At 41.3% G+C, this 60380-nt stretch overlaps 1 protein-coding gene across 3 annotated transcripts; it reads left to right on the top strand.

Annotated features, from left to right (window-relative positions):
- The first annotated feature begins 32827 nt into the window (after positions 1-32827).
- On the top strand, positions 32828-50085 carry LOC117400674 (protein LRATD2-like). Of its 3 annotated transcripts, XR_009328492.1 has the most exons (5): positions 32828-33003; positions 47983-48100; positions 48251-48461; positions 48687-48879; positions 49206-50085. XR_009328492.1 is itself a non-coding variant. In XM_034000942.3 (2 exons), the coding sequence occupies exon 2, from the start codon at positions 33389-33391 to the stop codon at positions 34199-34201; it is 813 nt and encodes a 270-aa protein (XP_033856833.1). In that variant the 5' UTR covers positions 32828-33003; positions 33163-33388; the 3' UTR covers positions 34202-35696. The 3 variants fall into 3 exon arrangements, 1 of the variants encoding a protein (XP_033856833.1); XR_009328493.1 differs by lacking the exon at positions 47983-48100; XM_034000942.3 differs by lacking the exons at positions 47983-48100; positions 48251-48461; positions 48687-48879; positions 49206-50085 and adding an exon at positions 33163-35696.
- Positions 50086-60380: the final 10295 nt, after the last annotated feature.

The following is a 60380-nucleotide window of genomic DNA, read 5'->3' as shown; positions in this document are numbered from 1 at the left end:
CCAAGTTCTGTTAGTTTCCAGAGGCTGTGTAAATAAACAGCATTAGCGGATTGATAGCCAGCAGTATTTTATGTTTGTTTAATTATAAGTATGGTTTAGTATTATACGATATACGAACTGGGATTGATGCGTGTATGCTGAGATTTATTTCTGTGTTATCACTATATCGTTACATGTTTAGTATATACTATACTTACAGACGTGCTCAAATTTGTTGGTACCCTTACAGCTTATTGAAATAATGCTTCATTCCTCCTGAAAAGTGATGAAATTAAAAGCTATTTTATCATGTATACTTGCATGCCTTTGGTATGTCATAGAATAAAGCAAAGAAGCTGTGAAAAGAGATGAATTATTGCTTATTCTACAAAGATATTCTAAAATGGCCGGGACACATTTGTTGGTACCCCTTAGAAAAGATAATAAATAATTGGATTATAGTGATATTTCAAACTAATTAGTTTCTTTAATTAGTATCACACATGTCTCCAATCTTGTAATCAGTCATTCAGCCTATTTAAATGGAGAAAAGTAGTCACTGTGCTGTTTGGTATCATTGTGTGCACCACATTGAACATGGACCAGAGAAAGCAAAGGAGAGAGTTGTCTGAGGAGATCAGAAAGAAAATAATAGACAAGCATGGTAAAGGTAAAGGCTACAAGACCATCTCCAAGCAGCTTGATGTTCCTGTGACAACAGTTGCAAATATTATTAAGAAGTTTAAGGTCCATGGAACTGTAGCCAACCTCCCTGGGCGCGACTGCAAGAGGAAAATCGACCCCAGATTGAACAGAAGGATAGTGCGAATGGTAGAAAAAGAACCAAGGATAACTGCCAAAGAGATACAAGCTGAACTCCAAGGTGAAGGTACGTCAGTTTCTGATCGCACCATCCGTCGCTTTTTGAGCGAAAGTGGGCTCCATGGAAGAAAAACATAAAAAAGCCAGACTGGAATTTGCTAAAATGCATATTGACAAGCCACAATCCTTCTGGGAGAATGTCCTTTGGACAGATGAGTCAAAACTGGAGCTTTTTGGCAAGTCACATCAGCTCTATGTTCACAGACAAAAAAAGGCAGCTTTCAAAGAAAAGAACACCATACCTACAGTGAAACATGGAGGAGGCTCGGTTATGTTTTGGGGCTGCTTTGCTGCGCCTGGCACAGGGTGCCTTGAATCTGTGCAGGGCATAATGAAATCTCAAGACTATCAAGGCATTCTGGAGCGAAACGTACTGCCCAGTGTCAGAAAGCTGTGTCTCAGTCGCAGGTCATGGGTCCTCAAACAGGATAATGACCCAAAACACACAGCTAAAAGCACCCAAGAATGGATAAGAACAAAACATTCGACTATTCTGAAGTGGCCTTCTATGAGTCCTGATCTGAATCCTATCGAAACATCTATGGAAAGAGCTGAAACTTGCAGTCTGGAGAAGGCACCCATCAAACCTGAAACAGCTGGAGCAGTTTGCTCAGTAAGAGTGGACCAAATTACCTTTAACAGGTGCAGAAGTCTCATTGAGAGCTACAGAAAACGTTTGATTGCAGTGATTGCCTCTAAAGGTTGTGCAACAGAATATTAGGTTAGGGGTCCCATCATTTTTGTCCATGCCATTTTCATTTGTTTTATTATTTACAATATTATGTTGAATAAAAAATCAAAAGCAAAGTCTGATTTCTATTAAATATGGAATAAACAATGGTGGATGCCAATTACTTTTGTCAGTTTCAAGTTATTTCAGAGAAAATTGTGCATTCTTCGTTTTTTGTGGAGGGGTACCAACAAATTTGAGCACGTCTGTATTTGTTATGCAAGTACTGTGTAGACTGTAGAATAGGTATATTTTGTATATTATAAAACTATGTCCAGTAAGGATGGTGTTATGTAGTTATATTGCACTGTATGTACACTTTGTAAGGAACTTCTGCAATTGTGATTAAGTACTGTACTTCTTTCTTTCTTAGTTTCACACCATTTTTTACTGCTGCATGAGTGTCTAAACAATAAACATTGGCATCCAAATGTTCTTCACGTCTCTTTGTGTAGTGGTGAAAGAAGGAGTTTAGCTGCCTTTTAAATTGTACAGTGCAAATTGTTACGTGCAAAGAGAACAGAACACATCAATTAAGAGAGGTAGTAAGAAAGTAGATCTCTGAAACATGAGGAGGGTAATCCCCACCACACCAGTCAACCAAAGCAGGAAAAAAAGAACAAAAGAAAAAAAACCACACACACACAAAATCAACTAAATCAGCAACTATGCGGTCCGTGATTCTCCGGGTGAGATCCACCACTCAGACCACGCTCCCACATCCCCAATGTAGACATATGCGTTCAAAGCAGCAGACGCAAAATAGTTTTCATAGTAATCTAACCCGATATTAACCCCCCCCCCCCCCACATTAGAATCTGCAAATCTCTCTTTTATTTATTTATTTATTTATTTATTTTTTATAACTGATTAGGATTTTTCAGTTGCTAAATCAGTGACTAATCATTGTGGATGTGGGTAACTGTAACCACTGAACATACTGTATTAGCACAACATAAAAACATATACCCTTAATTTGACATGACTGTTGATACAAAAACCCCACCTCCCCTTATCTCCAACTAAATACAACAACCCCTGAATAATGTTATTAGACCTGAGTCTATTTTAAACAGTTAGCGCATTTGCAACATTGCTGGTATCCAATACCGGCTCCTCTCCGTTCCCGACCACAATTTCTTATTGTATAGCATTTCTATTTCAAACTATTAATGGAAGAATGTTACACGAAGAATATATCAAGCAGATGACGGAGAACCCTGCTTACAATATACAGTGAGCGATATTATCTGATGCAATACAGGTATGAAACCACCCGAAATTGTAAATGACAAAAAAAGGGGGAACCCATCCCTATTTGTTACTATATAGTCATTTCGCAAATAAAGTGTCACTTATATGGTTGAAGCAACAGCAAACAAAGCAAAAAATGCAGGGTGCTTACCCAGTACATCCATTACTAGACTGCGAGGTCGGTGAGAGCGAACCAGAACACCAGACATAAAATTTTGACTCTATAAATTCAATTTATTTTAAGGAGCACACATACTGCATAGTTCTGACGGGTCTTCAAAGTGTTGGGAATCTATTTTTGTGTCAATCTTCAGTACAGCTGGATATAAAAGGGTGAATTTTATGTTGCGCTCATGTAGTAGTTTCTTGGTTGGAAGAAATTTTTGCCATTTTTCTTGCAAGACTTGACAAATTGGGAAAAACTAATATTCAATGCCCTCTCCAACGAATCTCTCCTTTCTTTCTGGCAGCCCTCAGGATTAATTCCCGGTCTTGGAAATGTAGAAATCTTGCAATAATAGGCCTCGGGTGCTGGTCTGGCGCAGGTCGGGGACCTAGGGAGCAACTGTGCTTGATCCATTTCCAGTTCACGGTAGTCTTCCCCAAGATCCAGAATGGTAGGAATATTTATCCTTAACAAATGAATCATATCTTCTGCCTCAACCCCCTCTGTGAATCCGACAAAGCGAATATTGTTATGTCTATTTCTATTCTCAATGTTGTCAATTTTTCAGCATTTCTATCCTGCTTTTGACCCCCTGCACTCGTGTCATTATATCAGTTTCCCCTCTACTGCCTCAACAGAGGCTTTAATAGCGTTTAAACTGCTTAGATCCTCCAAGATATTTTTCAGTAGTGTGTATATATATTCGCAATGTCTTTACCAACACTGTTGGGGTCAGACTGACCTGGTGAAGTGGAAGCCGCGTCGCCATCTTGTTCCAGTTCAGATTCAGGAGGTTGAACGGCACTTTTAGGTTTAGCAGTTTTTTTCCTTGTAGCCGCAATCTGGTTGTTTTGCTTACCAGTCATCATGTCGGAGGGGTTTTATATGTCTTCTAGAGCTGTTTTTTTATTTTATTTTAACGGTCGTCTTTATTAGGATGATGTAGGATTTTTGATATGGGAGCGCAGAGCTCGAGAGTTAGGCAGCCATTTTCTCAGCTACGTCACGTGACTCGTCACCGGTACGTTTTCTTAAAAGGAAAAAATAAACTTGATCAAATCACGTCAAAGTGTGCTCGCTCACCGGTGGTGCACAGTAGAGGTCACTAATTCCATGTACCTGGCACATCATAAATTATATTTCTAATTCCTGTGACGGAAGGTATAAGAAAAATACTCCAATTACAAATACCAACAGTGGGCGCGTTAAGTAACTGAGCGGCTCAGAAAAAAACACTGAGCGTAATTTGAATGATTTAACATTCCACTACATTAGAGTGGTTTGGAACTTTAAAAATGGCGTCAAAAAATTAATTGCTTTCAGGCATTTATGATGTTTTTGTCGATGAAATGACCCGAGACGAGGGGCTCATTGGCATGGAGTTGTTAAAAACAGCGCCTTTGTTTGTCTTTGACAATGAAGAAGACATTTTGCCAGTAGTCCTTACTGGGCGTTCTGGACCAGAAACAAGCAATGCAGCCGTCGAGAATTTTGTGGACCAGATTGTACTGGCTTACACAGAATCTGAATTTAAATCTCATTGCAGAGAAATACATTCGAGGTAAAGACAAATGCGACAGAATTTATGCACAATCTGTGGCGTTTACTGTAATTTGTTAGTGCATAATAAATAAATAATAATTAAACGGAGTGACTATATGCCTACCCTGTTAAGAGGTTTAAAATGATAAAATAATTACATATCCAACTATGTTTTTTATGTCAGAACATAAAACCATTTTGGCATTCATTTGCATATTCTGAGCCTATTCAAGTACTATGCCTGTGTTTTTTTTTTTTATTATTAGGCTATTATTTTCTAGTAAGCTACTGTTCTGATAAAAACTGTCCCCACAACTCCATAAAATCCCCACTTCACATGTTAAAATTCAACATAAGTTTTCAATATCAAAATAATGCATAAAAAGCACAAAAGCACTAAATAAACAAATATAAAACAACTATTTGAATTCTGTTTTTCTTAGTATGTTGTAGCATGTAATGTGGAGCACTCAGCTGTTCCTGTGGAATCCAAACTACTACTGACTTTATGGACACTAGGCAACCAAGAATCTTTCACAGGGATAGGAGACAGATTTGGCATTAACTGGGGGAGTGCTCATTATGCATTCTTTGATATGTGTAATGTTCTGTCCTCTATGACCTCAGATGTCATTAAGTGGCCAAGCATTGAGAATGCTGGGTTAAACATGTATGGGGATTTCCTGGAGTCATTGGTGCAATTGATGGTTGCCACAGAGCAATCAGTGCTCCAGAAATTGAAAAGGACAGTTATTTTAATAGAAAGGGGTTTCCTTCTATTTTACTGTAAGGAGTTTGTGATCATGAGATGAAATTAATTGATGCCAATGCAGGTTGGCCAGGGTCAGTGCACGATGCACGTGTCTTTAGAAACAGTTAGATTAGCACAGTCATGGAAAACCAGCAGATACTTCTTCCTGACGGACATGTTCTGGGTGACTCGGCTTATCCTTTGGAGTCCTACCTTCTGACTCCTTACAGGGACAATGGGCATCTAACAAGGAAGCAAAGCAGATATAACTACCTGCACAGGTGTGCTCACTCTGTTATTGAAAGCTGCTTTGCACAATTAAAGGGTCAATTTCATCGCCTTAAATATCTAGACATGTCCAGAACAGACATGATACCAAAAGTTATAATTTCTGCTGTGTCCTGCACAACATCATAATTGAAAGGGAAGGCAATAGTCATGTTGCCCAAGACAAAGTTGGTGATGAAGACAGTCTGAATCACACTACTGCTGCAGTTAAAAGGGACAATATTGCTGAACTTCTGTAGAGTAGTTTTGATAGTAGCTTGATTTTCATAAAATAATAAATAAAATAAAATCTGTATACCACTATCTTCAGATTTAATAATTATAATATATAATAATAAAAATAAGACTTAAATGTATGCGTTCCATTAGATTTATTTGTCAGTGCTGTTAATTGTACAATATACAGAATAAAAACAAATTGTCAGTGCTATTAATTGTACAGTACAGACTTAAATAAAATAAATGCAAAAAATACATCAAATAAATACACAAAACATAATTGTCAGCTGTTTTTTTCTTCTAATTCTTGATGTTCTATTTCAATATTTGGGTAAATTCCCTGAGCAAATTATTTCTTTCATTCAGCATTTCTAATTGTTTATCCCAATTTCTATTAGTGTGTTAAATTTTTAGTTACTGTCCTCTTTTTTTCATTTGCGGATATTTTAAACCATGATGGTGGGCTACTATGTATGCCCTTTATCTTTTTTGTTTGGAGGGAGTTTTGTGTAATGATGATGTAGATGGTGGAGACCCTGTCTGTGCCTCAGGAGATGCTGCTGCTGAAGGAGGTGTTTTTTGCTGCAGCAGCATCGTCTCAAAACACAGCAACTGGTGTGATCGCAGGATCCCCACCAAGTACATCCTTCATCACATCAAAATAAACCCTCTTCCAGTTTTATTATTGTTGTCCAGTACAGTTTTGTACTTTATTTTTAAATTCCTCCACTTTTTGTCACATACAGTGCCTTGCGAAAGTATTCGGCCCCCTTGAACTTTGCGACCTTTTGCCACATTTCAGGCTTCAAACATAAAGATATAAAACTGTAATTTTTTGTGAAGAATCAACAACAAGTGGGACACAATCATGAAGTGGAACGAAATTTATTGGATATTTCAAACTTTTTCAACAAATAAAAAACTGAAAAATTGGGCGTGCAAAATTATTCAGCCCCTTTACTTTCAGTGCAGCAAACTCTCTCCAGAAGTTCAGTGAGGATCTCTGAATGATCCAATGTTGACCTAAATGACTAATGATGATAAATAGAATCCACCTGTGTGTAATCAAGTCTCCGTATAAATGCACCTGCACTGTGATAGTCTCAGAGGTCCGTTTAAAGCGCAGAGAGCATCATGAAGAACAAGGAACACACCAGGCAGGTCCGAGATACTGTTGTGGAGAAGTTTAAAGCCGGATTTGGATACAAAAAGATTTCCCAAGCTTTAAACATCCCAAGGAGCACTGTGCAAGCGATAATATTGAAATGGAAGGAGTATCAGACCACTGCAAATCTACCAAGACCTGGCCGTCCCTCTAAACTTTCAGCTCATACAAGGAGAAGACTGATCAGAGATGCAGCCAAGAGGCCCATGATCACTCTGGATGAACTGCAGAGATCTACAGCTGAGGTGGGAGACTCTGTCCATAGGACAACAATCAGTCGTATACTGCACAAATCTGGCCTTTATGGAAGAGTGGCAAGAAGAAAGCCATTTCTTAAAGATATCCATAAAAAGTGTCGTTTACAGTTTGCCACAAGCCACCTGGGAGACACACCAAACATGTGGAAGAAGGTGCTCTGGTCAGATGAAACCAAAATCGAACTTTTTGGCAACAATGCAAAACGTTATGTTTGGCGTAAAAGCAACACAGCTCATCACCCTGAACACACCATCCCCACTGTCAAACATGGTGGTGGCAGCATCATGGTTTGGGCCTGCTTTTCTTCAGCAGGGACAGGGAAGATGGTTAAAATTGATGGGAAGATGGATGGAGCCAAATACAGGACCATTCTGGAAGAAAACCTGATGGAGTCTGCAAAAGACCTGAGACTGGGACGGAGATTTGTCTTCCAACAAGACAATGATCCAAAACATAAAGCAAAATCTACAATGGAATGGTTCACAAATAAACATATCCAGGTGTTAGAATGGCCAAGTCAAAGTCCAGACCTGAATCCAATCGAGAATCTGTGGAAAGAACTGAAAACTGCTGTTCACAAATGCTCTCCATCCAACCTCACTGAGCTCGAGCTGTTTTGCAAGGAGGAATGGGCAAAAATTTCAGTCTCTCGGTGTGCAAAACTGATAGAGACATACCCCAAGCGACTTACAGCTGTAATCGCAGCAAAAGGTGGCACTACAAAGTATTAACTTAAGGGGGCTGAATAATTTTGCACGCCCAATTTTTCAGTTTTTTATTTGTTGAAAAAGTTTGAAATATCCAATAAATTTCGTTCCACTTCATGATTGTGTCCCACTTGTTGTTGATTCTTCACAAAAAATTACAGTTTCATATCTTTATGTTTGAAGCCTGAAATGTGGCAAAAGGTCGCAAAGTTCAAGGGGGCCGAATACTTTCGCAAGGCACTGTATATCTGGAGTAATTTAAGTGTAGCTAACTGCCCGAATAATATAGGATATCCTGTCCCAGACACGTTTCCGCCTCTGGCCGGGTTTGTGGAACTGCTCCTTATTCAGGCGGACCTGTTCAATTAGTAGCAGTGTTGCAGCATGTGTCCAGCAGTGCTGTTCACTCCCTAAAAAATTATTACAACCAGAAAATAAATTTTTATAGTGATCTATACCAAATACACTGCATGCGCTCATTTGAGAGATTAAACAATTGCGTAGTCAAAATACAAAATGTATCATAAAATAAAAAGACAGCACACTTTTAAGTCCTTCTATTCGTTTATTTCTACATGTATAAATTAAAATACTTTAAAATGTATGGTCTACTTTTTTGTGATATAGGTTACTAATCTATAGCAAAAAAATCTACTCAATTGATCTTTAGTGTGACATATTTAAATATCTAACTAACATGACAATCCTTTTATTCAATTTGTTTATGTAAAGATACATAAGGGTAATTTCAGATATACCATCGTTTGTATCACTTGAAAATAGTTTACAGAAGCTACAAATAGCACAGTCCTGAAAATGACTATAAAGTAAGTGTCTAAGTGTTACGTTTTAAGAAAGTTTACAAACGAGAGGAGGCCATTCAGCCCATCTTGCTCGTTTGGTTGTTAGTAGCTTATTGATCCCAGAATCTCATCAAGCAGCTTCTTGAAGGATCCCAGGGTGTCAGCTTCAACAACATTACCGGGGAGTTGGTTCCAGACCCTCACAATTCTCTGTGTAAAAAAGTGCCTCCTATTTTCTGTTCTGAATGCCCCATTTGTGACCCCTGGTCCTTGTTTCTTTTTTCAGGTCAAAAAAGTCCCCTGGGTCTATACCTTTTAGGATTTTGAATGTTTGAATCAGATCGCCGCGTAGTCTTCTTTGCTCAAGACTGAATAGATTCAATTATTTTAGCCTGTCTGCATATGACATGCCTTTTAAACCCGGGATAATTCTGGTTGCTCTTCTTTGCACTCTTTCTAGAGCAGCAACATCCTTTTTTTAATGTGGTGACCAGAACTGAACACAATATTCTAGGTGAGGTCTTACTAATGCATTGTAAAGTTTTAACATTACTTCCCTTGATTTAAATTCAGCACTTCTCACAATATATCCGAGCATCTTGTTGGCCTTTTTTAAAGCTTCCCCACATTGTCTAGGGAAGACATTTCTGAGTCAACATAAACTCCTAGGTCTTTTTCATAGTTCCCTTCTTCAATTTCAGTATCTCCCATATGATATTTATAATGCACATTTTTATTGCCTGCATGCAATACTTTACACTTTTCTCTATTAAATGTCATTTGCCATGTGTCTGCCCAGTTCTGAATGCTGTCTAGATCATTTTGAATGACCTTTTCTGCTGCAACAGTGTTTGCCACTCCTCCTATTTTTGTGTCATCTGCAAATTTAACAAGTTTGCTACTATACCAGAATCTAAATCATGAATGTAGATTAGGAATAGCAGTGGACCTAATACTGATCCCTGTGGTACACCACTGGTTACCTCGCTCCATTTTGAGGTTTCTCCTCTAATCAGTACTTTCTGTTTTCTACATGTTAACCACTCCCTAATCCATGTGCATGCATTTCCTTGAATCCCTACTGCGTTCAGTTTGAGAATTAATCTTTTACGCGGGACTTTGTCAAACGCTTTCTGGAAATCTAAATAAACCATGTCGTATGCTTTGCAATTATCCATTGTCAATGTTGCATCCTCAAAAAAGTCAAGCAGGTTAGTTAGACATGATCTCCCTTTCCTAAAACCATGCTGACTGTCTCCCAGGATATTGTTACCATGTAGGTAATTTTCCAATTCATTGTAAAATGCATTAAAGTCTCGAATCGAAAATTGCCTACCGTCAAACAGGCAGATATATCAGACCGATATGACAGAAAGACTGATTGATCGCAAAAAAAGAACGACAGAATAACTTAATACCACTTAATTTACCAAAATGAAAATGATTTATTATGGATGCAGGAAAAACACATTAATACGCTGTGCAGCGTCAACCTAGAAACAGGGTTCATACACTTTTTCAACATCAAAATTCCATACTTTCCAGACTTCCATTTGTTTTTCCCAGACTTGTGTTTTAGTCAGTTTCTACTAGTTTTTCAATAGTTATCCCCATAGAAGGGCAGCCGCAGAGCATTATAGCTTTTTGATTCACAGCAGAAGTTGTTCCTGGTTTTCTAATAGTATTTGTCAGGTATTATTATTAGGCTTCCAAGCAGTAGGCTGGGGAAGCCTATTGTTTTTGTTAGGATTATTTATTTTATTTTTTTTCTGCCAAAACTTGCTCAAAAACTCACGAAATTAAGTACACTGGTAGATGCCTATCAGGGATAGTCGGTGATATTCAGCAAATTTGCGCAAGTCACATGGTTCGGCAGCCATATTGGATTTTGCGGAATTTGTTAAAACGCCTATGTATCGGAAACCACTTACTGCAGAGTTCTGAAAATTGCTATACATGTTGAGGGATAGTCCCTGATTAACTGTTGTTAATATGAAGCTGATTGGTTCTGCGGTTTGGCAACCACATTGATTAAGGACATAAAATTACCATAAAAATATAAAATCATCAAAATTCAAACATCTTCTTCTCTGAAACCGCTTATCCGATTGAAACAAATTGGAATAAAACATCTCAGTATGGTCATCTGTTACGCTTGTTCAAGGGAAGTTGCTATGAAAATCATGGCGTCCACGCTGCATGACATCAACATAGAAGCCGCCGGTAGTCCCGCGGGCTTTGCATCATTACAGTTCGGTAGTCCGGACCCAATTTTTGGTAGTCCAAATTTCAGGCACCGATTTGTCGGCCCCTGTAATTACATTTTATACTTCACATTTCTTTTGTCGTAAAATGTTCGACATCTTAGATCACTGTTTCTTGTTCTGCAAAACGTATTGCTGATGTTAGGGAACCATATCATGAGCAGTGGTGTAATCCTAAATGTGGAAGTACGGGAACGCTGGGGGGGCGGGGTGATCATGCCGGTGCGGTGTCGCGTGAAATCTGGTCTCCCCTGGGAACAGGCTTGTGGTTGTTATTATTTTATTATTATTATTTATTTCTTAGCAGACGCCCTTATCCAGGGCGACTTACAATTGTTACAAGATATCACATTATACATTATTTCACATTATTTTTACATACAATTACCCATTTATGCAGTTGGGTTTTTACTGGAGCAATCTAGGTAAAGTACCTTGCTCAAGGGTACAGCAGCAGTGTCCCCACCGGGGATTGAACCCACGACCCTCCGGTCAAGAGTCCAGAGCCCTAACCACTACTCCACACTGCTGATGTTGATCCATTGAAGTTCCTTGCATATTCAAATGGGGCGGGGCATTATTGGGTTTCATTTCATTACCCTGACAATGATTCTTATAAAAGGACGTTGCTAATACAGGATAATCAAAACGTTTTACCGATTTTATGTTTCTGAAATTCTCTGATGACTGTCCTGGAAAACGCTAGCTGCTTTTGACAACAAATCTCGCCAAGTAAGCTCTTAAAGGCACTAGATTTGCTGAGAAATTTTGCCAAATTGTTTACATATAATAGCCTGACTTCTATTATATGTAAACTTATGGAAACTATACTAAGATCCAAAATGGAAAATTACATATATGTTAACAGTATCCTGGGAGACAGTCAGCATGGTTTTAGAAAAGGGAGATCGTGTCTAATGAACCTGCTTGTGAATGTACTGATTAGAGGAGAAACCTCAAAATGGAGCGAGGTAACCAGTGGTGTACCACAGGGATCAGTATTAGGTCCTCTGCTTTTCATAATTTACAGTGCCTATAGAAAGTCTACACCCCCTTGAACTTTTTTTCACATTTTGTTGTGTCAGTGCCTCAGAGTTTCATGCATTTAAATGAGGATTTTTTTCCACTTATCTACACACCATACTCCGCACTGTTAAAGGGAAAAAAAAAATTCTCAATAAAAACTATATATTAAAAATACAAAACTGAAAGATCATAATTTGGTAAGTCTCCACCCCCGAGTTAATACTTGGTGGAAGCACCTTTGGCAGCAATTACAGCTGTGAGTCTGTTGGGATAGGTCTCTACCAACTTTGCACACCTAGATTTGGTAATATTTGACCATTCTTCTTTACAAAACTGTTCAAGCTCTGTCAATTTCCTTTGGGAGCGTTGACGGACAGCAAGCTTCAAGTCATGCCACAAATTTTCAATTGGATTTAAGTCGGGGCCCTGACTGGGCCACTCAAGGACATTTACCTTTTTGTTCCTTAGCCACTACAGTATAGCTTAGGCTGTGTGCTTTGGGTTGTTGTCATGCTGAAAGGTGAACTTCCGTCCCAGTTTCAGCTTTCTTGCAGAGGGCAGCAGGTTTTTCTCAAGGACTTCTCTGTACTTTGCTCCAATCATTTTCCCTTCTATCCTGACAAGTGCCCCAGTCCCTGCCGATGAGAAACATCCCCATAACATGATGCTGCTACCACCATGCTTCACAGTAGGGATGGTGTTCTTTGGGTGATGCGCTGTGTTGGGTTTGCGCCAAACATAACGCTTTGAATTTAGGCCAAAAAGTTCCATTTTAGTTTCATCAGACCACAAAACTTTTTGCCACATGGCTACAGAATCTCCTGAGTGTTTTTTTGCATACTTCAAACAGGATTCAAGGTGGGCTTTCTTGAGTAATGGCTTCCTTCTTGCCACCCTACCATACAGGCCAGATTTGTGGAGTGCTTGGGATATTGTTGTCACATGCACACTTTGACCAGTCTTGGCCATAAAAGCCTGTAGCCTGTATCTGTATCTGATCAGTCTCCTTCTTGCTCGGTCATACAGTTTGGAGGGACGGCCTGATCTAGGCAGGGTCTTGGTGGTGCCATACACCTTCCACTTCTTAATAATTGTCTTGACAGTGCTCCAAGGGATATTCAAGGCCTTTGATATTTGTTTATACCCATCCCCTGATCTGTGCCTTTCAACAACTTTGTCCCGGAGTTCTTATGAAAGCGCCTGGGTGCTCATGGTTGAGTCTTTGCTTTGAAATGTACCACACAGCAGAGGGAACCTACAAGAACTGCTGAATTTATCTTGAAATCATGTGAATCACTACAATTTAACCAGGTGGAGGCCACTTAACTTGGTGTGTAATTTTGAAGACAATTGGTTATACCTGAGCTAATTTAGGATTGCTATTACAAGGGGGGTGAACGCTTATCCAACCAAGCTATTTCAGTTTTTATTTTTAATTAATTTTCTACAAATTTACAATGCATTTTAATTCCAGGCTATAATGCAACAAAAGGTGAAAATTTTGAAAGGGGGTGTAGACTTTCTATAGGCACTGTACATTAATGATTTAGATAGTAAGCAAACTTGTTAAATTTGCAGACGACACAAAAGGAGGAGTGGCAAACACTGCTGCAGCAGCAAAGGTCATTCAAAATGATCTAGACAGCATTCAGAACTGGGCAGACACATGGCAAATGACATTTAATAGAGAAAAGTGTAAAGTACTGCACGCAGGTAATAAAAATGTGCATTATAAATATCATATGGGAGATACTGAAATTGAAGAAGGAATGTATGAAAAAGACCTATAAGTTTATGTTGACTCAGAAATGTCTTCATCTAGACAATGTGGGGAAGCTATAAAAAAGGCCAACAAGATGCTTGGATATATTGTGAGAAGTGTTGAATTTAAATCAAGGGAAGTAATGTTAAAACTTTACAATGCATTAGTAAGACCTCACCTAGAATACTGTGTTCAGTTCTGGTCACCTTGTTACAAAAAGGATATTGCTGCTCTAGAAAGAGTGCAAAGAAGAGCAACCAGAATTATCCTGGGTTTAAAAGGCATGTCGTATGCAGACAGGCTAAAAGAATTGAATCTATTCAGTCTTGAACAAAGAAGACTACGCGGCGATCTGATTCAAACATTCAAAATCCTAAACGGTATAGACAATGTCGACCCAGGGGACTTCTTTGACCTGAAAAAAGAAACAAGGACCAGGGGTCACAAATGGAGATTAGATAAAGGGGCATTCAGAACAGAAAATAGGAGCCACTTTTTTACACAGAGAATTGTGAGGGTCTGGAACCAACTCCCCAGTAATGTTGTTGAAGCTGACACCCTGGGATCCTTCAAGAAGCTGCTTGATGAGATTCTGGGATCAATAAGCTACTAACAACCAAACGAGCAAGATGGGCTGAATGGCCTCCTCTCGTTTGTAAACTTTTCTAATGTTCTTATGTATGTATGAAGTAACCTGTGTATCCTGTATCAATTGTTATTTATAACTCTAAGCTCATGTATGGTGGTAGAATCCAGTTATCATAAATATTGTCATTGTAGAGCTGACAGTAGATGTCACTACCGTTTGTAACCACAGTGATGATTGTATATAGCTGTATTTAGTTTGTGACGATGTATAAAAAAAAGAAAAAAAACAATATCTTATGTAGAATAATTTTTTATACGTTGAGATATATATAAAATTTGAAAAATGAGTGAAAAGTGAGGGCGGCAAAATTTCGTTTGCCTAGGGTGGCAAAAATCCTGCAAAACATACCACACTATGCCAAGCACAGGATTACTTCCCAGCCACTAAACACCAGTTTTTAGCTGTGTATGCTTTACTGTATTTATTGGTGTTCACTTTTAAAAACTAAACAATTTGTCTGTGAAATCTTGAAATACATCAAGCATGCACACCAAAAACAACAGAGGGTACTTCCCTTTTTTCTGGTTTCGCGTTCTATTCTCTTGTCCTTGTTGTGTAGCGTGTTGTGGGCTCACTGCAGCTGATTGTCTGCATCTCCCATCCTGCTGCTGCTGCTGGCGGCGGGCTGCCTGCATCCCCAGTCTCACTTCACTCTTCTCCCGTCTCGCTCCAGGCTTCTTGCTGCTTGTCTCCCTGGTCTCGCTCCAGTCTTCTCTCATCTCACTACAGCCTGCTTCCTGCTTCCAGGTTCCTCCTCCCTGGCTCCCTTGTCGTCTTCTTCTTTTTGGTTAATGGCCACCAAGCTTCCGCCGAAGCTTAATGTCGCCACCTACTGTTTGTTTTGATTATAATTATTGTGAGCCCAACACTTTGATTCCTGATTCCTGATTATTATTATTTTTTTTAAATCTCCCTGTTTTCCTAATGAATTTCCTTATATACCTGACCATACCCCTATCTGCAAATATTTATCATATGCAATACATTGGGTCTTGTAGATTTTTTGAGTTTTGAGTAACTTTGCTGTGGATTTTTTTTTTATTTTTAGAGAAAGTTTGCAAAAAAATATGTATAATTAATGGTAAATGTACCTTTTTTTGACAATAGGTAGTACCTCCAGGATTCCGCGGTGGCAAAGAAAATCACATAATGTTTTGAAAAAAAAAGAAAACTCAGACATTTGCTCCCTACTATCACTGTACATGTCACTGGAGCGCATACACGCTATTTGTATAGTGAGAAGTGTGGCGGGGTTTCAGTGCGAGCTTTAGTTCAGCCATGGAGAGATTCCTAAGACCCTCTGTGAGCTCCAGAAAGACGAATATAACGACAAAAGATACGGCACAAATGCAAAACGCAAGTCCAGTATTTCCAATAGCTCACCGTCATAGCTTCTGTTAATGGCAGAAGACTGTGTCAACGACCATGGATAGACAAACAGTGGCTACTCAAGAACGAAATAAGGTAAGATTATTATTATTATTATTATTATTATTATTATTATTATTATTATTATTATTATTATTATTATTAATAATTTGTTTCTTTATTTATTTTACAAAAGGCTTTCATAGTTTAGTCACAAGTTCAAAGGGAATAATTGTTCTGTTACTCCTATGTGAAAGGTCAGAGAAAAACAATTAGGACCTTGCTTGTACTCCCTATGTAACAGGTCCCAAAATTTTTTGTACATGGTGTAGTAGCATGAATGCTCAAAAAGGAAGGGGGCAGCAAACTATATCAGATATTATCCGATTACCTGGGATGACATTTTTGTGAAAATCCTCTTTTTCTTTTAAATTGTACTTATCCATTTGTTTTGTGGTATGTGATGGTAGCACTTTCACATTGTGGCTTTGGTCAAAGAAACAAAAAAGCTAGTTCCCTTTCAATTTGAAGACGACCACCAATGACATTATGTATGGGATATGCCTGCCCATTGGGTAGGTATCACTGAGCTCTCTATACCAGAGCTGCCGATAGGCCTTTTCCTGGGATGATGCACTCGGTCCCGCCCACCGAGGGAATAAAACTGTCATCCCAAGGAAGCCATTTCTCTTTTTCCTTCTCAAGACAGTACGGTAAGACCTCTCTGAGTTGAGCATATTGATAGAAAAGAGCTCCTCAAGTCGAATCAAGTCGATTGTATTTCCCTTGCATTCATGCTGAAAGCTGGCTCGCTGTTTTCCTGGACAACGACTTTGAAAAAACCTAGCCTTTTGCCTTTCTGTCTTTCAGCGGCCTCTTCGCTTGCATGGTAGCCCGCAGCACACACGGTGCACAGTGCTTGGCACCCACTGCTACAGAGCTAGTGCATGAACGCAAGGTGCTGCACGGTATGTGGTACACAGTGCATAGTACTTGGTGCGCACGCCACTTGGTAAGCACGGTGCACGCAGTGCACACAGTGCTTGGCCACTGCCACGGAAGTAGCGCAAGAGTGCACGGTGCTGCATGGTACTCGGTGCACGTTGTGCCACTGTACTAGGTGCACACGGAGCTCAGTACGCACGGTGCACATAGTTCATGGTGCCACTGCTACACTAGTGCACGGGCATACAGTGCTGCATGTTATGCGGTGCACGAGGTGCCCACGGTACTTGGTGTGCACTGTGATCTGTACGCACGGTGCACAAGGTGCAAGGTGCTCGGTACCCTCTTGTCACGAAATCCGCGTGGTCAGATTTCTTTACGTACTCTTTATTTGCTCAGCATACACTCTTATCTCAGGGGAGACGTTAGGAGGACAGAGATGCTATTACTCCTAGTGGGATATAGTTCGTGCTCTGGACCCGCAGTATACCCAGATGACTAATATAGAACTCAAGAAATTGACAGACTCATGTATTTAAAGTTTTTTACGAATCTGAGTATGATCAGTACTCGTTCGGTTTATTAACGGTTAAATATTGGATAGAGTAGCTACAGGCTACGTCGTATCCCCAGCTGAAAGACACACTGGGCAGTCCAGTGTCTTAACAGATATCAACGTTAACACTTTAATACATGTATATATGTGTTAATCAATATATATGTTTATTTCTAAAACATAGCGTGAGTCCCTTATGGCAATACATGCAATACATGTGAGATAAAATAATAATAATAATTGCTTAATGCTTACCCTTTAATATAAATCGTAAAAGGATATGGCTGTCTTCACCAGGCAAATGAAACTGAATTCAATCAGCTCAATTGTGTAGGTTTGCAAAAGATGGACCACCTTGCCCTGTCTGGGATGAGTGTGGTACTCCATTGAAATTACTCTGGAGTTTTATAGGTTTTTCGTCTCATTGGAATACATGGGACGCCTCAATTAAATCCAATCATTAATCAGGTGGGACAGTTCTTATCCATTTTACAAATAATAGTTTTCAAAAGATCCAGACTAACTTTTCAGAATTAATAGGTGTCATGTACTCAATAAATTCAATATCTAATTTCTAACTCCAAACATATGATCTCATTTCTTTGCTTTCTTCCGAGCCCCTCCTTTATCTGAAAAGTTAAGTGACCCAAGGTTCCCAGGATCTTGGTTTATAATATAATATAAAAACACTACTGCATGCAAAACACTAAGTTTATATGTGTTATATATGAGAGATGTTCTTAATATGTGACACCATCTTCTAAGTGATTATATTATGCTAAATTAAAGGTATGTGTTTCTTTTAACTTCATATTGTTTCATCATTTTGTTAATGAGTCAGTTTTGATTCCATATACCATTGTCTAACAGAGTATTTGACAAAAGTTTGTCTCATACAATATTCAAATCATTTAGTTTCACTAAGTTTAAGTGGTAATAGTTTTCATTACAATTATTTATCCCTTAAGAGATGCATTGACCAGGCTCTGACCTGTACCTCTCTGAGAATATGTTACTGCTAGCAGTTTCCACAGTCTCTTGTTTTTTTCCAAGGTCAGAGTCTGTGCAAACACTTTTTTAGATATATGACCTGTCCATTAAGCCATGAGTTGTGCATATTATTTCAAGACATTTACTTATCAGTACTAAACCACTAACTCCATAAACCCTAACACTCCATCTCTATGAGGCTTGCAGCTCTGCTGAAGTGGAACCCAAGGACATTCCCTCTTTCTAGATAAGAAGAGATGCCCTGGTTTCACTGTAGCAGTTTCAAATCACCACATTATAAGGAATCCATCTAACTTCATTAGACAATAGTATAGTGGATTAATAACAAGGTAAATTATAGTATATTATTACAAACTTAACACAAAAACATAACACAACACCTTTTTAACTTCTATACTTCAAGGGATATCATAATGTCTAGAAGTCTTATTGTTCAATAGAAAGAAGAATAAACTTGTACCATTTTCCCATTTAAGTAAATCGAATACTGCTCCAGGTTTTAATCTTCTTATCACTACAGCAAGGTCGTGATCAAGCAATAATACTTGTCAGTTTTAAATAATATGTTTTCTCATTATAGCAAATACTTAAAACATATTATTAATCTTATGAAATAACTGTTATGAACTATAAACAGTTTCAATTAGCACTGAACCTGTTTCATTATACGATAATCTTTCAATTAATTTACCTTTGTTTATCAATTGCTATAATATTATTTTGGTGAATCCCTTTTAGGCTTTAAATCCAAATATATGCTAGTATAACTGCATTCAACTAGGCGTGACCCTTTGTTCATACAAAATCCAGCCGAGACAGGATTTTTTCTCAAGACCTCTGGATTGTTAGTTAAACTTTTGGTCATAAAGAGTCTCTTCTTATCTTGTGTTTTTCTTGACATAAATTTGTAGATTAACGTTCACTTTTAGCCGGAATAGTGCTTTTTATCAAGCGTCATGCTTTCTGAAGATTAGATATGCTAGTGGTAAATCGTTCATTATATATATATATATATATATTTAAAAATTCTCAGATTTCTAAATGTTCAATTAGAACCATATGTAGACTGACCTATTTCATGTTTTTGCTTACGATTGTAAGTCGCCCTGGATAAGGGCGTCTGCTAAGAAATAAATAATAATAATAATAATGGAGCAAGAGAGCCATCTACTGGTGGTACAAGGATACTCTTTCTCTATCCTTCTTAATATCTTTGACACTTCATTTTATAATACATTCCATATTTGAAATTGCCTAGTCCATGTCCTGCGTATCCCAGCGTTCCCAGCAGGATTCAACTTCTGTGCCGGGTTCAGCTCTGGTTGGTTCCGCGAAAACGACAACAGGCCCCGGTATCCAAAGTTTAGCATCACAGGTGTGAGACGCCATCTTCCTCACTTCATACCTACAAGATACTTGGACACGTTTAGCTGGGACACCTTCTACACATTCCAATTTACCTAGATGAGCCCATTTCACTAAATGACCTCCTTCACAATTTATGCATTCAATCCTCTTAATATCCTTTGGATCTACATTTAGATGAGAGAAAGAAATTCCTTCAGAATCATTACATTCAAACAAGATTCTACAGTGTTTAGCTAAATGACTACAGGCTGGACAAAGTTTGGGCCCAGTCACTGATGTCTTGCTTTGGCACATATTACATGCACACATAACAAGAGGATTATGTTTCAATTTGTGTGTCAGGGTTAATTCTGCACCATGTACAATAGTTCTGTACACATTGTTACTATACATTCCTTTCTGTTTGCACAGAGTCACTTTGCGAGGTACGCCTTCCAACCAGAACACTGAAGGAGGCCAAAACTCACTGTTATTCATATTTTCTGGTATCCAATTACTGTTCTGCCTCACATCATCAGTTGGTAAACACAATACAACTGAATCTGATTCAATTGATGAACCAACAGCTGTAGCTTACTGAGATCCTCCATGCAATGGAGTCTAATGTTTTACTATATGGAATAACTAGTTCACCGTCACCTGCGACACTCTGCTACCGCGCTAGTGGTGAGCGCACAGCGTTCGCACTTTTAATCAGTGCTTGAGTGCAGTGCAAGCAGTGTTCAGTGCACAGTCCATGCACAACACCAGGCCCATGTCAGGCAAGTCAGGATTCCACCCCTGCATGGCCTGCAATGCGAATATCCCACAAGAGGATAAACATACCCTCTGTGCGCGGTGTTTGGGCATCCAAGATGCCACCTTGGCCCTCTAGAGGGACATGGCCTGCAGCATCTGTGAGGTTTTTCAGCCCTGGGTGAAGGAAGCTAGGTTGGAGAGGGCCACAAAGGCGAGCTCTGCATCCTCTATGGCCAGACTGTCGGCAGCTCTTGGCGCTCCAGAGCCCCTTTTCCATGACCTATCCCAGGAGCCCCCGCTGGACATCCCCGATGCGCAGACCTCCTGTAGTTGCTCCCCATCTTCACCCCAAGGGTGAAGCATTCCAGGCAGGCGAGGGACATTATGGACCTCAAAGCCCAGATGGCCTGGAGCTCTTGGCCAAACAGGCACCTGCGGCCCCGGCCACAGTACAGGCTCCGCTGCAGCCCCAATTGCCATAACCCCCCTCCCCAGGGGAGTTCAGGGTGGATGGGAAGAGGCGTCACAGCTGGCACAAGAGGACACGCTTTCTATAGCGGCCTCTGGGGAGGGGGCCTCCTTCTCCTCTGACATGCAGGTAGGCGAACCCCCTGATGAGGAAGAACCTGGCTTCAAGGTAGCCTCGGAAGCCAGTGCTCCCCCGTTGTCTAACATGGTTTCGGTACTTATGGGACGCGCTGCAGCCTTCCTGTAGGTCCCCCAGACACCAGCAGCAGAACCACGCCGGTCCGTTTTCAGGACGCAGGCGATGGCTCCTCACCGTCAAAAGTTCCCAGCCTTCCCAGATTTCATGGAGGAGGTACGCTCCTCCTGGGATCGCTGGCCTCAGGTCCTAATGTGCTAAAGCAGGCCACGCCGCTTGCCTCTCTAGAGGCGCGGAAAACCTTGGCCTAACGGGGTTCCCCCCAGTAGACTCCACCATCGCGGCCCTGGTTAAGGCCCCGTCGGTGGGTGGGTTGGCTAGAGACCCAGCGTGCCTGAACCCTCAATGCAGGGTGACGGAAACGCATCTTAAGCGGGCGTATGCAGCAGAGGCGCAGGCAACTCGCCTGTCAAACACGGCGAGGGTAGGTCGAACCGCTGACGAGCTCCTCAGACGTGGACTGTCAACAGAACATTTCCAGTCCCCACGGCTCCGCTGGGTGACCTAAGGCATTGCCTACAGGGCACACCAGCAGCAAACAACCGGGACCACCCGGCACGCAGAGGGAATGCAGGATGTGGCCAGCCCACACACCAGTGACCCAGGAGGCGTTTCCAGGGCCAGCACCCTAAACAGCCACCCCAAACTGCCCCGCCGCAGCCTCAGTAGCCCGAGCAGGGCCCCTGAAGGCTGGCGGCCTCAGACCCCCTTTTCGGCACAACAGCTGCAGTACTGGCACACTTGCACCTCAGACTCCTGGATGCTTGCCACTGTGCAAAACGGTTACGTGCTTCAGTTCCGCTTGGGACCGCCTCCCTTTCGAGGTATCACAAATACTTTTGTGACAGACCCTCTCCAGGCCCCAGTATTTCAGAAGGAAGTGGCCACTTTGCTGTGCAAGCGAGCCATTCGTCTCGTAGACCCCACCTCCCACGGAGAGGGGTACTACGAGGTATTTTCTGGTAGCCAAAAAAGATGGCTAGTTTCGCCTCATCCTAGACCTGAGGCTCCTCAACGGGTTCATAAAAGAAAGGAGGTTCCAGATGCTGACTCACCGTCACATTCTCCAGTCCGTCCGGCCGGGCGACTGGTTCACCACCATGGACTTACAGGACGCGTACTTTTAAAAATAATCCAATTTATTCATCAGAAAATATTGCTTACAAAACATTTAAAATATTTAAAATAACAGGTACTTAGCCACATACTATAAAACTGTTCACTTGTATTGCGCTTACACGTTACAGGATGGATCCACTGCTTTTTGTTATTTATATGCAACACAAACATAGTTTGGGGTGTGTGAGCACATATTTTATATTTTGTATGCTTACATTTTGTCTACAAACACTTATGTATCCAAATGTATATATATATATATATATATATATATATATATATATATATATATAGTGGCAATGCGCCACGCCCCTGTGTGTATTTTTGTGTTTTATGTTGTATGTTGCGTGTGTTAATGTTGGTGTACTGTAGTTGGTACACGGGATATAATGCAGGTAATGAGCACGAGTGTTTAAAATGTATAATTGTATTTAGGCAAGGGGTTGCACAGAATTAGTTCACGTGCTGGGATTCAAGTAAATAATTAATTAGTAATTGAATCCCGGCACAACAGTATATATAGATGCACGTTTCACTCACTCGGGGTTATGTGTTCGGTGAGTGGAGAACGGGAGTGAGGAAGGAGAAAAAGTAAAGATAAGAAAAGTTTCTTTGACTCACCGTGTTTGGTTGTCTGTTTGTGTCTGTTTACTGTTTTATCGTTTTGTTTGTCTATTTATTTTGGCCCAAAGTGCTGTGTGCTGTTTTGTTTAAAACCTTTTATTTTGGTCATTATTAAACGCGCAACAGCACAATTCACATTTCACTTCGCGGTACTGTGTTTCTTCCGGGTCTGATGTCAAACTACAGCCTGTTTGTCACTATATATATATATTAGGTGTTCCTAAAACATTAGGAACACCTGCTCTTGCCATGAAATAGACTGACAAGGTGAATCCAGGTGAAAGCTATGATCCCCTATTGATGTAACCTGTTAAATCCACTTCAATCAGTGTAGATGAAGGGGAGACAGGTTAAAGAAGGATTTTTAAGCCTTGACACAATTGAGACATGGATTGTGTATGTGTGCCATTCAGAGGGTAAATGGGCAAGACAAAAGATTTACTGTACAGTAAGTGCCTTTGAACGGGGTATGGTAGTAGGTGCCAGGCGCGCCGGTTTGAGTGTGTCAACTGCAATGCTGCTGGGTTTTTCACGCTCAACAGTTTCCCATGTGTATCAAGGATGGTCCACCACCCAAAGGACATCCAGCCAACGGCAGGCCAGTGGTCGAAAATGGCTCATTGATGAAAGAGGCCAAAGGAGGCTGACACGAATTGTGCAGAGCAACAGACGGGCTACAGTTAGTCAACTGACAGTCCAGTACAACATTGGTGCCGACAGACATATAAAAGAATGCACAACTTGTCGTACCTTGATGTGAATGGGGTATGGCAGCCGAGGACCTAACAGAGTTCCACTTCTTTCAGCAAAACACAAGAAACTGTGGTTGCATTGGGCTAAGGAACGAAAACACTGGACACTAGAGGATTGGAAAAACATTGCCTGGTCTGATGAATCCCGGTTCCTGCTGTTTCACGCTGATGGGAGGACTAGGGTATGGAGAAAACCACATGAGTACATGCATCCATCATGCCGTGTGTCAACATTGCAGGCTGGTGGTGGTGGTGTGATGGTGTAGGGTGTGTTTTCATGGCACACATTGGGCCCCTTGATAAAAGTGGAGCAACGTTTGAATGTCACAGGATATCTGAACATCATTGCCAATCAGGTGCATCCCCTTCATGGCAGCAGTGTATCCATCTGCTAATCAATTTTTTCAGCAGGATAATGCCCCATGCCACAAGGCTAGGATTGTCCAGGAATGGTTCCACGAACATGACAGTGAATTAAGCTTACTGCAGTGGCCTGCCCAGTCACCAGATCTCAATCCAATTGAGCATCTGTGGGATGAGATGGAACGAGCTATTCAGAGTAGAGATCCACTACCAGCCAACTTGACACAACTGTGGGAAGCATTGGCGTCAACATGGGCCAGCATCCCTATGGAACGCTTTCGACACCTTGTAGAGTCCATGCCCCGACGAACTGAGGCTGTTCTGAGGGCATAAGGGGGTGCAACTCAATATTAGGAAGGTGTTCCTAATGTTTTGTACACTCAGTGTATATATATATATATATATATATATATATATATATATATATATATATAACAAAACACAACCAAATACTTTATGCAGATGTTAAGCATTTTCTTTGCAAAGAATAATTTGTGAAGGTATCCTAAATTCACTTTGTGAAGGTATCCTAAATTCACCCTCCCTATCTGGGGCGTAATGCAGTCACTTGTTAACCACATTCTTCAAAATACAGTATGTAGCCTCTTTAACAGAGGGGCTGCTCCTCAAAGTTCCTGAAAAAAAGCCAAAGTTTGAAGGCACTGAAATGAAGGAAAAAAAATATCTCCCTCAGCTGAGAGGTAGTACCACCATTTCATTTTTTACCAGGGGAATTATAACATGACTGAAGTAAAATAGAAAAACTAGGTACCATAGTATAATGTGCTTAATTTACATTATCAAATTGTAGCTAATGCTCATTATATTTAAGTAGGAAACGCAGGCAGTAGACAGAACACAAATATTCACTGGCAAATTGAAACCTTTTATTTCTTGTTGGCTCTAACAATGATAGGAGAAGCACTTTTAGCTACCGGGGGCATTGGATGTATGGTACAGTTTACAGTTTATAGACTAAGTCATCTAATGTATTACGATCCTTTTTAGGCTGTTTTTTTAGAGATGTGATTTCATCTAAAAATAAGTTACAAGCATTCTTCTTCGTGACTCATGACCAAATCCCAATATATCAACTAAAAATAATAATTAACATTTAGCACTTTTTCACATTTGTTTGTCTTCTACCATAATCATTTCAATGTCAGCTAGAAACAAAGTCACTACACACACAGTACAAGAGTAAATGTCCGTGACATCCATAAAAGCTTGGGGTAGTTCTAGAGCCTAAAGGCTTAAGTTTTGAATAAAGAAGATCCCTAGTTCAAATGTCACTGGAGAAGTTTGTGTGTGAAAGTATAATATAAGTGAATATTGTCAGTAACGGGTAAGAAGGAAAATTCATGAATAGATTAGAAAGTTAGAAAGGCCAAGAGAGAGATAGAAAGGGGGCTAAAACCAATTCCAAAATGTTTTTCCAATATTATAACAGCAAGAGAACTTTCAAAGAGGAGGTTAAATGTTTAAGAGACACAAATGGCAAAATCATAGACAAAGAAAAAAAAATAGCAAATATATTAAATGATTACTTTTCACAGGTTTTTACGAATGAGGATATGGACAATATGCCCCACATGTTGACCTGTTCCTATCCAGTTTTAAATAACTTTAGCATAACAGAGGCAGAAGTGTTAAAGGGACTAGGAGCTCTTAAAATAAACAAATCCCTGGGCCGGATGAGATCCTCCCAATAATATTCAAAAAAATGAAAGAAGTTATTTACAAACCGCTAACCAAGATCATGCAACAGTCTATTGACACAGGGGTTGTACCTACAGACTGGAAAATTGCAAACGTAATACCGATCCACAAAAAGGAAGACAAAACCGAACCAGGTAACTACAGACCAATAAGCCTGACTTCTATTATATGTAAACTTATGGAAACTATAATAATATCCAAAATGGAAAATTACCTATATGGTAACAATATCCTGGGAGACAGTCAGCATGGTTTTAGGAAAGGGAGAGTGTGTCTAACTAACCTGATTGATTTTTTTGAGGATGCAACATTGACAATGGATAATTGCAAAGCATACGACATGGTTTATTTAGATTTCCAGAAAGCTTTTGACAAAGTCCTGCATAAAAGATTAATTCTCAAACTGAACGCAGTAGGGATTCAAGGAAATGCATGCACATGGATTAGGGAGTGGTTAACATGTAGAAAACAGAAAGTACTGATTAGAGGAGAAACCTCAAAATGGAGCGAGGTAACCAGTGGTGTACCACAGGGATCAGTATTAGGTCCTCTGCTGTTCCTAATCTACATCAATGATTTTAATTCTGGTATAGTAAGCAAACTCGTTAAATTTGCAGACGACAGAAAAATAGGAGGAGTGGCAAACACTGCTGCAGCAGCAAAGGTCATTCAAAATGATCTAGACAGCATTCAGAACTGGGCAGACACATGGCAAATTACATTTAATAGAGAAAAGTGTAAAGTACTGCACGCAGGCAATAAAAATGTGCATTATAAATATCATATGGGAGATACTGAAATTGAAGAAGGAATCTATGAAAAAGACCTAGGAGTTTATGTTGACTTGAAATGTCTTCATCTATACAATCGAGAGAGGAGCTCTCGTTGTTACAAAGTTAATAAGAGAAATAATTACGTGTTGTGTTTTGTTGTGTTTGTCTGTGTAATTGTCTGTGTTTTTCACCACCAGACAGTTAAAGCACTATTCCGGAGCTGTCGCCAAGGGTTAGCACTATTACGTTTGCAATTTTCCAGTCTGTAGGTACAACCCCTGTGTCAATAGACTGTTGCATGATCTTGGTTAGCGGTTTGTAAATAACTTCTTTCATTTTTTTGAATATTATTGGGAGGATCTCATCCGCAGAATTAAAAACACAATGATAACAATAAACAGGGCACAGTCCCGAACAAAACAAACAGACGGTCACCAGTCCTGGGTGAGTGCAGTCGTGATGGTGCTTTTGTTTAAACACAGATAGTGCGGTGTGCAGTGGTGCTCCGGACAGTGCTGACCCTTGGCGACAGCTCCGGAGTAGTGCTTTAACTGTCTGGTGGTGAAAAACACGGGTTAACCACTGTGGCGTACTCGGGGATGAAGCGGCGGTAATAACCGGCTAATCCCAGCAGTGACCTCACCTGAGTCTTGGTTTTGGGGATCGCTGCATCAACCAAAGCCTGGATTTTGGTGACCACAGGTCTCACCCTTCCATTTCCCATTAAAAATCCCAAATATTGAGTCTCTGTTTTGGCAAACGCACATTTCCTCAAGTTAGCTGTCAGCCGGGCTGCCCTTAGAGACTGAAGAACGGCTGCAACCCTAGCCAAATGCTCTCGCCAGGTGGAGCTGTAAATCACCACATCATCAATATACGCTGCTGCATATTCATGATGTGGGCGTAAAACCTGGTCCATCAGTCTCTGAAAGGCAGCGGGCGCACCATGTAGCCCAAATGGCATGGTTTTAAAGTGGACCAGCCCTTCTGGTGTTGAAAATGCGGTTTTCTCTCTGGAGCTGCAGGTTAAAGGGATTTGCCAGCATCCTTTCGTCAGGTCCAGAGTGGAAATAAACCTCGCTTTTCCCAGTCTGTCTAAAAGTTCGTCGACCCGAGGCATGGGATACGCATCGAACTTAGCAATAGCGTTTACCTTTCTGAAATCCACGCAGAAGCGGTTGGTGCCGTCCTTCTTAGCCACTATGACAATGGGGCTGCACCACTTGCTCCTGGAAGGTTCAATCACCCCAAGCTCGAGCATATCCCATACCTCTTTGCGCATGCCACTTCGTCGACTTTCCAGGATCTGATACGGTCTCTCTCGCACTGTGACACCTGGTGGAGAGATAATGTCTGCCGGGCACGTCAGAAAAAACATCACTGAACTCCTCAATAAGCTTACGCAGCTCTCTTTGCTGATCCAGAACCAATTGTTCCCCCATTGAAATCGCTCTTGTGCTCGGGGTCTCTGGACAGGGGCCTAAATCATCCTCCATATTGCCTGGGGCTATAAATAAGACCTCCCTTGCCTGCCAGGGCTTTAACAAATTAACATGGTAAATTTCACGTTCATTTCGACGATCGGGCTGTCTAATTTCATAATTTACTTTCCCTATAGCCCGAATCACCTCATACGGCCCCTACCATTTAGCACACAGTTTTGATTCTGATGAGGGAAGTAGCAGCATTACCTTGTCTCCTGGTCGAAAGGTTCGAATCCATGCATTTTTGTTGTAATGCTGCTGCTGTCGGTGCTGAGCCGATCTGAGGTTGTCTTGGGCCAAACGACCGACCAAATCCAGGCGATCTCTTAGTAGGAGCACATACTTCACTACATTTTTAGACAAGCCTTTGCGCTCCTCCCACCCCTCTCTCAGCAGGTCGAGAATGCCGCTAGGCTGCCGGCCGTACAGGAGCTCAAAGGGAGAGAACCCCGTTGAACTCTGCGGCACTTCTCTCACCGCAAAAAGGAGGTAGGGAAGAAGTGATGCCCAATGTTTCTGCTCTTGTGTTACGAATCGCCTCAGCATCGACTTTAAGGTCTGATTAAAACGTTCAACCAGACCGTCCGATTGTGGATGATAAACGGACGTCCTGATGGGACGTATTTTCAATATTTTGTACACCTGCTGTAACGTATTGGACAAAAAATTGGTCCCGTGATCGGTCAAAATCTCCTTGGGGATCCCTACTCTAGCCATAATCTGCGCTAACTCGGTGGCTATTGCAGCGGCACTAGTGGACCTCAATGGAGCTGCCTCCGGGTATCGCGTTGCATAATCCACCACCACTAATATATGCGTATACCCGGAGTCAGAAGGTAGCAAAGGGCCCACTATGTCCATTGCAATGCGCTCGAAAGGGGTGGAAATAATCGGCAGTGGGACCAAAGGGGCGGGGCGCACTCGACCCGGCGCTACTCGCTGGCAGTCTGGGCATGTGGCTACATATCTCGACACATCAGTATGAAGACTGAGCCAATAGAATCGAGCCAATATCCGTTCCCTCGTCTTCTCGGCTCCATGGTGCCCCGCAAAAGGGATATCATGCGCCAGCCTCATGACCTCGGTCCGACAAGATGGGGGAACCAACAATTGTGTTACAGGCTGTCCTGTGCCCGCGGCTAGGTTTACCCTATACAGTAATTGCCCCTTGATACTGAAATGTGGATATACTAGCGCCCCAGCGGCGTCAACATCCTTACCTTCAATGTACCGGACCTGCCCCCAAGCGTGCACCAGTGACGGGTCGTTATGTTGGCCCCACACTAGGTCCGCGCTTGAGCACCACGGGTCCGGTACATTGAGAGGGGCTGGAATAACCTCTGCCCTAGTCGGCCCAGTAACCTCGCTCTCTCGGTCACACTGCGTTCCCACTCCCTTCGACTGGCGTTTGTTACCATTGCAGCACTCTCCCACCAGACCCCAGCCTTGTCTCAAAAACGCTCCCTCCCATTTCGCGGTCCGTCTCTCCTTATTTGTTTTTCTAGGACGGAAAAGAGGGGAAAACATTTCAGTGTGAAAAGGAAACACATCACCAATCCGTTCCTTTTTTTTTCTTTCTCTGCCACGTTTACGTGTGTGGCTGAGACTGCCATTATTTGCATCAATTCTTTGAATTTTGGCCAGTCTCGGCCCAGAATAACTGGGTGTGGCAACCTTTCCGCCACCCCGACTACAAGGTGACGTTTTATCGGTCCTACCGATAAATATACTTTTAATGTGGGGTATGCCGCCGTGTCTCCATGGATACAGGAGATGGCCACCTGACCTCGTGGCCGCCACAACATACCGCCCAGGAGAGCTGTCCTAATCAAGGTCTGCTCACACCCTGTGTCCACTAATGCGTGGGTTTTCACATTCCCTAACACAACATTAATCAAACAAGGCACCTCCCGACCATTTTCCCCACGCTTACCAGTTTCAGGTGCCCAATTGCACGTGGCCACGTCACACTCCATGGCAGCGGGGCATGACCTGGCCAGATGTCCCGGCTGGTGGCACCTAAAACAGATAGGAGGGACAGAGGGGGCATAGGTTAGAAATCTGTCCCGCTGCTGGTATGGCAACAGGGCAGGGGCAGCACCTCTACCCCAGCTGGGGGCCAACCTTGGTCTCCATGGGGGGGAGGCAAGGGGGCCCAATGGGGTCGGTGCTCTAGGAGGTCTGGGTCAAGGGAACGACGGGGGTGGTGGTGGTGGTAGTGTTGGAGGAGAGGGAGGGAGAGGTCGGCTGCTCCGAAGGGCAGGGGCTGACAGGATCCCGACCCGGGCAGAAGTCAGGGAGTCTTCAAAATCTTCCGCCAATTTGACCGCCTCCTCCAGGGTGTCGGGGTTGTGGCGCCGTATCCACGCCTGGGTCTCGGCGCCGACCACATGGCAGAACTGCTCTACCACAATGACTTCCCCCATCTGCTGGGCGGTCTTCTTCCCGGGGGTCAGCCAATGTACCATCTGGTCGCACAACCGCTCTGCAACCACCCTGGGGCGTGTCTCCGGGGCTCTCCGGTACTCCCTAAACCGCGCCTGGTGGGTCTCTGTAGTGATGTTCAGGCGACTGAGGATAGCCTGCTTGACCAGGTCGTACTCGGTGGCGTGATGGTCACTCATCGCTTGGCAGGCTGCCTGAGCCTCCCCAATCAGGCAGGGTCCCAACTGGCTGGCCCAGAACTCCCGCGGCCAAGCCGCCGTGGTAGCCAGCCGTCCTCCGCCGACATCTTCATTGCCTGTGCCTTCGGGGGCGACATCAGCGGTGTTGTGGTAGGGGTCTTCGCTGCGGCAATGGCCAGCCCTACCCGTTCAATAAGCACCGTGTAGCGCTCCTCCCTCCTTCTCTCCTCTGCGTCGCGTCTGCTCTCCAGCGCCTGCAGCAGCTCCGCCAGCGCGTTGCGGTCCATAGTCCCGTGCTCTGACACCACGTGTGGCAAAGTGGCTGGTAAGGGGAACAGGTGTAGCGGTGATGCGGTGCAGGAGTGACAGGCAGACAACAGTATTCCAGTGAAAAAGGTGCTTTATTTCTTTTCCAGGTCTGGTGACCGAAAAATAAACAGATCCCCGGCGATACACAACAATATGTAACGCACGGGGATAACAATAAACAGGGTACAGTCCCAAACAAAACAAACAGACGGTCACCAGTCCTGGGTGAGTGCAGTCGTGATGGTGCTTTTGTTTAAACACAGATAGTGCGGTGTGCAGTGGTGCTCCGGACAGTGCTGACCCTTGGCGACAGCTCCGGAGTAGTGTTTTAACTGTCTGGTGGTGAAAAACACAGACAATTACACAGACAAACACAACAAAACACAACACATAATTATTTCTCTTATTAACTTTTTAACAACGAGAGCTCCTCTCTCGATCTTTCTCTCTCCCCTAACGCTTAACCCAAACGAAGGAAAAGAACAGCGTTACCCTGGCCCCTATATGTAATCCTGCATGATATCTAGGTAAACAGTTGCAGCTGCCTTATTACTTGCAGCTGCCCCTCGTTTACCTGTCAAATCAATACGCTCTTACAACAGAGTCTCGCTTCCTTCCAGGCTGACCCACTTCCCGGTCCCAGAAACGAACTGTCAGGCCAGCCCTTCTAGATACTTCTCCTCCCGTTCTTTAGCGCCCTCACAGGTCGGGAGGAAGATTTATCACCAGAACTCATTGTATTTCTGTCACAGGGGTAAATTCTTTTGAGAGCCACTGTAGATAAATAAACAAATAAATAACTGTCAGGCCAGACCAAAGAACTCTACTTTCGCTGCTTAGCGCCCTCACAGTTTTGATTTACAACCAAAACTCATTGTATTTCTGTCACAGCAACACACGGTGCTCTGAAATGTCCCGACAAAGTGTCTTGAGTTTAAAACATTAGAAAGCCCAATAAAAAACAGAATTTAAAACCTTGACTATCGGCTGCCATTATACTAGACGTGTTACAACGTATTTGCTTAAAGAAAAAACATTTTAAAAATAAAATGCTACAAACCTTAAATGTGTCTGTGCTTGTCTGAGTCCGAGGCAAAGAGAACACTGTTGTACACTAAACTGTGCCCCGCATGGAGCTAAGGGGCGTCGCTCGAAGATAAGAAATTAGGTGCCCCCAGCACTGGCTAACAGCGTCACTGGTCATGTGCTAAAGGTGTTGCTGGTCATGTGCTAAGGGTGTTGCTGGTCGCTCAGTTTAGAAGATAAGAAACGATCCAGAACCAATGGCGAATCGTTGCAGTAAATGGTAAAAACAAGGTTGCAATGCAGTTACTTAAAAATGAAAAACAATTTAAAAGGGGAGAAATGTGAATTGTTAACATGTGTAGAGGCTGCATGTCCAGAGGTATACTGCCCCGACACAGAAGGAAGAGACACAGGATGGCTTTAAATAGAGAAGTGTGTATATTTAAAAAAGACAAAGTGTTTTAAAATTAACAAGGAACAGAAACTGTACAGATCTAAATAGACCTATACAGAAGTAATGTGACACAGGCTGGTCTTAAATAGAGAAGTGTGTCTGTTGAAAAAAGACAAAATGATTAAAATAAGGAACAAACTGTTTAAGAAATGTACATACTTAACCCAACACATAAATAAATAAATAAATAAATAAATAAATAAATAAATAAATAAACAAAATAAAATAATAATAATATGAGACCCTGTATACATTGTTAAGTTAACATTTTAAAAACCTTATTGCATTATTTATTTTACACAGCTGGATGTACAAGCACGTGTAAAACAGCACGGTCGGCTTCTGAAATGTCTGTACCAAGTGTCTTGAGTTTAAACGAAATCGGCAATCGGCAATCGGCAATTAACTTTAGGTCCCTAAACCCACTGTCTCTTTAAATCACAAGGCCGTGTAATTACTGCACCAGTCAGTTCAGATATGTAATGGGAGCTGAAGACTTCAAGTTGGAGTTACACAACCGGAGATCAGTGTACCTGCCTGTTCGACTGTACAGATTTATGTGGGAGGATAAAATTACTGGAATACAGATTACCTCATAATACCAGTACCACAGCTGTTCTTTATTTATTGATTTTTTTAAAACTTGTCTAAAAAACTAAAGGTAAGTTTTGAAATCCAAAGTTTATTTCTTTGTGTTGTTTGTTTTTGTGGTGAACTTTGCCGTGTTAGGTGGGGCACACCTGGATGGAACATACTACATCAGTGCTTATGTCTGTTACCGGCAACTATTTAACCATAACTCTAATCTGTTTTTTAATAGGTTGACACACTTTGGTTAGAAAGGAACAATACTTTTGGATGTTTACAAAAGCTGCATTCATCTCTTAATTATAACTCATGATGGATTGAAACCCCGTTGCTACGTGAAATTAGTTTTGTCCAGGTCACATTGCGAGCTGGTCCGTCTGTTTGCTGTTCGTTTCCCCCTGTCTTAACAGGTGGAATTGCATCTCCTTGTTTACTTTTGTTTCGTGGCTGGAAGTGGAATGGGGAATCAGGTTGAGAAACTGACTCATTTAACTTACGCAGAGGTTCCGACATCAGACCCGACTGGGGTGGATCAAGAAGACTGTCCTCGGATAGGGGTGTCGTATATATTTTCTAACGATGACGGTGATTTGGAGGATAATGTTGGGGGATCAGAGAAGGACCCGAAACAGGAAGAGAATTATGACACATGCAACGAGGTGGAGTGTTCTGTTTTCTACAGAGATGAGTGCGTATACGAGAAGAGTCTGAGAGCTGGAGACCTGAGTACCTGTTCTCCAGAACATTTATTAAACACGTGCAAACCGGGAGATTTGGTGGAGTTTGTGGCTAAAAATCAATACCCCCATTGGACTGTGTACGTTGGAGATTTCCACGTCGTACACTTGCACAGAGCTGAGGTCAAGAATGATTTTATGACAGACGCTAGTCAAGGGAGGAGAGGTAGAATTGTTAACAATGTTTACAAATTCAAACCTCAAAACTCTGAAATTGTGGTGCGGAATGCCATGGAACAGGTCGGGGTAAGAGACAGGGAGCTAAATTGGAGAAACTCTGAGTGTTTTGCTGCTTGGTGCAAATTTGGCAAACGGGAGTTCAAAATTGGAGGGGAGATCCGGATAGGCAAACAACCTTACAGCTTAAAAATACAACTTTCCGAGAAAAAGAGTCACATTTTGGAGTTTCAGAGTATGGAAGATTTGATAATGGAAAGGAGGAGAAACGATCAGATTGGTAAAAACGCTGTGATCCAGGAGCTAGTCAGCCATCTGCATTCGGAGGAAGTCGGGACTGATCACAATGCTCACTGATGGATTAAAAAAGGGGTTAGGAAACGGAGCTGTTAGTCCTTGGGCCACTCACTGTTCCGTTTTTATTCAAATCACAAGTGGAAAGAAAGGAAGATTAGTTTTGCTTCAGACTTAACTAACTGTAGTTGATTTTATCAAACCAAATGTACTGTTGTGGTACTCAGGCCTTGAAATGTAAAGGTCACATGTATTTTTGTTACTAGTTTGCACAGTTAAGTTGTGTTTGCATTGGCTGGTCTGTAATATATTACTGTATTTATACACAAATCTACTTTATAAACAACGTTAGCAATATGGCGCAACCAGGATTTTCCGGAGGGGAGGGGCTCGGGTTAGCTGCCAAGTTGTAGAGGTCCAGAAAATACATCACACACTCGCATATATGGCGGGCGGGTGGGTCCTATAAAACCGCAATATAGCGAGACCCACACAAGAAAAGAAAAAGACAAATACCATACAGTCAAACTCGTTTTATCGTCGGCCTTAGATATTATAAACTGGGCAGCATAATCCAGAAACACATAGAAATAGGAGGCTAATAATGCTGTTCATTATTATGTAAACTTAATATAATATTTTCAATTACACACTCTTGCTAGATGAGAACGGGCAATCACTGTTTACGCAGGGTAAAAGTAACAGATTGAATAAACTACAAGTAACAGTATCGTTACCTATTATTAGTGCTTAATTTGTGCCGGGGTTTGCCGGTGTTGTAACCAATTCAGTACCCCCTCAAGGGGCGTTCACCGGACGCGGCACCCATGCCACCTGCTTGCGCGCCGCGCTGCAGTACACACCAAACACTGCAGGGTAAAATCAGTGGGCGGTCCGTTGTTACGTCACGGCTGCAGGTACAGTGGTTTTAGTTGCCGAGCAACAAACAGTAAATGCCAGCGGGAAAATAAAACTCTTGACAGAACTGGGAAGCGAAACATTATAAATATATATTTTATAAAACCTAATTGTAACCACCACAATCACCCCCCCCCTCCTTTTTTATTAATTTTGTTAAAAACTATTCAAACATATGTACACCAAATAAAACGTTTTGCTTTATCTTTTAAAAGTCTGCAGTTAATTTATCCAAAAAAAAAAATGCGTACGTTATATATAACCACAATCACCCCGATCCCCACCCCAACCCCCCAACCCCCCAACCCCCCCCAACAAACTGAGGGACAGAGAGAACATAAGAAAGTTTACAAACGAACGAGAGGAGGCCATTCAGCTCATCTTGCTCCTTTGTTAGTATCTTATTGATCTCAAAATCTCATCAAGTAGCTTTTTGAATGATCCCAGGGTGTCGGCTTCAACAACATTACTGGGGAGTTGGTTCCAGACCCTCACAATTCTCTGTGTAAAAAAGTGCCTCCTTCCACACAGAAGAAGTGAAGTGGCATGAGTCAACAGCCAGACACCATTTATAGAGCACCCAAAACATCAGGCAATTGTAAAAAATAAAAGTATAAAATAAAAACAAGTTGCTTTTAAAGTGTGTGTGTGTGTGTGTGTGTGTGTGTGTGTGTATATATATATATATATATATATATATATATATATAATATTAATTACATCCCATATGAAAAAAATCTATAGAAAGTACGATAGTATTTTCTGTAGTAAATATTATAGTATGTACCTATGGTATTTTTGCGGAATCTATAGAATTCTATAGAAAAAAATAGTACCTTAAAACTATAGTACGTACTATAGTATTATTCTTTCAAAATCTATAGAGTTCTATAGTTTTTTTTATACTGTGGTACCTTTTTTAAATACTTAAAAATGTGTGTGTGTATATACAGTATATATATATAGTATATGCTATAGAAAAAAAAACTACACTGTTATTTTTTTGGAATCTAGACTGTAGAATTTTGTCGTACCTTGCAGCACCAGGAATTACTTAACTTGCCCATATGAAAATAATCTACAGAATACTATAAAAAACTATAGTACCTACTACAGTATTCTGTAGAATTCTATAAAATAGTATAGTATCTACTATAGTACCTTGTGATGTACTATAGTATGTACTCAAATATTCAATAGAATACTACTATACTATAGTATACTGTTGTATACTATAGTACCTTGTGATGTACTATAGTACGTCCTACAGTACTACAACAAATACTATAGTACACTAGTATTATATATTTTACTATCTCTAAGTGGTTTCACTATGTATGATAGCCTTTATTCTTTGGTCCTCTAGTAGTGTATGGCACTTGTCATAGAAAAATTACTGACACCAGCCAGATTGATTTAACATACATGCATTTATACATGCCATACAACTAGTTACACATAAATATACATACATTATTATTATTATTATTAAAAAAAAAACAAAAAAACATTGTCCCTATTCAATATAACCAGCATAAAGTTTTTATCAGTTAGTACACATTTATTAATTGCAGAAGTATTCCTACTGTACAATAAACTATTAAAGGTACATAAATAAAAACACAAACACATATATACTATATATATATATATATATATATATATATATACAGTTTATGCACAAAAGTCGCCCACCGTAGGGGAAGATAATTAAGTGTTTATAATTGTCATTTTTCCTTGTTGCAGGGTTAATTTCAACAGGATGGCAGGAAAACTAACAGTGGAGCAAAGAGTTGCAATAATATGTGCAAAGATGAGTGAAGAGTTGTTATTGAGGGTTCAAACGTCATGTGTCCTTAGAATCAGGAAGTGTTTAGAAGTAAATGATGGAATATTTGAAAAACAGCTGTAATTTAGTAACAATAAACATTTGTCAAGTTATTTCATAATATACATTCTTATTTGAATCTAATAATAAACATTATTTGTCAAGTTATTACATATGGTGCATGACTTTTGGGACACCCTGTATATGCATAACAACAAATAACATGTTTCTTACCATACTTTTTGGTTGCTGTAATGGCAATTTGTACTGCCTTCTAGACTATGTGATTACTGTCAAATTTTAGGCCTTGCACACCATCCGTCTGGGGCAAGGTGGTGAAAATCATTAGGATCCGGACTGTAGGGGGGGATGTGGTAGAGCAGGACCCCTGTGTGTGCTGGACCAGGATCAGGGTTGACACCACTGTAGTAGAGGTTCAAAATGCAGGCCATTCAAAGCGTAGATTGTCATCCAAGCATTGTGTGATCTCGCTAATGCAAGACCACAGAGGGCATGCACTTTTAACCTCTACCACATAGCTCCCTACAGTCTCAATCTTGCCCGATCTGATTTTCACCACCTTGAACCCCTGAAAGATGGTGTCCAAGGCCTAAAATTACACAACATCCAAAACGTTTTTACAAGTATGGCATCAAGAAACTTGTTAGTTGTCATGCATGTGATGCAAAACAGGGGAACTAAGTCGAGAAGTGATACAGTCAGTCCAATAAATGATTCACAGTCAGTCTTTAGTCTAATTCAAATTTTGGAACTTTTATCGCGTACTCCGTGTTTGTGTGGTACAAGGATACATTTTGCTTTGATATCTTCTGGTCTACAAACTGCAAGTTCAACACAGTCAACAACATTTGTCATGAAACTGGCAAGATTAAATTCTGCATAATTGTCATAAATTGTCCCGTGGTATATCAATCTTTTAAGCTTTTTGTAAAAAACAAGCATCTCTAAAAAGCAAGAAGCTTCTTCACTTGGGACAACGATAACGGAGGCGATGTACCCAAAAAACCGATCAGTGAAAATGACAGAGTTGTCTCTGTTAAATCCTGTGGCATAAGTAGATGTAGTATACAGTTTGTTTGCGATTATACATCGCTTGTACACACTTACACTTGATCTGTCTGTTCTTAATGTGTTTATATGACCACACTTTTCTAATGCTACTCTTTCTTCATTCAGTAAAGGTCTTTTGTCGCATTTGCAGAGGTAACAACATCTCTCTTCACGTGCATGGATTTTCTATATGTGGCTGATTACTTGTCATTCTGCAGAACAGGTCTCGAACTACATTAGGAGCATTGTCAAATGTTTGTCCGCTATATCGCATTATTTTTTGAGCAGCATAAAATTTCTTGAAAATTTGAAAAGGAACAGATTGTGTGCCTGAGAAAAGGTTTAGCAATTTGCCATTGGTGTCCTCGTAAACAAAAGCTGAATTAGCCCACAATAGTCCCCACTGTCTCACACTATCTGTCAAATAGTAAGCAGATGAGCATTGTTGGAGCAGTGTTATTTGCCATAATTTCAGAAATTTGTACAACAAATTTTACCAAACATTTCTCAGCACAGTTAATTTGTTCCTCAGTAACAGATGGTGACAGTAGGCTGTATATCGCATTTACTAATAGCATCCAATGCCTGTAAAAAGTGCTATTTAGTAAACCCCTAAGGACCACAGGAGAATACAGCAAGAGAAAAACCCTCCATTCTGATGCCTTCCAGTAAGCTTTGTCAGACAATGGTCTTGGGTTACGACAAACTTCATTGGGAGGTCTGAGTTTCAGTAGTTGCGCATCAATGAGTTGCATGTCTCTAGATGTTAAATGGAAATCTTGATTTGCATTCTTGGTATCAAACCACAGATTAGTGAATTGCCTAACTACACCTAAGCATACAGAGTGCATGTAATCAGGAACAAAACCCTTAATCATGTCAAATTCAGGGAGCAACGGACTGGCACCTTTAACTCCCATTTCAGATTGCCCATTACCTTGAACACAGACTTTCTCTGCATAATGTATTGTTTGCTCTTTTGTTCTGAGAGGTGCCATATCATTTTCAAGAGAATAGACTTGTGCATAACCATTTCTTCGAGGTACAACCTCTCCCCTTTGCAAACAAAAGCCACAACCATAAGCACCATTATATTGTTTAAAATTTTGCACCATAGCACGCGCCACTGCATCACATACACAGATCAGGGGACACACTTTAGTTGTGTGCTGCGTGCCATACTGGTCCCGCCATTCTATACCAGCTATATAATACTGCCTAATGTCTTCTATAAAAGGAGCAAAATAGGTGTCAATGTGAGGTTTTTTAGAACCAAACCACAATGTATGTAGAATAACATTCTCGCACCTTTCTTTCAATGGGAGCTCATTGATAGTACAAAGAATGGGCCATATGGAATAACGTGAGGATTTGAAAACAGGACTACCATCACAATTAAAAGAAAGTGTAACATTGTCAGGGTTTTCAGTAAATGCAGATAGGTTGGGGTTTCTATACTCTTTTCCTGTGTCAATGTCATTTGTCAGACCATCAGAACTAAAATGTGACCTTAGTGCATTCTGAATGTCAGGCTGCTGAAGAAGATTTTTAATTTGCACAGTTAAAGGCATTACCAAAAAAGAAGTTACTATCTTTTAGACACTGCTTCTGACTTACTACACTATTGCACTCACTACACTTATCTAGTGGATTCTGGCCTAGGTAGAAAAGACGTTCTGGGCAATAGTAATGTATTTTGGCTTTTTCCGCTAAGTTAAAGAAGGTTTTGTTAAGAAACCACACAGATTTGGGCACACAACCTGGTGCGATTACATTCAACAACTCCAACATGTCTTTTAATGCTACGCCACACACGTAATGTTTCAGTGTATGGGCTATCAACATTGCAAGCAACTGTCCTTTTGTGATTTTTGATCCTTCATGAATTGGGTTGTCTTCATCAAAAGATGTTGAATCAAAAAGGCATTCCTGGATAAATCAAGCATAAATTAGCATTAATTAGTAAATATAGCAAATTCTGAGAATCGCTCAAACTAATATGATTATTATAACTAGTTAAACTTAACTCTTAAAATTGCTCTAATCAAAAGATATTTTTATTATTATGTTTTTCCTTTTAAAATATCCCAAACACCTCATTTTCAAAAAGGATTAACCTCGTCGAGGCAACACAAATATTTCTTTAAAGTAAAAAAATCTTGCATGTATTATGTCTTATGAAACTTGAATATCTAGGAAGAAAAATAAAATTAAAAAACTAGAAATATTGCTACATTTTGTAGGTTGTTTTGTTGGTTGTCACCAAAATCTCCATCATGTGCATCTATAAACACATTCTGTCCTTCCTAAAAAATAAAAATACTAATAATAATAAAGGCATTTATACAAAAAGATGCAGTAATTTAAAAAAAAAAACTCAGTCATTTTTATTATTATGTATATCTTACCTCCAAAGTAGGTTGCTCAATGTCACTCTCTTCAAATTCTCCATAAAAGAGATGTTCATCATCTTCGTTATACACAAGCAAGCCTGTTTCTTCTGAATATTCATTACATGGAGCTCCAGGTTGGTTGTCGAAGGTAGTGTTGGTTGACTGTAGGTAACACTGTGAGCAGTTTCTTTGTAATAAATTACATGGATGGTTTTCCCTATACCTTTTTGTGGATTCTGGCACTTCCTCTTCAAAGTTAGAAAGGTAACGTTTGTATTTTTTCCTAGTTGTAGACATTTTGTTTGATACTACACTTACATTATTTAACGGTCTCCCTCTCCCTCTATAAGCAGCTCGTGCTAAGGGGCACGGGCTAAGGCTCCACACGTATCGTCTGATCTCGAGCGTCCTACTCAAACGTTTTGTCTGTTGGGCTGAGGTAAACAGTTGGTAAGATATTTTATTTTCCTTATTCTCGACTTTAATATATATATATATATATATATATATATATATATATATATATATATATATATATATTAGTTTAAGCCCTCACTCAAAAAACAAAAGACAATATAAACATCACAAACATTTGAATAGCTTTCCAGCGAACCATTTCTTTGAGGCTTACAAACTGCTACTGTGTATAATATACCTGCAATACAATTTACAGGTAGGCTACTCTTGTGAAAAAGTAGCATACTAATAGCATACTACTTGTACTTTTTTTTTTTTTGACCCATTATACTTTTAGTATAACTTTACTACTTACTACTTTTTCACAAGGGAATGCCTACACAATATAACACGTAACAATGTAATCTGGGGCAATATTATGGGGACAGTCGGATACTTACTCAAGCTGAAAAAGTAAACTATTAAGCGGCTGGAAAACGAAAAATATTCAAGTTCAACTTATTAAAGAATATCGTGTGGGAAAGTTTTACATTATGTAGGCTACATAGCAAATAGGGCTGCAGAAGCCTATGTCTTATTTTTATTCCATTAAAAAAAAAAAAAAAAAAAAAAAAAAAAAACGAATAACGAAGTGACTAGGCAGTTACATGCATGTATTGATAATAAATAAACCGGGTAAGGACACAGCATGTATGTATTGATAAGAAACATATATAAACTTAGTTTATTTTTTATTTTTTTATTATCATTTCAACTTGTGCAAGCTTAAGAAAGACGTGATACTGATTAGTACATTAATCTCAACAGTCCTTAACTTAACATTTTGTAAAAGTACCTGGGTTACTGAGCATGTAAAAGGAAAATATACAATATGTAAAAAATAAATACAGTCTATAGTTTAACCTATCAATATAAAAACAAAATACTAAAAAGTATTAAGCACAGTTGCAATGTCATTATTTTATGTTTATTAGGACTAGGACCTGGACCAAATCAAAACTTTGACCCACTAGCTAAAAGCAAATTACAAATCTGGCTCTGACTATTGTTTCTACAACAGATGCAACCTACTGGGTGTATAATTGTGATTAGTGGGTGGGTCAAAGTTTTAATTTGGTCCAAGCCTAATCTGTTTACTTAATACATTAAATTAATCTTGTGTAAAATTCCACTTTGAAAAAAAAAAAATACTAATTAAGTTTATTCAGTGTCATTTAGGTGGAGGTTTTTAACATGTTTGCGCTGTTTGATTTTTTCAACGAAAATGCAACTGACATTGGGGAGGTTGCATGGATTGAGGATGCACAAGGCTTTGTCACGATTTAGGTTTTCACATACTCTTTTTATTTTATTCTGCACACACTCTTAACTCAGGGGAGACGTTAGGAGGACAGAGATAGCATAAACTCCTAGTGGTTTATGTTCGAGCCCTGGACGAGCTGTGTGTCCATAAAACCTTTGTTTAACCAAGAAAATCACTCAGACTCATTTATTTGAAGTTTTATGAATCAGAGCAACATCAGCACTCCTTCGGTTTATTAAAATGCTTTTAATATTGGATTAGTAGTTTGCGCATACCACCAAAACCCAGAAATATGTAATAACAATTAGCAGTCCCAAGTTTATTACAAGCTCAGCATTAATACTTCAATAACATAATACAATTATATGTATTTTGTGCAGCCCTCGGGCCAGCTAAGCACAAAGCCTACAAGCACCCACGTCTATATTTTAGTTCATTCAATATAACATTCTCTTAATACTAAAACATAGTTTCAACACCTTATTGCAATAGCAATACAACCAATACATGTAAGATACATTGATTTAATAATTTTTCTTACCTCCTATTACAAGGAAGAGTAGCGTAAATGAAAGAATATAACTGTCTTCAAAGAGCAGATCAAACTGAGTTCAATCAGTTTAATTGAGGAAGTCTGCAGAAGTTGGACCACTTCACCCTGCTACTATGAGAAGGTATGAATTGTGGTACCTCATTGTGAGAGATCTAGGCTTTTATAAGATTCTCTCTCCATTGGAATACATGGGAAGACTTAATCCAATCATTAATTAGCTTTAGACAGTTCTTATCTATTTTGGCAAATAACTAACTTTTCACAATTAATTGGAGTCATATGCCAATAACACGTGTCTAAAACACTTGACCATGATCTCATCCACTCATCTCTAGACCCCCTCCTTTATCTGAAAAGTTAGGTGAAGCAGAGTTAACAGGGTCCTTGCTACCTTACTACTTTTTATATGTGTATTACAAATAAAATAATTTTGTTTGAATATATGAGTGTTGTTTGAACACCAAGAGTTCTGATTATACTGATCATATGTACCTGGCTTCTAAAAATATATTCCCTCATATCATCTCATCTTTTCAAATTAGTTTCCTTCTCTCCTTACAGGTGTGTGTTTAGCAGGTATTATAGGGAACTTCCATCCTATGTCTGTTTAATATAGAGTTTCTCCCTGTGGAAAATCTAATTGTTTCTATTTAAGTTGTAAGGCTGTAACATTTCTTTCCTATAAGCTCTTGACCGCCTGAACTTAGCTGAACTTCAGATGACTTCTTATTTTTTAGCTGTTCACAAAATGGCTAAAACCAGTTTGCTTGAGACACCTCTCTCTTTGCCAATTTCAGTAGTGATTCCTACCTCTACACCTTTTGCTCCACATGCTTTTTCTCTGCCTGGCAACTAAGTATTTTAATATATATTGGAATTAGTCCATTTCTATTCTAACCCCCCTTCTTCTAAAACGAGAAATAATTCTGGCCTTGATGCCGTATGTTTATTGATAAGAGGATCCCTGCATTTCATGCCTAGTATACCTCCTTGTATCAAGCAATGATCTTTCCAAAGGTAGGCTTGTAGAAAGTTCGAGAAGACAGGTCACCTAGAGTTTACCTTTCTTAAAAACCTATCTTAAGACTAAATTACAAGCTTTTATTTTCTAACCAGTCAAATAATGTACTGGTCCTTTGTAAATCTTTTAGTCCTTTTTACCACAACAGTTTGTATTACTTAAAACAAACAAACTTAACACACACTTATTTAGTACAGCAACTTTCTATATTCAAGCTGAAATGTGTTAACAGAGATTTGGCACTCAATTCTGGGAGCCGTGCCTATCTTGATAAGAGACTGCTTGAGGTCTGCACTCGTTTGGTAAGGATGCGTGACTGTCAGCTAGTTAAATAATCAGTAGCTGGTCAGCCACGCATCCTCACGAGGTTTTAAATTATAAAAACAATAACAAATACGCGGCGCTTTGAACTGTGCCGCAAACAAAAATACAAATAATAATAAATAAATATATAGGGACGGGACACTCTGCCACACATGCCCCCCCTTGTGCGCAGCACACATGGCCTTTTCGGCCACCTCCCCCCTTAGTCCCCGAAGTCCTGGCTAGCAGTCCCGGCCCAGGAACAGGGGCAGCAACGGGCCAAAGGTGGCGGCCACGGTGGGATGTCCTCCTCCCACCCAAACAGCCGTAGCGTTCCGATGGACCGCACACAGGCCGGCTCCTTTGGCCAAGAAAATTTGGGGGGTGGTCTCCAGACCTGCCCCCCCTTCTTCATGGCCGACAGCTCTCCTCCGTGGGGCTCCGGCCACCCTTTCTCCTGCAGCGAAATTGCTGCGGGGGGAGCTGGCCTCCTGACCTCCCCCCCCTGACCTCCTGCTGCCATCGCCTCGGCAGGCGATGGCAGCAGCAGCGGACCCTTGGCAGGCGACGGCAGCAGCAGTGGACACTAGGGAGGCGACGGCAGCAGCAGCAGCAGCGGACCCTAGGGAGGCGACGGCAGCAGCAGCGGACCCTCGGGAGGAGACGGCAGCGGACCCTTGGGAGGCGAACTCGGGAGGGGAGCCCCTGGCCATGGAGGCGGCAGTGGGAGTTCCACTTCTCCCTCGTACCCTGTAACTGGTGGCTCTCCAGGCGATGCGGAGCAACAGGCAGCCCCAGGCGATGCGGAGCAACAGGCAGCCCCAGGCAATGCGGAGCAACAGGCAGCCCCAGGCGATGCAGAGCAGGCATCCTTGGGCGGTGCAAAGCAGGCATCCTTGGGCGGTGCGAGGCAGGGAAGGAGCAGTCCTTCCCATGACGGTGGAGGTGGAACCAGCAGGTATTCACCCTCTGCCGGTGGAGGTGGAGATGGAACCAGCAGGTATTCACCCTCTGCTGGTGGAGGTGGGAGGGGCAAGCAGTCCTCCCACGGCGGCTGAGGCGGAACCAGCAGGTATTCACCCTTTGCTGGTGGAGCTGGGAGCGGCAAGCAGTCCTCCCGTGGTGGTTGAGGCGGAACCAGCAGGCATTCACCCTCTGTTGGTGGAGGTGGGAGGGGCAAGTCCTCCCACGGCAGCTGAGGCAGAACCAGCAGGCATTCACCCTCTGCTGGTGGAGCTGGGAGCGGTAAGCAGTCCTCCCACGGCGGTTGAGGCGGAACCAGCAGGTATTCACCCTCTGCTGGTGGAGGTGGGAGGGGCAAGCAGTCCTCCCACGGCGGTTGAGGCGGAACCAGCAGGTATTCACCCTCTGCTGGTGGAGGTGGGAGGGGCAAGCAGTCCTCCCACGGCGGTTGAGGCGGAACCAGCAGGTATTCACCCTCTGCTGGTGGAGGTGGCGGAGGCACAGGCAGCTCCTGCTGCTCTGCCCCTAGTGGTGGTGGAGACAGAGGCAGCTCCTGCTGCTCTGCTCCTGGTGGTGGTGGAGACAGAGGCAGCTCCTGCTGCTCTGCTCCTGGTGGAGACAGAGGCAGCTCCTGCTGCTCTGCTCCTGGTGGTGGTGAAGACAGAGGCAGCTCCTGTTGCTCTGCTCCTGGTGGTGGTGGAGACAGAGGCAGCTCCTGCTGCTCTGCTCCTGGCGGTGGTGGAGACAGAGGGAGCTCCTGTTGCTCTGCTCCTGGTGGTGGTGGAGACAGAGGCAGCTCCTGCTGCTCTGCTGCTAGTGCTGGAGACAGTGGTGAGGGATCCTCACCTTCTGGCGTTGGAGATGTCAGCGATGGGACCTCTCCCTCTAACGCTGGAGATGGCAGCAATGGCTCCTCTCCCTCTGGCGCTGGAAAAGGCAGCGATGGCTCCTCTCCCTCTGGCGCTGGAGACGGCAGCGATGGCTCCTCTCCCTCTGGTGTTGGAGATGGCAGCGATGGCTCCTCTCCCTCTGGTGCTGGAGATGGCAGCGATGGCTCCTCTCCCTCTGGCACTGGAGATGGCAGCGGCAGGGCTTTTCCCAATGGAGCTGGAGATAGCGGTAGCCCTGCCATATCTGCAGCCAGGTAGCGGATTACCATATCCGCAACCTCCGGGAGGGACACTGGGCAGTGTTGCTTTTCCCAGGCTTCCCATCGCTCTCCATCTCTGGCCCACAGGAGGTTGATCACATCGGGAAGGGCCTCTTCAGCATTCCTCCCAGGCTCCACCAGCCAGCCCCAAATTCCCTCAGAGGAGAGTGAACTCGTCGACCTCAGCCAGCGGGATCTCTACCCCTGATGCCGGACGCTCAGGCTCCTCCATCTCCTGCCATGCGTGGCTCTGGCTGAGTGGAAGATACCTGACCTCGCCACACAGGAAGCACCACCTTTCCTCATCCAGACAGGCAAGGCAAACATCCGGCGTAGCAGAGACGCGACGGGACCTGTGACCGGGCCCGCGCTACTCTTGATGCGCCTCCTGCTGCTGTTGCTGCTTTCTTCTTCCCATTATTTTTTTTTTTTTTTAAAAACCACAAAACCCACTATTCGAAAAAAACAAAAAAAAACGTTCTTTCCTTTCCTGGTCCGGCTGTTGGAGGCGTTGTTTTGTCCCACGCAGGACACCATATGTGGCAGGATGGCTTGTAGTGGTGAGGTGTGGTGACGTCACGGACCAGGAAGTAACTGAACCAAAACAGTGGATGGGCGGGTGAAACTGAACGCAACAGCGTTCAGCTGATTTTATTAAATCAATAAACCAAAATATTTAAACAAACAAAACACAACAAAACAAAAGGGCACATTGGCCAAACAAATAGAAATAAACAAATAAGCAGATACTTAGCAATTTTTCCTCTTATTCGCCTCGCTCTCTCCACTCCCCGTACTCTCCTCTGTACACTCAACCCCGCAGCACGGACAGCTGCAGGTTCTTATACTCTGGCCGAGGGGTTAACTAGCTAATTATCTTATTAACAGTCTGCACGTGTTTGGTAAGGATGCGTGACTGTCAGCTAGTTAAATAATCAGTAGCTGGTCAGCCACGCATCCTCACGAGGTTTTAAATTATAAAAACAATAACAAATACACGGCGCTTTGAACTGCACCGCAAACAAAAATACAAATAATAAGAAATAAATATATAGGGGTGGGACACTCTGCCACAGTATGTAAATACATTAAAACAAAAATAAAGAAAACTGGCTAAGAATGCAAATGAAACAGTAAGCCAATGTAAACCAATGTACATGTACTTATTGTTAATTACTTTTGGATACTTGCAATTGTATATTTCTAATATATACACTGGGGGTCAAAATGAAATATTCTAGTGTTTTCAATGTATAATGAATGTACGTAATCTGTAATAATGCTTGCAACTAGATAAAACATGTTAAAAGACAGGGAAGGCCAATATTAATCTTACACTATTATTTTCAGCATAGAGTATTACCATAAATCACATTAAGTCAATTAATATATCTATTATTCAAACTTATTTATAACAGTTACTAAAATATATTATTAAGTTTGGCCTAGGAACCACAAGCATTTAAAAGAAAACCAAAACAGCAAAAACAGATCAAACAGAAGAACTCAGTAGTAATTCTAAAAAAACTGAAGTTGCAAAAGATTTGTAATATATTTGTTACTATAATATATGAAAGGTATAAATCATGACAAGTTGTGGGGTGCAGGCATATATACCATGCCTAGGGTGGTGATTAGGCCTGAGTTGAAGCCAAGGGCATTTATTCATTCCAGAATTTGCAGTCATTATTGTAAAGTGTGACCTATAGTTTCTATTGAACTTTTATATAAAAAAAATTGCAGTTGGTTATGGAAATTAGAACTGTGTATTTAGTGATTAATAAGTGTGATTAGGCTCACTAGCCATGGAGGTATATACAGTATATGCCCGGGATGTTGTTATTTTTCTAAGCTGTGTTATAAATGCAAAATAAGTGTTTTATATAAAGTTAGAATTTCTAACCTTTTATTATAATGTTTGTAGGAACATATGAAAGAGCCCCCATCAAGGGAGAATGAAGAAATTAAACAATTAAAAGCTGAAAATACAAAGTTACTGGAGGAAAACAAGCATTTGCAGGAAGCTTTGAGAGTTTTAGAAGGTGTGTCATGGTTTATATCAAGCCTTTTTCCAATTTTGTGTAAGCCAAGTTTATGGATGGTATTTCATTTTAAGAATAAAGCAAAAAAGGCAACAGAAGCTTTGTAATTCTATAATAGTTACCTTAATTTCACTATTGTAATCTTCTTAGTGCTTCCTCATGCTGTCGACACATTGGAAAGGCTCCTCTGCCGTTCAATCAGCTGGGACATGAGACGCAGGCTATGACAAAAGACAGGCTGCCACAAGACGTTATGATGACAACATCGTCTGAGAATCAGCAAGAAATGTTTTGGACTGGGAAGAAAGGTGTGCCAGCTCCTGCACCTGTTTTCTTGCATAATACAGAAGACTGCAAAACAGTAAGTACTGTACTACAACAGCACTGTCCAGAATTGTTGATATTGCTGTAAGTACTTTTTAACCAGCTACTTAACATCTCTGTAAGCTTTTCAGCATTTAGGGAGCTCTGGATAACTACAGGTCTATACACACTTACAGTATTTGTCCATTTATTTTGTATTTTTCATGTTTTATTTTGCATGCCAAAACATGTGAAGTAAAAGGGATATTTTTCTTCTCTACAGTTTATACAGCAAGAACTTTTAGCCCGGTGTGCCAAACATAATGCTCAAAAGTTCACAAATGATCTTTTGCATGACCTTTACACCACTGATTACATGGCAGGGCACAGTGTGACAGGGTCTAAGTCTTCGAGTCAGTCTGGTAATAATAATTGCAAACCATCTCTACCAAAACTTGAACTCCAAGAGATCATGAGTAAGTTTCTTTTTAAATGCAGATACATAGCATTGCATTATTTTACTATAAAATAATGTAAATGGTTATTTAAAAGAAATGTATATTTCTGTAAATACATATGATATATATATATATATATATATATATATATATATATATATATATATATATATATATATATATATATAGTTACATATGGAATTTTACATTATTTTATTTATAGTTTATTACAGAGTCTAATTTGTTAATGAAAATGTGATTTAATACTTATAAAATGTTGTTAGTTTTAAAATAAATTGTGTTTGATTTAAAACTGTATTCATATCACTTTTTTGACATTGCAGGGGCTTGGCACAACTGATTTAGTCACTAGATTTGGTCTTATTTTTAACAGACATCTTTGCATGTTTATAGAATGCATATATAGAATATACTACAGTATTCAACAGAGATTATATACATGCATACACATCCTGAAGAAAAGAAGTATGGCGAATACCCTCGGCTGCTCCAGGTGAAGTGGCATGGCAGCACAGCATTGTTTAAATAAATAAATACAGCGGGTCTTTTTAAGTTTACTATCCTATTTTTTACATTTTTAATTATGGGTCATTCAATACATCATTGTCACCCATACGTCACAGATTTGGACAAAGTTAGTAAAAACGTTTTTACAAAATCTGAAATCTGAACACTCAACTAATAGTTTCTTTGATATGACTGTTTACGACTGGTTGAATTGACACGGAATGACAAATAAGTAAAGAAAAACTGGAAAGTAAACTTAAAACGCCCTGCTGTATATTACTGTACTGTACTGTCTGTTTTGTTTGCCTGCTGTATTTGCATTTGTTTGGTATGTTTGAAAATGTAAATCATTGGGTAGGTTTCATTAGATTTTTCCAGAGATGTTTAGCTTCCTGTTCTGAAGTGAGTTTGCCAGCAATGTACTCCATATTCCCTTGCAATTGCTTCCCAATTCCCCAATATGGCCTTGCACACTGTACTTGATCAAAACTGTACCTGCTACTGTCGAAATCTCTTGTCGCCAAAAACTTTATATGAGGTACAATAAAATGAATTTCTTCCAAATTAATGAATTTAGAATTATAATAATCCCATGGTTTCCCCAAGTTAAAAATACAATGTACATTTTTATTAATTTTGTTAAAAACTGTTAAAATATAACACATGTACACCAAATAAAACGTTTTGCTTTATCTTTTAAAAGTTTGTCTGCAGTTAATTTATCAAAAAAATTGCTTACGTTATAGTAGCAGGTGCATAATTATTTTCAATGTGGAGTTTAGCACAAAAAATATATATTATCTCATTTACGTAATTATGTATATTTAATATTCACTCGGTAATCCCATTTGTACACCCACAGACCTCCATGCTGCAGCTTTTTTATTAATATCTTGGTAACTATTAATTGTTGTATTATACAACGCCGGGAAATCTGAAATTAAAGCTAACAGCTTTTCCTCCATTTTATTTTTTTATTTCTTCTTCGCAAAGGAACCTCCTACTTTTCCATGATTGGCTGTTGGTAGGTTACGTCAACACGCGGCGTGGCAAAAGTTGAAAATATTTTATCTCTTGCGCGCCTCTCTGCCGCTGCGCGTAACCGTCTTCATTGAAAACCATTGCTTTTGCCACGCGGCAGTGCCGCGACGCGTCCGGTGTGAACGCCCCTTCAGAAATCTGTGGACCCCAGTGCATTGCGCATGCATAAAATGAGATTGTCCCACAGGCACGTCCATTTTTTCTTTTGCTCGTGTCTGAGGTAAAATACGAGTGATGTGCACGCGCAGCAGTTGTCTGCTGCATTTTACAATCATTTACTAACTTTTTCGACAGGACGGCATGATTTCTTTGTGATGTGTATAATCACTTATAGTTGTCACTTATCTTTGACATGCGCAGCGAAAACAATCTTTAAATAATTAATGCTTAATGTCTTAACTATGCGACCTATCTGTTCTTTGAGCAGCATTTGATTTTTTCAGTGTACCGATGACAATAACAAATTTAGTGAAAGCCTACTTTGGAGATTTGCAATTTAGTTTTTCAACTTCAGAATTCAGCACTACATGGCAATGCCTAGAGGTTCTTTTACCATGGCAATGGAAGTAATTATTAGGGCATCAAAATGGATAGTGGGAGGAGAGCGCTTGGCTTCTGGAATGCGACTACCACCAATTCGAGCATACATGGATGACATGACAACCATGACTACAACAGTAGCCTGCACTAATCGGTTATTGGGCAAATTAACCAATAACATTGAATGGGCACGAATGCAATTCAAGTCCACTAAATCAAGGAGCATCTCTATAATTAAAGGCAAAGTAGTAGATAAAACATTCTTCATTAATGGTGAGGCAATACCAACAGTGTCTGAGAAACCAGTGAAGAGTCTTGGGAGATGGTACGACGGGGATCTAAAGGACACAGTTCGTGTGGGAGAAGTTAGACAACAAACAGTGGAAGGGTTGAAGAGCATAGACAGCTGCGCTCTACTATCAAACTAAAACTCTGGTGCTTTCAGTTTGGTCTACTGCCGAGGTTGCTGTGGCCACTGACTGTGTACGAGGTTTCTTTGACAACAGTAGAGAAGCTGGAAGCTTTAATCAGTTCATACATCAGGAAAAGGTTGGGAGTTCCACGCTGCCTCAGCAGAGTGGGACTTTATGGTAAAGGAATACTGCAGCTACCAGTCTCTGCTCTAACCGAGGAGTTTAAGTGCGCCAAGGTCAGACTGGAAATGACATTAGTAGAGTCACGTGACAAATGCGTAAGGGAGGCAGCACCTGTGTTGAAAACTGGAAGAAAGTGGGCGGCAAAGAAAGCTGTGGAAGATGCAAAGGCTGCCCTTCGAATTGGTGATATCATGGGGTAAGTTCAGCATGGAAGAGGGGGTCTTGGTCTCAGTTCAGCTCCTCCTACATGGCACAAGGCAGCCCCAGCTCAAAGGAGGAAGCTGGCAGTCAACGAGGTGCAAAAGCAAGAAGAGAGGATGAGGTGTATAAAGGCCATTTCCCAGGCCAAGCAGGGAGAATGGATGAGATGGGAGAGTGTGGAACAACGCAAGATTGGCTGGCAAGACCTATGGTCAATGGAACAGAGCAGGATCAGTTTCTTCATCAGGTCAACATATGATGTTCTCCCATCACCACAGACCTAAACCTCTGGGTAGGAGAGGATCCCTCATGTCCTTTGTGTTCATCACCTGCAACATTAAGGCACATTTTGACAGGATGTAAGGTGGCTCTTAACCAAGGACGGTTTACTTGGCGCCATGACCAGGTGCTGCGATGTTTGGCCTTAGCATTGGAAGACAAGCGTAACATGACCAATAAGTTGCCAACTGTTCCATCAAAACATTACACACAAAAGACAACATTCCTCCGCTCAGGAGAGCAACCACCAAGAAAAGGTGTTAAAACCAATCCTCGCCCAGGACAACTGGAAGCTGCTAGAGACTGGAAAATGCTGGCAGATGTTGGTCAACGGCTTATTTTTCCACCTGAGATTGCCACCACTAACCTTCGACCAGATATTGTCTTGTGGTCTGGATCAGCACGCCTTGTTCACCTGGTAGAGTTAACAGTGTCATGGGAGGATGCTGAGAGGATGAAACTGCGGTATGCTCAGCTAGCCACTGAAGCGGAACAGCGAGGATGGAGAGTCCGGGTTTACCCAGTGGAAGTGGGTTGTCGAGGATTTGTGGCACACTCTACAACCCGGTTTCTCAGAGATGTCGAATTCAGTGGCCAAGAGTTGTGTCGCACAGTGAAGAACTTATCTGAAGCAGCAGAGAGGAGCAGCAACTGGCTGTGGTTGAGACGGAAAGATTCTGGCTGGGGATCTCAAGCACAATAGAAAGAAAGAAACGCTGATGTACAGGTAAGTAAGCTGGGCTGAGTTGAGTGGGGGACGGAGGGGGGTGATGCTGGGACACCAGAATCACTGTCGAGCCCTCTTGAGGTGTCGTGGGCTAGTCGACGAAACACTGAGGATGGAAGGTGCCCACTTGAAGACCCCAGAGATGTACCCTACTTAACTCAATCCAGACGGTTGTCATGCTGATGTGCTGGGGAGGCCGCACTGTGGTTGATCCCCGGAGCCAGCATCGCAGCCGTTGTGTGTGCTGATGCACCAGGGAGGCAAAATAAGCTGATCCCTGGAGCCAGCATTACACTTCAGCCATTAACACCAGACAGAAGGATATCTACATCATCATATGGAAGGAAACGTAAATGGATGGAGACAGATATGGATCACATTAGTTTACTGTAAAGCTACGTCTTAGTTGGTGCTTATCTTGGCGAGAGCCGAGTTTAAATCAGCATGAAGTTTTAACATCTACTGTTGTGTAATGGAAATCATTATAAACGATTGTGCCGATTTCAAAGTAGCCTATTTTCTATATATTTTTTGGATTTAAAAAGTTAAGAACATAAGAACATAAGAAAGTTTACAAACAAGAGGAGGCCATTTAGCCCATCTTGCTCGTTTGGTTATTAGTAGCTTATTGATCCCAGAATCTCATCAAGCAGCTTCTTGAAGGATCCCAGGGTGTCGGCTTCAACAACATTACTGTGGAGTTGGTTCCAGACCCTCACAATTCTCTGTGTAAAAAAGTGCCTCCTATTTTCTGTTCTGAATGCCCCTTTATCTAATCTCCATTTGTGACCCCTGGTCCTTGTTTCTTTTTTCAGGTCAAAGAAGTCCCCTGGGTCGACATTGTCTATACCTTTTAGGATTTTGAATGTTTGAATCAGATCGCCGTGTAGTCTTCTTTGTTCAAGACTGAATAGATTCAATTCTTTTAGCCTGTCTGCATATGACATGCCTTTTAAACCCGGGATAATTCTGGTTGCTCTTCTTTGCACTCTTTCTAGAGCAGCAATATCCTTTTTGTAACGAGGTGACCAGAGCTGAACACAATATTCTAGGTGAGGTCTTCTAGGTGAGGTCTTACTAATGCATTGTAAAGTTTTAACATTACTTCCCTTGATTTAAATTCAACACTTCTCACAATATATCCGAGCATCTTGTTGGCCTTTTTTAAAGCTTCCCCACATGCTGTGCTGTTATGTCTGGAATAAACACGAGTCGTGTAAATGATATTAAAAATGCATATGTATTACATATAACGTCATTGTTTATATATATGTTTATATATTTCTTTTATATACAGTACACACACAAGATTGGTATTGACAGTGAAACACACAGGGGATACCAAATTAGACAACTGATAATATCTTAGTCTGATGGCTGTATTATTTGGTATCCCCTGTGCATTTCAGGCAGCATGGCTCCTAGAAATGTGAAACTTGCACAGTATGTCTAACTGTGCCTCATCACACACAAAGGGTTTGATTGATATTGGGTGTATTTACAGTGAGAAACACAGGGGATACCAAATAATACAGCCATCGACTAAGATATTGTCAGCTGTCTAATTTGGTATCCCCTGCTCGAGAAAATATTTAAAATATTCAAACTTTGACATTTTGGTAACGCTTTATATTATGTGGCATAAATTCATATTAAATAGAGATGCAATTGCATATTAAATTAATGTTAAATTAATATTTAATAGAAATGCAATTGATATTCATTTTACGTTCAATTATTCTTGTTACTTTCCATTAACATTTAAGTCAGATTAACTGTATTTTCAATTAAAAACATGTAAACAATGGGAAATTATGACATATTTAAGGGTAACAAAACGTAATATAAATGGACGTGATATGCAATTACATTTTCAGTCGACATTTGGTAAACATTCACAAGAAACCAGCTATTGCATATTTATTAAATATTAATTTAACATTATCTTAATATGCTATTGCATATCTATTTAATATTAATTTATGCCACACAATATAAAGCATTGTAGCATTCATATCTTGTGTTTAGCATTAATATTGTGTTATTTAAATTATTTAGAGCACACTCAGTCCTCTGATTCTACATGTGCATAGCCAAGTATTGTGCTGTATAGTGCATGCTGTTATCAATTATTTTGCAGCAGACCTGTAAATTCTGCACAGTGTTAGAAAATTGAAAAGTTAAGAATGAAAAATGATAAATAAAGCGTAAAAGTTAATTTCACAGAAAGCTCTGTGATTTAAGGTGGTAGAAGTTTGAATGATTCAGTCTTTTGTAGACTTTCATCATGTGACCTGTTTTGATAAAATGCAGGGGGGAATGAATTGCAGGTAAACAAGTATGATTCTATTAAAAGCATGTTCAGGCACTAATTTGACATACTAGGTTTGACCCAGTTCCTGTGACTGCTTTTCTGCTCTGAACAGTTTTTGATTAATGCTTGTTAGTGGTGGTTGTAACATTAAGAATGTGTATTAGTTAAATGGTCCACTTCTGGGGGGGGGGGGGGGGGGGGGGCTTTGCGAACCACCATGAGCCTCCATCACAAAATATAGGAATCTCTTTGTAAAATATTTTGAAACTGAAAATATTTAACCTATATATTTTACTTAACTTATATGAAAAACATATGCATTTTAAATATGACTTGATAAAATGGGTGGTTTCTATGCAGCTATCTTTGTAATTTCTCAGACAGAGCTGTGTAATTCTCTCTCTCATATTACTTACTAGTTCAAATGAGTACTTTAAATCTAGGGCTAATTCTGACCCAGAAAAAGGGTTAAAACAACTTGTGTGTGTGTATATATATATATATATATATATATATATATATATATATATATATATATATATATATATATATATATATTGTAGCAACTTCATAGGCTGTGTAGAATATGCATACAGTACTTTGTAGCAGGACAGTATGTAAACAGAGACAAAATACTGTAAAGTTAATTCCAAACAGGGCGGTACCTGTTAGTGCTTTATTTACATGTCCATCCAGCATAGGATAGTCGGTGAAACAGGCAAAGGTTCATACACAATCCAGGGTTTTCAAAACAGTCCAGGTATTAAGCACACAGCAGGCAGTCAAACAATCCAAGGTCAATAACAAGTAATCCAACAATCTCAGTACTCACTTCCTGTAGCATACCACTCTCCCAACTCTTTTCCCCCTGGTACTTGCCTGGGCCTCCCTTTTTATCCCCCTGGGAACGCCCCTTTTGATGATGTGGCATTAAAACTAGTCACTTCCTGTTTGGCAGCCATCTTGCTTCCGGTATGACTGAAGCCAGAATTTGCCATCAAGACTGCCCTAATGTATCTCCCATTTTTCACCAATCCCCTCATTATATCACATATCTCCCCCCCTAGCTCGAGCTTCTGGGGTCGAGCTACTGTAGAAAAGAAGGAATGAATTCTAGAAAGTCCATCAGCATTCCCCATTAGTTTCCCCGCTCGGTGTCTTATGCTGTATTTATACTGTTGGAATGACAGGAACCAACGCATTACCCTAGCGTTTTTCTCTTTTGCTTGGTTCATCCACGTTAGGGGAGCGTGGTCAGTAATTAAGGTGAACTGTCGTCCCAGCAGATAATACCTCAGGCTTTCTATAGCCCATTTTATTGCCAGACATTCCTTCTCGATCACTGCATAATTGTGTTCTCTGTCTTCCAGTTTTCGGCTGAGAAACATAATGGGGTGTTCTACCCCATCGACCTCCTGTGACAGTACAGCTCCTAGCCCTACTTCGGAAGCATCTGTTTGGACCAGGAATTCTTTAGAAAAGTCTGGTACCACCAATACCGGGCTGCTACAAAGAGCTTCTTTTAGTGTGGTGAACGCTTTTTCAGCTTTGGGGCTCCATTTCACCATGAGGGGGCATCTATTTCTTGTTAATTCCGTGAGGGGGAAGGCAATGGTGGCAAAATCTGGAACAAACCGGCGGTAATATCCCGCTATACCTAAAAACGCCCGGACCTGTTTTTTGTTTATCGGACGTGGCCAATTTTTTATGGCTTCAACTTTGCTTTCCTGTGGCCTAATCATACCCCTTCCCACAACGTACCCCAGATATTTTGCTTCCTCCATGCCCAGAGTACACTTTTCAGGATTTGCGGTCAGGCCAGCTTTGTGAATCGAATTTAAAACTGCCTGTACACGGGGCAAATGACTTTCCCAGTCTTCACTCTGTATGACGACGTCATCCAAATATGCCGCCGCGTATTTTCTATGTGGCCTTAAAATCTTATCCATTAACCTTTGGAACGTGGCCGGTGCTCCATGTAACCCAAATGGCATGACAGTATATTGATACAACCCGTCTGGGGTGGAAAAAGCCGTTTTCTCCTTGGATCCAGGGGATAAAGGGATTTGCCAGTATCCCTTGGCCAAGTCTAAAGTGGAAATGTATCTGGCTTTCCCTATACTTTCCAGTAATTCGTCTATTCGGGGCATGGGATAGGCATCAAACTTTGAAACGTCATTAACTTTGCGGAAGTCATTACAAAACCGCCATTTGCCATCTGGTTTTGGCACCATAACTATAGGGCTTGACCATTCACTTGTTGATTCCTCTATCACTCCTGCCTCTAACATTTCCTTCACTTCTTCTCTTATGGCGCTGCGGCGTGCCTCAGGTACCCGATACGGTCGCATACAAACTTTTACACCAGGTTGCGAAATTATTTTATGACTAACCAAGTGAGTTTTCCCAGGGACCCCTGAAAACACCTCTCTGTTCTTGTGCACAAAAGTCTTGACCTCATGTTTTTGAGCTGGGGAAAGTGTCTGTGCTACCCTTACTTCCGGAGTACTTGGCGAAACTCGTGGTATTGTAGCTGTGAATACCTCTCTCTCCTTCCAGTGTTTAAGTAAATTCACGTGGTAAATTTGTATTTCCGGGCGTCGGCCCGGCTGTCTCACCCTGTAATTCACCTCCCCTATTTTCTCTACTACCTCATAAGGTCCCCTCCATTTAGCCAAGACCTTACACTCCACTGTGGGAACTAAAACCACCACCTTATCTCCTGGTGCAAAAACCCTCACAGCAGCCCCCCGATTATAAGTAAATCTCTGTCGCTCTTGTGCTTGTCTTAGGTGTTCTCTCACTATGGGAATTACTGTGGCTATTCTCTCCTGCATGTTATTTATGTGCTCAATCACCGTTTTGTAGGGAGTGTTCTCCTGTTCCCAAGTTTCCCGTGCAATATCTAGGATTCCCCTAGGGTGCCTCCCATAAACCAGTTCGAAGGGGGAAAACCCCATTGATTCCTGTGGGACTTCCCTAATGGCAAACATTAAGTATGGCAACATGTGATCCCAATTCTTCCCGTCTTTATCAATCACTTTCCGCAACATGGATTTCAAAGTCCGATTGAAACGCTCTACGAGTCCATCGGTTTGGGGGTGATACACAGAAGTTCTAAGCTGTTTGATGTTTAACAAACCACACAAGTCTCTCAAAATTCGTGACATAAATGAGGTCCCATGATCTGTCAGGATCTCTTTGGGGAGGCCTACCCGGCTAAACATTAACCATAGTTCTTTGGCTATTCCTTTGGTTGCCATTGTTCGAAGAGGAATGGCTTCCGGGTATCGGGTGGCATAATCCATCACAACAAGGATATACTGATGACCTCTAGCCGATTTTGGCAATGGGCCCATCAGATCCATAGCAATCCTCTCAAAAGGGGTTTCTATTATAGGCAACGGTATCAAGGGGCTTCTAAAGGCCGGTTTCGGGGCGGTCAACTGGCAGTCGGGGCACTCACCACAGTGTTTTGTAACTGCAGCGTGTACCCCAGGCCAATAAAATCGTCTTAGAAGACGCTCCTTTGTTTTTTTTTCTCCTAGATGCCCCCCTAGAATATGTCCATGTGCTAAATTTAACACAGTGAGGCGGTACCTATTGGGCACCAATAACTGCTCCACCTCATCTACCCCTAACTTATCCACCCGATACAACAATCCCTTTTTAATTGAAAAATAAGGGTACACCAAGCCGTACGGTATAACACCAATTTTATTGCCATCGACCAGTTTCACATTTTTCCTGGCATGTTGCAGCGTAAGGTCTTGTAACTGGGCTGTCCCAAAGTTCCCAGGGTTCCCCTCTACATCCTCCAATTCTAGGGGTCCCCCAAGTTCTAATTCTGGCCTTTCACCCTCCTGTACGCCACTGGTACTTGGCCGTTCCCCATCAGGTTCTACTCCAACCTCCATTCCAGTATCCTCCTCCCCCACAAATACCGAAACAGGCAGCGCTAATTCCCCGTCCTGTTCAGGGAATGAGGTCAGGTCCTGCTGGGGCTCCACACTTTTTGGAGTAACTTTAGAATTACTTGGGCCTAACTTTCCAAAGTTAGGAAAGTATCGTCCTAATATCACATCATACGGCAGGTTTGGCACCACTGCAACCTCATACTCTAGCTCCCCTTCTGTTGTCTCCAGAGACACTAAAGCTGTGGGGTATGTGCGTGTCTCGCCGTGCACGCAGGTGACATTAAGAGTTTGATCTTTGTCCAATTTGTTTGAGGGCACTAAATTAGCCGCTACTAAAGTTGCCATACTTCCCGAATCTAGCAGAGCTTTGACCTCTTTCCCTCCCACCTTCACGACACACATATGATCATGGTTCTTTCTTTCCTCTTTCACCACAGTTACAACCACAGGACAGGCATAGTAAACAGTCTCATCTTGGTCCCCCAAGTTACACTCCATGGGCTCGTCCTTCTCAGGGCAGTGTGCCGCTATGTGTCCAGTCTTGTGACAGTTATAACAGGTCACACGAGACAGGGTACTAGGGTTCCATCTCCCTCTTCCCCTTGCTTCACCCCCCGATTGTCCCCCTACACTTCCTTTGCCCTCGGTAGCCACATGGTCTTTCCCCCCCCCAGATGTTAGAACAGGCTTACCGGGCTTGTAGGGACGGTTGGTTCGGGAGGCCTGGGGTTCTGGTTCCAGCTGCTTCTCCACTGCTGCTGCTGTCGCATAACGTTCAACCAATGCCACCAGCTGGTCTGCGGTTGTGGCGTTGTTCTGGCCCACCCAGCGCCGAAGATCCTTGGGTAATCCTTGCTGGAACTGGTCTAGGACGATTAGTTCTACGATCTCTGCCGTTGTTCTTTCGTCTGGTCGAAGCCATTTCTTTGCAAGGTTGATTAAATCAAACATTTGGGAGCGGGGGGGTTTCCCTACGTTGTACCCCCATTTGTGGAACCGGTGCGCCCGCACTGCATCGGTAACTCCCAGACGATGTAGTATCTCTGCCTTCAGTTTACTGTAATCCTGGGATTCTGCGAAGTCCAGGTCGTAATAGGCCTTCTGTGGATCCCCTGAGAGATAGGGTGCCAGTAAGCCAGCCCATTCAGTCTTTGGCCACTTTTCTCTTTCTGCTGTCCTTTCAAACGTCATGAGAAAGGCCTCCACATCATCTTGTGGGGTCATCTTCTGTAAGAAATGGCTAGTATTTCTCCTATTTGGGTTTGTAGGAAGAGCCTCCATTTTGGCTGCTAGTGAGTCAATACTGTTTTTTACAAGTGTTTGTTCTCCTTGTATTACCTGGTTTGTTTGCTGCTGCACTATCAGTGCCTCCTGAT

The sequence above is a fragment of the Acipenser ruthenus genome, chromosome 4 (genome assembly GCF_902713425.1).
Source record: "Acipenser ruthenus chromosome 4, fAciRut3.2 maternal haplotype, whole genome shotgun sequence".
NCBI lineage: Eukaryota > Metazoa > Chordata > Actinopteri > Acipenseriformes > Acipenseridae > Acipenser > Acipenser ruthenus.
The sequence above is the reverse complement of the archived record's forward strand: the minus strand, read 5'-3'. Positions and strand labels throughout refer to the sequence as shown.

What these genes read in the sequence shown, in the direction of transcription:
- LOC117400674 (XM_034000942.3), top strand. Translation starts at nt 33,389, where the DNA reads ATGGGGAATCAGGTTGAGAAACTGACTCATTTAACTTACGCAGAGGTT.